Source organism: Emys orbicularis, chromosome 3, assembly GCF_028017835.1.
Source record: "Emys orbicularis isolate rEmyOrb1 chromosome 3, rEmyOrb1.hap1, whole genome shotgun sequence".
Lineage (NCBI taxonomy): Eukaryota > Metazoa > Chordata > Testudines > Emydidae > Emys > Emys orbicularis.
Window position 1 is genome coordinate 204,444,135 of NC_088685.1, and position 61,642 is coordinate 204,505,776.

Sequence of the window (61,642 nt, forward strand, 5' to 3'; positions counted from 1 at the left end):
CAGAAGTGGAGCAATGGCTTGGGGGAGTCAGGTGTAATGGAGGAGCTGAGGGAGTGGGAAGGAGCCTGGAAGGTTGTTGGTTGTGGATGGGAGAAGTATGCTGCTGACTTTTATGGCGCCACAGTGGCCTCTGGTGGGCAAAAGGTGCAACTACAGCATTTCTGGGGCAGAAAGTATTTTCTGCGGGGAAAAAAGTTCTGCACCAGACATGAATTCTGCGTGTACACAGTCATGCAGAATTCCCCCAGGAGTAATAAGTATATGGTAGTGGGGATCTCTGAATCTAAAAACCATGAGCTTCTACTGCCTGAGCTAAAAGACTCTGGTCTGTTATGGGAAATGATAATGACTCCTTTTTTATTAAGGAATCATCAATAAATACATTGACTACGCACCCTGTTGATGATCACGAAATTTGCTGCTATAAATTTTGGCATCCGTAGTTTTACTTAACCTGAAAATCAACATGGTACAGTGTTTGTAATGTAGACTTTAACCCAAACAATTGATATATGCTAGGGTTGTCGATTAATTGCAGTTAACTCATGCAATTAACTCAAAAAAATTAATTGCGATTAATCGCAGTTTTAATTGCATTGCTAAACAATAGAATACAAATTGAAATTTATTAAATATTTTTGGATGTTTTTCTACATTTTTAAATATATTGATTTAAATTACAACACAGAATACGAAGCATACAGTGCTCACTTTATATTATTTTTATTTCAAATATTTGCACCATAAAAATGATAAACAAAAGAAATATTTTTCAATTCACCTCACACAACTACCATAATGCAATCTTTTTATCATGAAAGTACAACTTACAAATGTAGATTCTTTGTTACATAACTGCACTCAAAAACAAAACAATGTAAAACTTTAGAGCCTACAAGTCCACTCAGTCCTACTTCTTATTCAGCCAATCGCTAAGACAAACAAGTTTGTTTACATTTACGGGAGATAATGCTGCCCGCTTCTTATTTACAACGTCACCTGAAAGTGAGAACAGGCATTCGCATGGCACTTTTATAGCCAGCATTGTAAGGTATTTACATGCCAGATATGCTAAACATTCGTATGCCCCTTCATGCTTCGGCCACCATTCCAGAGATCATGCTTCCATGCTGATGACGCTCATATTAATTAAATTTGTGACTGAACTCCTTGGGGCAAAATAGTATGTCTCCTGCTGTGTTTTACCCGCATTCTGCCATATATTTCATGTTATAGTAGTCTTGGATGATGATCCCAGCACATGTTCATTTTAAGAATACTTTCACTGCAGATTTGACAAAACACAAAGAAGATACCAATGTGAGATTTCTAAAGATACTTACCGCACTCGACCCAAGATTTAAGAATCTGAAGTGCCTTCCAAAATCTGAGAGGGACGAGGTGTGGAGCATGCTTTCAGAAGTCTTAAAAGAGCAACACTCCAATGCGGAAACTACAGAATCCAAACCACCAAAAAAGAAAATCAACCTTCTGCTGGTAGCATCTGACTCAGATGATGAAAGTGAACGTGCGTCTGCACTGCTTTGGATCGTTATCGAGCAGAACCCATTATCAGCATGGACACATGTCCTCTGGAATGGTTGAAGATGAAGAGACATATGAATCTTTAGCGCATCTGGCACGTAAATATCTTGCAACACCGGCCACAGCAGTGCCATGCGAACGTCTGTTCTCACTTTCAGGTGACATTGTAAACAAGAAGCGGGCAGCATTATCTCCTGCAAATGTAAACAAACTTGTTTGTCTGAACAAGAAGTAGGACTGAATGGACATTTAGGCTCAAAAATTTTACATAGAATTATGTACAAAAAAAACCTGCATTCGAAAATAAAACTACATTTGTAAGTTCAACTTTCATGATAAAGAGATTGCATTACAGTACTTGTATGAGGTGAATTGAAAAATACTATTTCTTTTGTTTTTTTACAGCACAAATATTTGTAATGAAAATAAATATAAAGTGAGCACTATACACTTTGTGTTCTGTGTTGTAACTGAAATCAATATATTTTAAAATGTAGAAAACATCCAAAAATATTTAAATAAATGGTATTCTATTATTGTTTAACAATGTGATTAATCACAATTAATTTTTTAAATCACTTGACAACCCTAATGTATGCATACCATCTCAGAATTAGCTATGCTGAATTCTGGTAATGTTTTATTTACAGGATTTGGGGTTTAACATGTGTTGCAAGTATGGTTCAGTAGCTCATATGGCAGCATACATAATAAGACTATGTTTAATTTATATACATTATATGTATTGAGAATAAAAGTGGGTAAAGAATTGCAACAAAGCACACATGTAATTTCATTTATTAATCCTAATGTAATTTATATATAATATACTAGAATAAAGACAGCTTAATATCCATGTAAGATTTATCAAAAACAGTAAACCAGTTTTGAAAAAAAAAATGTATGCAACTTATTTTTTCAGGTAGCACTGAATGAAAGTCAACTATTAACAATGCAAGATACATTTTCTTCACAAGGTAATAGATTTGGTTGTAAGTACATATCTTTTATACACTCCCTCAGCTTATGTGGTGTTTGATTAAGACAGCATTTACTAGAACTATACAAGCTTTCTAAAAGGTAGACATTTATTGATAAATATTTTAAGCTAAATAAGCTTGAAAGGTTTCTGATTTCTCATGTATTTGTGATATACCATGTCCATTCCACATACTTAATGCAATATTAACAGTTTGCTGTTGCCTGCAAAATGATGATCTAATATGTCTGTTCTATCTTTAATTTATTTGAAAACACCACAACACATTATGTACAAAAAATGGTATTCACAATGCAAGCAAAGGGAACTATATCTCATTCTGCACAGTAAGGGGGCGATCCTTGTGTGGAGTACCCCTCTCACATGGAGAGCATGAGTCAAAATCTGTCCTATTATGTTCATAATAGCAAAGCACTAAGGGTGAAATCTTGGCCTCATCCAAATCAATGGAAGGTTTGTGATTGATTTCACTGGGGTCAAGATTTCACAATTCAGCAAAAATACTTAAGCACATACTTAATTTTGAGCATGTGCTGAAGTCCATCAGTATGCAGAAATGTGCTTAAACTTTTAAGTAGATGCCTAAAAGTATCCTTAAAATTAGGACTATGTTCAATGTATTTTTAGCAATGAAATACAGAGCTTAGACGCTGATTTTCATCTTCACCCAAAATAACTGCAATCTTTTCATACTCATTTACCAAAGTAAAAAGTATCAATGATAATGAAAGGAATGGTTTGGGTTTTTTAAGATTAAAATATTATTTTCTTTGATAGTATTTGAAAAATTCACTGAAGATTTTTATATCTGTAAAACATATTTATTTGCTAGATGTTTTTTGTGAAAAGTTTGATTTTGAATAATCCATCATATATTCACAAAGAATGAGCCTTGTGGCTAGGTACTGTAGAGATGGTATTTTTTCTTGGCATCATAATTTGCTTTTAACTGAGTAGCTTTACTATGTTGTTCTTACAATGATCTTTTCTCATTTTTAATATATAGGACTATATACTTTAATCAGATTAAATTCCCTTCTGAGCCCAATTTCTGACAGACCCCTCTTGTTAGTAATTAATCCTTAATGTCTCTCTAAGGTGCAATAGAAACTGAGTTTCTGTTTATAAGCCTGATTTTGGCCCAGTCTCTAAAATTAAAATTGATAGTTTACATCTGGGGCCAGCCAATATTGGATTTTTCCTGAAGAATTTGAAGCGGCTCAGACAGGAGGTACATTTTAGGTACCTAAAATTAAAGCTGTTCGGATTAGACCCAAAGGTCTACTAATGCTGCCATAGGAGAGAAATAAAACTTAGTTTACTGGTCTCTCCTAGCAGAGATCTAGGTCCAGATCCTGGCCACTGCTATAACCATTTTGTGGTTGAAAGAGGCTGGAAAGATAGCTTAAATAGCCAGTGGGGGATTTCCCTGGGTTGAGGGTGTGTTTACTGTAAAGCCAACATAGTTGGCTCAATACTTCCTCTGTCCTAGCACCTTGGTGGTGGGGGAATATTTAAGGTTGGAGAGGCAGTGGCCAGCGCACTTTGCACTCTGGCAATCTCTGACTGCTTAACAGCCTTAGAGGGACATTACCAGCTGGTATAACTTAGAGCAGACCGACTGCACTTTAAGTTGCATCGGGGCCAGATCACTATTGGGCAGACTTAAGTTAGTTTGGGTGCCTTATTTGAAAAGTACCACCGTAGCTGCATTTTGCGTTTCTAATGGTTGGGATTTTGCTTAGTATTTTTGAAAGGTTAAGTGCACACAACCCACTGCTACATGTCTGCAATGTTCATTTTAACTATGTTTGTTGGGATTTTTTTTGTATGGGAATCTAAAAATGTTATAGCGATATGTTAAGAGCAAGAGCAAGTAAAGTGCACTGAATCATTCATTGAGAGAAATAGGCGCAGAATCAGATTCTTATTAAATACTCTTCTGGAGGAAAATTAGATATAGATAATGGTAAGAGTTTCTCCATGTTAGGCAGAAATTCTAGAATTACAGTCAACATTTTTTCTGATACTGTAGCATCTGATTTTTAGCCCATTGCAAAAGGATTATGACACTGGCTCAGCTCAGCTGCTCAATGTTACAGGTTCAACCCTTCAGTCTTGAATGATGGAAGATAAATTAGAACAATTGATTAATCTCATGGGATTAGAGCTACCAATGATTCTTGCATTATGAAAGGTGCCCAAAACAACAAATAGAGGACCAGATTCTGCTCTCAGTTACATTGTTATAAATCTTTAGTGACACCACTGAGGTCATTAGATTTATACCAGTGTAATGAAGAATACAGTTTGTCCCACAGTCTTCTGGTGTAACAGTGTAAGATTACAAAATTTAATGAAAGCATGTCCACAGGCTCCCAAGCCCTCATAAGATGTGACTCTATATAGCATCTCTTAGCCAAGTTACTTGTTGACTAAATTTGCAATATTGGATGGGGAAATATAGACTTGTTACTTCATAGAAAGCAGGCCCGCTGATGGGGGGCAAAGAAAGCCCAGGAGCCCGGGCGATTTAAAAGGGCCCAGGTGCCCCCAGCTGCTGCTGCTGCTGCCGCCGCGGTAGCAGCAGCCAGGAGCCCCAGGCCCTTTTAAATCGCCCAGGCAAGCCACAGGGCTCCCAGGTGTGCGGCGGGTGGTGACCGTTCCAGGTGCCCGCGCTTTGAGGGAGCCCGCAGGCCGGTGTGGTTGGTCAGCATGGTTGGCTCCAGAAGTTACAGATTCGTCACTTCCACCCCGGGCCCCGCACCTCCCTAGGGATGGCCCTGGGGCCCAGAATTGCTGTCGGCGGGCCTGATAGAAAGCTAATTTAAACTACTGCAATCAAATAAAATGAGCTTACTACTTTTCATAACAGAAATAGCTCTACTGCATCTTTCTTTAATGCAATAAGCCCTTATATTAACCTACAATTATCCTCTCCCCTTTTTGGGGTGTGTGCGAGGTGCAGACAGAGGGAGCAGATGGAAAGGAATGGTAAGAGAAGAGTATGGTAATTTAGTTGTTGAAGTCATCCATTTTCATTTCTATGTTTATAAATACTTTAAGTATGTATTTATGAATAAATAAGTTTAAAGTTCATTATTTAAGATGAAAATTTTTAAAATTTAGAACTGCTTAAAGTCCAAGCTTACCACATTTTTTATGATTGGACAAATCCTACTAATTAAGCAAAAATGATTCATCCAATTAAGAATGCTATGGGAACAAAGGTAGTTTAAAATTGATTTTACCAAAAATTAAAAATCCATTGAAAAAGCACTTTTATCAAAACAAATGCAAGATTTAATATAATTAGCTGTCTATTCAGAAGAGGCCTTGGACCAGCACAGTAAAAGTATTGCAGGCCATGATTGAAGTGCATTGTCTGGCTATCCTGAAAGAAGGACAGGAGACACTTTGATATGGATTTAATCAGGCCGCAACTTTATTATTAGATGTCTGGGACTACCAAGCAGATAAAAGTGTGCAACTCCATGTTCATTCAAATAATTACCCAGGACTTCCACCAACCCCCCTTCATTTTCCATCCAGGTTCCCCAGCCAACCAGTGGCTCAGACCTTCCATCCACCCGCTCTCATACGAGGGTTAAGGTGGGCTATAAGGAAGGGGGATGGCTCCCCTCCATACCAATCATAGGAGCCCTGAACACCCCGCCCCCCAGTTCCATTCTTTTAACCAGCATCTCCTTTTTAAGTCCTTTACCAGGCCATTTATTTGGTCACTGGATGCCTTCCCTATGGAGTACCTGCACTGGACATCCACCCCACACTTACAAACTAGGGTTGTCAGACATCTGGTTTTCGACTGGAACGTCCGGTCGAAAAGGGACCCTGATGGCTCTGGTCAGCACTGCTGACCGAGCTGCTAAAAGTCCGGTTGGCGGCACAGTGGGGCTAAGATAGGCTCCTTGCTTGCCCTGGCTCCATGCAGCTCCTGCAAGCGACCAGAATATCTGGCTTCTAGGCACAGGGGCAGCCACGGGGGCTCTGCATGCTGCCCCCACCCCAAGCGCTGGCTCCACTGCTCCCATTGGCTGGGAACTGCAGCCAATGGGAGCTGCGGGGGCAGCGCCTGCAGGCGTGGGCAGCACGCAGAGCCCCCTGGCCCCTCCGGACATGCCGGCCGCTTCCAGGAGCCACCTCAGCCTGCACCCCGAATCTCCTCCTGCACCCCAACCTCCTGCCCCATGTTGGAGCCCTCTCCCTCACCCAAACTCCCTCTCGTAGCCTGCACCCTGCACCCCAACCCCCTGGCCCAGCCCTGAGCCCCCTCCTGCATCCCAAACTCCTCATCCCTGGCCCCACCCCAGAGCCCAAAGCCCCTCCCACACCCCAACCCCCTGCCCCACCCCTGAACCCCCTCCTGCACGCTGAACCTGTTGGCCCCAGCCCGGAGCCCCCTCCTACACCCCAAATCCCTCATCCCCGGCCCCACCCCAGAGCCCACACCTGCAGCCAGAGCCCTCATCCCCTCCTGCACTCCAACCCCCTGCCCCAGCCCAGAGCCTCCTCCTCAACCCTAAACCCCTCATCTGTGCCTCACCACAGAGCCCAGCCAGAGTGAGCGACGGAGGGAGGGGAGATGGAATGAGCGGGAAGCGGGGCCTTGGAGAAGGGGCAGGGCAAGGATGTTCAGTTTTATTCGATTAGAAAGTTGGCAACCCTGTTACAAAATGAGTTGCGACATATAGCCCAACCCCCTTTCTTCCTCCCCATAATAGGTCCTCCCTGAAACCCGCTGTGGGGAAGGTGAAAAAAACCCATCCCATCTAAGCCAATATGGTGATGAGGGGAAAATTCCTTCCCAGGACCCCTAAAAGGGAGCGACTAGCGCAATGTCCACAGTAGGTCCTACCCCAACCTGATATTCGCCATCTCAAGGGGAGGGAGGGTGGGTGCTGCCTTGCCTGCTGCATGAAGAAAGGGCTTCTAACACCCGGGCTTGCCCCTTTTTAAACCTTCCGCCCTTACATTCCCAGGTCGCCAAGCTGATCCCTACCCACCTTTTTGCAGCAGCTTCTAACCTCTTTCCCCCCCACACACACCCGTAAAGCAAGCCCAGATAATGTCCCCCCACTTCAGGCAGGACCAGAAACTTGCAAGGTATTCAAAATATCTCTTACCACAACACACTTCCTGTGGAACAGGAACCATAGTTCTGGCATTTCCCAGTTTGGGTGCTTGACTTTGCAACTTTAATGTTTTAACATATTTTGTGTGTATGCTTTCCTGGGCTTTTAAAAAACAAACTGAAAAAAACACAGAAATTCTATCATATTGATAACAAATTGGTCATCAGCAGGGTTGTGACCTATAGATCCATGGCACAGACCTCTGCCACTTGAGCTGACAGATTACATGATAGGAGCACTATCTTGTAATTTTTTGTGGACCAGCACTAACAGGGATGAAACACTTTGCCAGTGGGTTTCACAGATATTTGCTAATAGCAGAGGAATGGTGAGACTCAAGAATCTTGAGTTCCATTTGTTTGCTCTAGACACTTCTGCCTGTTTCCTGCTCCTTCTCCTCCAACCTGTCCTTCTCCCAATCATGTGTTTTACCCACCAGTGGCTCCTTGTCCCAGTCCTATTCTCTTTGCCTAGCTGGTCCTAGTCATCATTCCTCCGGCTTTTTATCCCAGTCCCTGTCTCCTTGCCCAGCCAATCCTAGTTGCCCCTTCCAGACTCCCCGCACCAGTCTTCCCCCTCCCAGTCCTGTCTCATTACCCAACCATTGCCAGTTTCCCCCAGCTCCTTGTGCCCAGTCTCCTTACCCAGCAAGTCCCAGTTCCCCTGTGCTGGCTCCTTGCTTGATCTGTCTCCACTGCCTGGCCTCTAGTCACCCTCATGCCCATATTCTCCATCTCCACTGATTCCCAATGCCAATCCCTTTTCCCAGACTCCATGTTCAGTCTCAGTGTCTCCCTCCCCACTCACCTTAGCTCCTTCTCCCAGACTCTTTTCACAGCCAGTCCCAGTTCTCCTCCAGCACCTTTGTTCCTCACCAGATCCATCTTCCCTCCACCTCCTTACCCCCAACCCTTCCTAGTCTCCTTGCCCAGTCAGTACCAACCCCCGCCCCCCATTCATTACCTCACTTCAATCTCTCCCCAAACCCACTGGTTCCCAGTCCCTCCCATTGCCAGTTCCCTTGCTGGCTCCCAGTCAACCCCACAGCCCATGGATCTCAGTCTCTTTGCCCAGCCAGTCCCAGTGTCTTCACCTAGCTCTCAGTCCCAGTTTCCCTTTCTCCCTCCACCCAGCCAGCCTCCAGTCATTCCCCCTTCTCCCAGACCCCTTGTCCCAATCTCTTCTCTTCACTCCTCTTCAGTTCTGGGTTTGTCCTCCTTGTGTTTGGTTTAGCTGGTTTCCTTCCCCGCACTGCCTGGTCCAGCAGGGGAGCACTGAAAGCACAGAACAGACAGGCTTCCAATCCTCCGTTTCTGTGACTGGTCCTGGACCTGCATAGCCCCAGCAACACTGTTGCAATTACAGGAAAACTCCTGTTCAGATCTCTACAGCCCTGGTCTTGAGGATGCTCAGTGCAGATGGACTCTTCAGGGAATTATGCTCCACAGCTCTAGCAAGTCTCTGAGGATGTGCAAACTGCAATTTTTCAAATGCTTATAACTTTTCCAAATTTGGACAGATTTCCCAGGAGATGGCAAGAGGCACATCCCTGACATAAAGACCATGCCCCTGACAAATGTCAAGTTGCTGCTCCAAAGCACAGCAGCACTAGAACTTCTCAAAGAAGAGGTGGAGGTAGGGTGACCAGATCACAAGAGTGAAATATCAGGACACATTGGGCGAGCGGGGCGGGGGGAGGGGAGAGGACGACAATGACAGACACAGGTGCACAGAGCCATGAGAGGGGGCCCTAGGAACTGTGAGAGGGGGCCCTAGGAAGCTGCGAGAGGGGGCCCTAGGAAGCTGCGAGAGGGGTTGTACGGCCCCCTGCTGCAGCCCGCACCACAAGCCACAGGGCAAGGACACCTATTGAATTCAATGAGAATTTTGCATGTGAATTGATGTACCTAGTTCTGAGATGATAAAGCCAGAAGGGATCCGGTGATCACCTGGTCTCACCACCTGTATAGCACAGACATAGAACTTTCCCAAAATAATTCCTAGAGGATAGCTTTTAGAAAAAGCTTTTAGAAAAATACCATAACCCTTAGTATATTGTTAATCGTTAATTACTCTTACCATTGAAAAGGTATGCCTTATATCCAGTCTGAATTTGTCTAGCTGCAACTTCCAACCGTTGGCTCATGCTCTACCTTTCTCTGCTAGACTGAAGTGCCCATTATTAACTATTTGTTCCCCATGTAGATACTTACAGTCTATAACCAAGTCACTTCTTAACCTTCTTTTTGTTAAGCTAAGTAGATTGAGGTCCTTGAGTCGATCACTATAAGGCATGTTTTATAATCCTTTAATCAGTCTTGTGACTCTTCTCTAAACACTCTCCAATTTATCAATATCCTTCTTAAATTGTGCACACCAGAACTGACACAGTATTCCAGCAGTGGTTGCACCAGTGCCAAATACAGAGATAAAATAACCTCTCTACTCCTGCTTGAGATTCCCATATTTAGGCATCTGGTCACCCTATTTCTGTATGCATTTCCCCAGGTTTTTTTGTAAAAATCAAAACTGAACTGCCCCAGAAATTCTGGCATGTGGAATCATCGTGAAACTCGCATGGCTCCAACCCTGCCGATGAACCTTTAGATCCACTGCACAGACTTCTGCCACTTGAGCTAATGGAGTAAGTGATGGCAGAGGCAGTAGCTTGTCATCCTATATGTGATAGATCAGGTCTATAGGGGGATGAGACACTTTTTTTGCCACTGGGTTTCACAGATATCTGCTGACAGAAGAGGAACTGTGAAACTCAGGAATCCTGCGTCTATTCCAGGCTCCTGAATGGAGTGGTCTCTAGTAGTCAAAGACCCTTCTTCCCCGTCCCCTCCAGTCTATGTCTATCCTATTGCTGTCTAACCTGCCCCAGCTCCACATCTGATTTCAACTGCCCCCCACTACCGCTCTGGATTCCTTGTCCCAGTTTCCTGGTCCTGTCTCACTCTCCTCTCTCCCTGCCCCCATCCCTCAGATGGGATGTTCGTTCCAGACTGGCAAAATTATAAGGCTTCCCAACATTTCAACACTTCCCATTCTAAATTTTCAGTTGCTTAACTATAGGCTAGCTCTGCCTACAACAAAGCATATTCAGAACCTCTGATTAAAGGGATTATAAGTGTAGTAACCTCCATCATAGCTAGTCACCAAAGATTGAACCCGAGCCATCCAGACTTAGAAGCATGAGTTACTACTACTTGAGTTCAAGATATAACTCCCTTAGCTGGTAGCTATACAGTTATCCTCTAAAAATCCACCAGAGGAGGGCACAAAACACATGTTGGACAGTGAATTACAAAAGTGCCAAATATTATTAGACCTGCAATACTTTTCACAATGAACATCAGCAGGGGATAAACTGGGAGTTTAAGAATATTTGGAAAAGAATTTTAGAATAACATTCAGTGCTGTGGTTTAAAAGAAAAAAACCCTGTTAAAACTCATAACTTAGCAGTATTCAGTGTTTGAAAAAAAAACAACTTTTAGGAGCTATGGGATACAAGTTAAGAATGTTGAAACAGGAAGATGTAATACTTAGTTACCACTTGGGCAAGGCGGCGTGCTATGTAATACTTGCAAGATTTCACTGTAATGTTTTACAATATATAGCAGCGCAATGCTGATTCCATTGATATTGTTGAGCAATTCATGCTGATTTTATTTATTTCAGCCCACATCTTAATAGTTTTGAATACTATAAATCACAATTTTCAGCTCAGTTGGTCTGAACATGCAGAGCTTTAAAACTGCTATGCTCTAAACTGTATATTAACTACAATTTTATAAACCTGCATGTCAGAGAACTGTGTGCCACTACTACTAAACAGTGGCACAAGGCAATTCAGTGTGAATCACAGAAATATAGGACTGGAAGGGACATCAACAGGTCATCTAATCAAACCCCTGCACTGAGGCAGGACTGAGTAATAACAAGACTAGACCATCCTTGACAGGTGTTTGTCTAACCTCTTAAAAAACTCCAATGATTGCTATTCCATAACCTCTCTAGGTAATTTGTCCAGTGCTTAACTACCTTTACAGTTAGGAAGTTTTTCCTAATGTCTAACCTAAATCTCCCTTGCTACAATTTAAGCCCATTGCTTCTTTTTCCTGCATGTCCTGAGTGGGATGGGGGTGAGTCCAGGCAGTGGGATTGTGGGGAGGGAGGTTGAGGAAGTCGGTGGGTGTGTGGGGATGGACCGGGGAAGCAGGGTGGAGGAACTGAGGGGGACAGGACTGGGACTGGGGGAGTCAGGGGGGCTGAGGGGGATGGGACAGGACTGGGATGGGGGGAGCAGGGTAGGGGCTGAGGGGAGCATGAATGGGACAGGGTAGAGAGCTATGTAGAGTGGGGCGGGGGAGACAATGGGGCTGGGCTGGGGAGGGTCAGGGGGTTGGGGAGAGGGACAGGGTCTGGAGGGGATGAGACAGAGGGGAGCAAGACTGGAATGGGGGGAAGTTGAGGTGGTGGGACAGCAGGGGGAGCGATGGGGGTGGGATGACGGGAGAGGCTGAAGAAGAGATTTGGGGTGGGGCAGGGACTGAGGGCAGTGGGTTCGGGGTGGGAGATACCGGGGGGACTGCGGGGCAGGCTGAGGGAACAGGGTCAGGGTGGGGGCTGAGGGCATTGGGTTGGGTCTACACTGGCACCTCTCAGCATTGCTGTGCCGGGTGGCAGACCTGCGCCAGCGCTACCCTGGCAATGGAAGAGTCCTCAGTGGAAATGCAGACTTCATGACACAGACCCTCCTCGTCACTTCAAACCTGATGCTGCTCTGGTCAGTCGCTAGGCTCTTGTCACTTTCAAACCCATGCAGGGTATCTGGCTCTTTTCAGTTCTCAGGTTAAGAAAAGCCTCTGCATTTTGTGAGGGCTTCCACATTCACATTCCTACTTCACAAACTGTCTGCCTGACACATTGCTCCCAGGGCATTCATCTTTATTCATTATCAGCAGGTCCATCAGATTAACGAGCAACACAGGGGGAAGCAACACAATGGTGTCAAGGATTTTTAATTTTTCAAACCACTTTGGCCTCAACAGGGATAACAGCAAATCTGGACAGAGCAGATGGGTGTCAGGATGGGTTTGGGTATTTATTTATTTATTTCCACATCCATGCAGGGTGAGATGATGGGGGGGGGGGGAGGGAAGGGGAGGGGAGGGACTGTGGGGGAGGCTGTTGGAACAGGGTCAGGGACTGAGGGCAGTGGATTGAGGGTGGGGGGCACAAGGGGGACACTGCGGGAGAGGCTGAGGGAACAGGGTCAGGGTGGGGGCTGAGGGCAGTGGGTCTGAGGGGAGCCCCCCAGAGGGACCTGCCAGGGGGCCAGGTGAGCCCAGCAGTGCTTACCTGGAGCGGCTCCCAGGAAGCAGCCAGCAGACAGGTCCCTCCCAGTCCCTCTGGCCCCTTCCTAGGGTCGGGTCGAGGGGAGGGGGGCGGGGGGGCTCTCTGCCCGGCGACCGCTGCCTGCTGCCGGAGTCTACAGGCCCCGCCCCGCTGCAGCATGCCGGAGAGCGAGACCTCCTCATTGCCTCTCTGTGTGCCGGGGCAAGGGCAGGGCTGTGCTCTGGAGGCTCCTGCCGGCCAGGCGGCGGGCCCCGTGGGCTGGCGCTGCCGTGCCGGGAGCTCAGCTGCGCGCTGGCCCAGGGAGGAAAGGTGAGTGGCGCCGGCGGCGTCTGCTTGCCGCGGTCTCCCTTATATAAGGTTACCAGACGTCCCGACCAATGTAAGGTCGGGACGCGGGACAAGTCCCCTAAAATTGGGACTGTCCCGATAATATCGGGACGTCTGGTCACCCTAGGCGGAGGTGATTTTTTTAAAACATAGCGAGACAATGTATTTTTTTCCTAGCCTTGTTCTCAGAAATGACTAACCCTTTTTGGATGAAAATTTCCAAAACAATTCAGCACAAGGCAGATACCTGGCATGGAATATTTCAGCCGAAATGGTTAAAGCTTTGCAAAGTTATAAGCAACTGAAAACAGGGTTTATAAAGCAACATGTCAGACTTAACTAATAGGCAGGGCTACCATGCACACCTAGAATATAGCCCAAAGTGAATGATAACCAGACTGTAAGAAACAGCCCTAATATAAAGTTCTGAATTTGCCCAAATTTTAACAGTATATAACCTTGTCCACTGGAGATAGTGTAGCTTATGTCTTACATTAAAACAGATTCTGAAATTTTCTGAGACTTGTTAAACTTTAGCCAGAGCTTGATTACATGGTTCATAAGCTCATGTCCCTGAATCCATATTTACCAGTCAGGGACCATTATCTGACACAGCTTATGAAGAATGCCATCCCATAGGCATGATGGCCCTTTATGCACTTTATGGGCATGTCTAAACTTACCTCCCGAGTGATCGATCCAGTGGGGGTCGATTTATCACGTCTAGTGACGACGCAATAAATGGAGCACCGAGCGCTCTCCCGTCAACTCTGGTACTCCACCGGAGTGAGACACATAGGCGGAGTTGAAGGGGGAGCGTCAGCGTCAGTGAAGACACCACGGTGAGTAGATCTAAGTACTTCGACTTCAGCTACGTTATTCACGTAGCTGAAGTTGCGTAACTTAGATCGATTCCCCTCTCCCCCAGTGTAGACCAGGTCTATGTGCTTAACTTTAAACACATGCTTAAGTTCCATTGAAGGTAGTGGAACTCAAGCTTCAGTGCTTTAGTAAATAGTGGTGGAATTAAGCCCATATTTAGGTTCCAATTCAGTAAAGCACTTATTAAGTTATGCATACTATTGCCACTTCTTCCAACACCAGTGTCACCCCTCTGATGAACAGTAGCAGATGTCCAGGGCTTTTCAAGTCTGTTTTCCCTTGCATAAGAAATCAGTGATGTGGAGTCTGAATATATTCTAAGAGTAACAAACAGAATGCAGGCAATCTCTTTTTTCATAAATTTCAGGCCAAAACCAATACCCAGCTCTCAGTAAGCAACACTGCCTTAAGGTTCAACTCTAATCAGAGACTAAGGCTTGGTCTACACTTACCCCCCAAGTCGAAGTAAGGTACGCAAATTCAGCTACGTGAATAACGTAGCTGAATTCGACATACCGTACTTCGAACTTACTGCGGTTCAGACGCGGTCCACACGCGGCAGGCAGGCTCCCCGTCGACTCCGCGGTACTCCTCTCGTTGAGCTGGAGTACCGCAGTCGACGGCCAGCACTTCCTGGTTCGATTTATCGCGTCCACACCAGACACGATAAATCGAACCCGGAACTTCGATCCCCAGCCGCCGAACTAGCGCGGCAGTGTAGACCAGCCCTAAGGCTCTCTGAGTGCTTCTACAGATCTGTCTCCAAGTATCACTGCACAGAGAACCTGGCATAATCTAAACTAACAACACAGAAGATCTTCCAAGATTTTATCAGCATTCTGGATGCTGATATGACAGGGACATTTGACTACCTGTATTTCTTTTCTTTAGTAACAGTGATTACAACTACCTGCGCTCATGTACAAATGGATATTGAATCTCTAATCTAAACTGATCTAAAGGAGAAAATTTTCAAACAAAAACCTCTCATATGTAGTTGGGAATCACAGCAGCTGTGTCAGAAGAGTATTTGCTCTAGTTCAAAAAAAGTGGTTTATTTTTAAATTTTTGATCATTTTAATTTACATTTGTGTTCACCTATAGCAGAAGATCTGGCTAGGAGAAAGAAGAATGAGGAGCGAGGACATCAGCTTTATAAAATGAGCAACAAAATCCTGAAACATTCCAAAAGCAAAAAAGAGAAAGAGGAGTAAGTCTAAACTCTTTAGACTTACTTGTGGGGCTAAATCAATAATAAAGATAACATTGTGCTATAAAGACAAACAAGAACATGCACTGAGGAGTTTACAGTCTAGGTCTCCATCCCATAAAGAGTTTGATCTTACTGTACTGTTCCTGGTACAGACTCTCATTGACATCGATAGACCCCTGCGAGAGGAAAAATATTCCTGGGCATCACTTTTGGCAGGATTGGGACCGACGGTGACTTTGTCAAGTTCAGCATTACTGAATATTTCTATTCTAGCTTAGTTACCTAGATTGGTTTGCATTTAATTGGAATTTTGCATTCTACATTGATAAAGCATAGTGCAAAGACATACAAATCAGCAAAAAAAAAAATCAGTTTAATTAATTAAAACGTGTCCAAAAGTTGTGGAAAAATTCTAGTGAATTGAAAAAAAAAGTCTGTATCCAGCTGAACAAATCCATCCAAAAAAAAATTTTTTTTCTGGGTGGTGGCAGCAGTTAGGACATTCACGTGGGATGGGGGAGACCCGGGTTAAATTTCCCTCTATGTCTGATATGGAGAAGTGAGTTGAACTTTGGTCTCTCGTATTGCTGGAAAGTACTCTAGCCACTGAGTTTCCTACATCACAAGTGAGTTATAAGGAAAGAGTTATCCTCACCATAATAGTTTCAGGTTGGCTAGCACTACATTTTTTGGCAAACTATTAATCTGAAAAATTTGACCCAGCTCTACTAATCACATGAATTTGAAGTTACTGTTCAAGGAAGGGTGGCTGCAAAGAAAGAAATTAAAACTTCTCTGCTGCCAGAGAAGCATGTTTTAGTTAGCTTTCAGGAGGTGCATAATAGAAATTAGTTCTTGAATTAGTACACTTTAGTTGCTAAATCTCCTCTTAGAGATACAGGTACTGTACTTGAGGGGAGAAATTAATATCAGATGATTAAACCTGAATTTCATATTCTTGAATCAGAGCTTACCAACTCCTTACCAAAGCAGCAGATATGGGACATTTGAAAGCTATGGAGGAATTGGCTGCTGCTTTGCTGTTTGGTTATCATGGTCCTCAAAATATAACTGCAGCTGTGACATTATATGAGACTTTGGCTGAAAAAGGATCTCATAAAGGCCAAACTGTAAGTAGTTTTGGGGTTTTTTTTAAGTGTATAAAGCTTTGAATAGGACATTACTCAACTGGAAAGCTTATTAATATTTGAAAAGCAGTAAGGTGTGGTGTACTTTGTTTACATATATGTTGGTATAATGTGGGACCACACAACAGGTAAGTATTAATTAAAATTGTTTTTAATCATTCTCCAGTTAAATCCATTTTTAAATAGTAGCACCAGATAGTTACAACTGAATTTTAAAAATCTACTTTACTTTTCACTATATAAGTTGATTGATTGTTTTTAGAACTTTGTTCATGTTGCACAATTGAAATAGACTAATCAGTGTCACTTACTGGTATGTTTGTAGTCAGTTTAACTTTCTCAAGCACTAGGAATAAAGTGCAATTTTGGGGGTCTAAACACTCCAGGAAATGTTTAACTAGAAACAACATACTGCTTTCCATTATTATTTCTGTAACTTTAAAATCTAATTTTTGAGTCTAGCACCACCTGACAGTAACTTGATTATTTTTAACTTTGGATATTTGTACACAGATGCTGAAAACTATGTTTAGTTGTTGCAATTGTAGCTAGTGATATTGTCCAGAATTTTAACTTTCTGCTGGACAACAGTAGTTTTAATTAAAAATACAAAATATTTTAACATTGCATGATGGGGAACTTTGAGTTGCTCAATCTTCACTGTTACACACCAGATGTCACTTGAAGGAATTTTGGAGGGGAGTAAAACCCCTTTACGACCACGTCTTCTAGCTGCAAGGACTAATGGGACTCCTTTCAAACCTAATGGACCTTGCTCAGGTTCTCTGCAGAATCATGCAAGATTCACATCACCTTAGGACTTACTCTACCACCTCCATAGCACACCCAATCCATGTTCACATAATGGCAGTAAATAACCAGGACCACTCGAATGGACCCAATTCTGCAAGAGAAAGCCCATGATTTTATTCATAATATAACAGTGAATAAGTCATCCAACCTTGCTGGATGATTCACTTGGCCTTGAATTGACTGTTTTGTTAAAGCAGATATGTAAGACAAAATAAGCAAAGGCAGTGTGGCACACTTTGTATCAAATTTCAGGTGTAAAAGGTGCCCAGATCCCAAAGATAGATTTGTGTGGGTGTGTCCAACTACGGAGAGATATCTGGAATAAAATGAATTCGAAAATAAAAATTCTCAGACTACCCCATCACTCACTGTGATATTTACATACGTTTACTGTGATCTTGTTATGCTTGGGTATCATTGTTGCCAGATTTCTGTCTTGGACACTTTAATAGCTTTGTCAAGGATAACTTGTGTTTGCTTCAAATCTCATGGCAACAATGGGACTAACCAAGGTGGCTTCTTACTCAAACTAAACAGAGGACACACTCATATTTGGAGTAGGTCTAGAAACAGTGTGTTAGCATAGGTTCTGGAACTAAGGGTGCTGCCACACACCTGGCTTGAAGTGGTTTCCATTATATACAGGGTTTACAGTTTGGCTAAATGGCTCTCAGCACTCCCACTATAAAAATTGGTCCAGCACCCCTGTGAGTTAATGTGACCGGGTGCTGGGGATGGACCACACTGAGAATGCCACACTCAGGGCAGACTGCAAGAAATAGGACAGACAATCCTCAAAACTGGTGGTTTATTCTATAATTAGATTCACCCAGCCAGTAACAAAAGAGCTTCTGCAGTACCACAATGATTAACAAGAAGCCAAACACAGTCCCCTTTAGGCATTCCAGCCCTTGGTTCTCATCTAGACACGTTGGTTTGATATAGTGAGAGATTATTGAAAACCCTATTCACCATATGTGAGATTCTACCAATCCCAAAGGGTCAGACACTTACCCTCAGATCAATATATGTCTCAGATCTTACCCAAATATCACGTCAGCCAATTCTTAGTAAACTAACTAAAGATTTATTAAGAAAAGAGAGTTATTGAATAGCTAAAAGATTATATACATTACAAATGCTTACAAGGTCCTTATATCAGGTTTGTAGCAGTGATAGATGCGTCTGCTGGTTTCAAAAAGTCTCTCTGGAATCATCCGAAAAGGTTAGAATCCAAATGTAGCTTAGATGTAAAGTCTGTTAGAGTCTTTCCCTGCATTTTCCAGGGTATTCCAAATAACTATTGGAAGATCTCTTTCCCACAACTTAAACTTTTCCCTGTTCAAAGTTCAGCAGACTAGAGATGCCGGATCAGGCCGGAGGTTTCTCTTTTATAGCTGAAGTGGGCTGTTAAGTATTTTGAGCACAGCATGTGACTCTGAAGGTTCTTCTTTGTTGAGGACACACTGACCCGTCACTTTAAAGTTAACATTCAATTTCTTACGCATACACAGGTAATTTAGTAATACTCATTTGCATAAAGCAATTAGCTGGTCTTTCATTATAACAGGGACAGATAAGCTGAAGATAATATAAGTAATATTATTAATTTCCTGCAGTGTCTCACATCTTTGATCTTAAGGTTAACTGAACACAGTCACCTGGATAATGTAAGGCAATTAAGTCATGAAAAGGATTTAGCATCTAAAACAGGGGTGGGCAATAATTTTTGCAGGGGGGCCACTCCACGAATTTTGGTAAGTCATCACACGCTGCACATTTCTACTATATTAACGGAGGGGGTGCGGGGTCTGGAAGGGAGTTTGGGTGCAGGAAGGAGCTCCAGGCTGGTGCAGAGTGTTGGGGTGCAGGAGAGGGTGAGGGGTGTGGGCTCTGGGAGGGAGTTTGGTGCAGGAGGCGGTTCTGACCTGGGGCAGGGAGTTGGGGTGTGGGAGGGGGTGCGAGGTGCAGCCTCTGGCCGGGAGGCACTTACCACTGGTGGCTTCCAGCCAGCAGTGCAGCAGGGCTCAGTCAGGCTACCTGCCGTGGCCCCACACCACTCCCAGAAGCGGCTGCGGCTGGCTGCTGCTGGCACGTCTCTATGCGCTCCTTGGTGGGAGGGGGGCAACGGGTTTCCGTGCGCTGCCTGTGCCCGCAAGCACTGCCCTCACAGCTTCCATTGGCCAGTTTCTGGCCAATGGGAGCTGTGGGGACAATGCTGGGGGCGAGGGCAGCATGCGGAGCCGCCTCCTCCCACCAGGGGCGCGCAGAGATGTGCCAGCAGCAGCCAGCCGCTTCCGTGAGTGGCATGCGGCCATGGCAGGCAGGCAGCCTGCCTGAGTGCCCCGCTGCGCTGTGGGACTTTTAGCGGCCTGGAGATTGTGAGAGGGCAGCCAAAGAGCCTGGCGGGACGGACAGAAATGTTAGACGGACCCGCGGGTCGTATTTTGCCCACCCCGATCTAAAAGCTAATTTGGTTACATTGATAAACTTGTAACTGGATATAGGTAAACACAGACAAATACACTTAGCAACTATTCTTTGATTCTTATCAATACAAAGTGAATGAGTTGGGGATTGCTAGCCTAATTAACATTTCTTTGATACCTATACATAAATGGATTGCCTTGATTACAATTGCAATGCCACTTGTTAAATCGTTATGGGTCATATACCAGTTAGCTGGTTTGCCTGCCCCACAGTTAGAAATACACATCTGACATAGTGAGATTAAGCCATCTTCTCACTTCTGCTGAGGTGGTGGACCTATTTCTGCATACATCTTTCCACAAAGGAGTTTTAAAATTGCAAAATTATCCAAGAGAAATGTCTTGCTCAAATCCTGAGCAATAAAGCCCCTAGTTTAAAGGAACCATCATAACAATCGGCTGTCTGTGGCCATTGACATAGTCACACTTTGACACCTCACTCCTCATTCATCCTGGACTGTCCTCACAGATCAGCTGACACAAGGAAGTGACAAAGCTGGAGCTCCAATGATAAAAAAAACTTGCTCAGAGTGATCAGGTTTTTTCAATTTCTGTGCTATGGCAATTGTTGAATGAAAGTGTTAACCGTTATGAAGTGTAAGTAGTCTGATTAATTACAACTGCTTCAGCATGGTAATAAAGTCAAATGTTTTGTTTGCTGTGAATAACTCTTCACTTAATTCTCAGGTAAGATGAATGGTGGTAGAGCAAGAGGACAAGCTGCCCAGTCATGCTTATTCCAGAGGTGGTTAGTCCCTGGCCCAAGTAGTGACTGTTGGAAATTAATTGTTTTTCCAATCATGTCTTGAACCTCCCATTTTAGGGAAGATTATATAGAAGATCATAATAAATCAACTCCCAATACACTTAATCTATCACTATTCTTGCTCCATACCAGTCAGGGCATGCAAGTGAAACTATTGATATCAAAGGTTGTGCTTGTGAAAACAATTTTAATAATCAATGAGCAACTTTTGACCATTGTCAATGAAATATTGTTGATACACCTGTAGGCTCTTGCAAAAGTGGGCAGAGTAGCTCTTTTGTGGATTCACTCCTTCGATTCAGAGAAATCCTATAGAGTATTATTGTGGAGCTGCTCATCCTCTGTGAAGGACCCTACCTGTAATGTCCTTCAGGGTTCCATCTTGTAACTATGTTTATATTCCATACAAAAAACTATGACAAATTTCATCCTAGAAGTTGAAAGTTTCAGAAAGATACACTATCAGCAGTTGAAAACAAGGGTTAGAATGGAAATTGTACCTTCATATTTGTTGTTGTTCCCTCTGCACTGATGCCACATTCTTACTCTTTCATTTTCTGACACAAAGATGAATGGAAATAAACTGGCTGCTATGCAAGCCAAGAATGACACTGGCTGGCAAGAGGAATCAATAAGTATAAGAGTGTTCACATTGTATATTGATGGGGTATTCCCAACTTTCATCAGACTAATAGGCAGCCTCAAGGTCCTATTAAATCCAATAATACTCCTGAATTCCAAGATAGCAGCAATGATCTGTTATGCCTTTCACCATCTGTGGCACCCCACAAGACATCTCAGCTTCCTCTCACCGTACACAGCATCACAGCAGTTAAGGTCATCTGAAAGTGCTTGCCGTCAGCTCCTGTGCTGTTCCTCCCTGCAGGTGCAATATTGAAGGCAAAACCCAAGATGAGCATGACTTTAAGCCATGTTTGCACCCTCTGATTTCAGGGCTCCTATGGGGGCCAAAATGCCCCTCCTTGCATAACCCAGGAAGCCTTGGGAGCAACTCAAAATTACAGCAGACTCCCTACTGCTGTAATGGCTTGTGGTGCAAGCCAAAATGGCTGTAGCAGCATGTGCTGTTCCCCCACCCTTTCCCATCTTGCTCAGTTCCCACCAGAGCTTCCTCTATCCTGGAATTTACAGAGGAACTAGTGATTATAGGGGCTAGAGTGAGGAATATAATCCCCCCCTCAAAGGGCCAGCAGTAGTAGTGCTAGTTGAAGGCCTCCACCTTTGAATTTGGCTCTTCTTGGGAAAGCCAGAGTCTAGAGATCATCAGGATGAAATTCAAGATCCATTCATGTTAACATTTTATTGTCTTTTGTTTGTTGAATTTCCTTCATTAGTGCCTAATTTCCATGGTGACAGGCTCTACAAAAGAGAACCGAATCTTCTGAAACACATTAAATCATTTATCATTTCACCACAATATTCAATCTAAGTGCTGTTCTGCAGGCACTGGCTCACAATAGGATTAGTGCTTAAATCCAGTGGAATCCTGTAAATCCTATTAAAATAATTGATCAATCCATAAATGGTATCAGAGAAAAATATAGCTACAATTTAAAGTATGATGTTTTACTGTCTTGGACCAGTGCCATAGTCTAGCACTGTAAATGGCTAAGGTCCCACAGCTCTTCCATTTATTTATTTAAGGAGAGAATTAAGTCATAGAACTAATGTTATAGATTAAGAGATTCCAAGGCCGGAGTACCTAATGGAAAACACCTGGGACAACCTTATAGTAATCAGATGACATTAATGGCTATAAACCAGTCCAAAAGAATCATCATCAGCATGGACCCTGAAGTCACCAAGCACATTCACCAGCACCGCTGCACTGTGGAAGCACTAGGTGAAGGGACATTTGTAAACTATCATTAAGCCCTTCCCTATGTCATCCTGTGACTCATACATTAGATGGACACACTCTATTAGATCCTGTTTTAATCCACAATTGAACTCACACAACACTTACACAAATGCATAACTATAAACAAATACTTAAGTACTTTACTGAATCAAGGCCTTAGAGCAGGTAACCTGCTATGTCTCACATTGGATATAAAAAAATCACAGCCACCCCTTCACAGTCCCTTCTCAGAGTTCATACTGAACTAAATACCTAGTGGAAATCAGCTGGGCCAGTTATTCATGGCGAAGCTTCAACCAGCCATATCTCAGTTATCGATGCTATGCCAGAGTTCTAATTAAATCATGGCTGATGGTAAAATTTATTAGCCACTGACCATACATTAAACAGTATAATTCAACACCAAACATACTTGGAGGATATGGGGGAGTATCATGCTGAATTGTGAATTTCTTGGGTCCTCTGTTTCTGTCAAAGACGTATTTTATAATCGTGAATTAGTTTGTAGACTTCCTTGATAGTTTTAGTGCCTGTTTATATGGAGATTATTCTAACGGCATCTTTGAAAATCAGATTTTAAAAGAGAGGAGATCTGTGCGCGCAGGGAGAGCAGAATATCAGTCATGATCCGCCATGTGGATCTGAGAAGAACGTTTTGTCTAAATTTAGTAGGTAACCATTGAATGTTTACAGTAAGCCTGCTAAAATATTTTAACTATATAGTGAAAAAAGTATCATTTACAGTAATTGATTTTATTATAAAATTATTTTACTCTCTCTCCCCCTCAACTCGCTCTTTCTCTCACACCTACTCACCCATCCACCCACCCACCCACTCACTCACCCACCAATCTCACTGGACATAGTTCTCAGCCGCCCTCCAGTTTTTACTTTTTTCGATATCCCCTCTCTCCCAAAGTCATTGTGTCTTAGAAGTACCGTTCTGGCTGATGAAAGCTGAATCTGAAACATCCTGGAGACTGTCAAAGCCATTCTGGAAATGAGCATTCACTGTAGAGCAGTGGTAGTCAATAGGTGGACCGCATGCCAAATCCGGACCGCCAGATGCTTTTGAACAGACCCCCCAAAAATTTTATTTACTTATTATTAGTATCATTATTGTGTTTTTTATTATTTTCTCTGGAATCTGGACCTTGATTATACCTTGACCAAGAACTTTGGACTTTGACAAAAAATAATTTACTGCCTCTGCTTATAGAGTGAAGCAAGGTACTCCCTTTCTCTGGGCACTAATCATACTGCCTCTCATTGTCCCAGCCTGAGATGACTTGGTCACAGTAACAATTTGAAATTTCCCGAATTAGCCATATGACTTGTCATTAATCACTAGTGTAAACATGTAACACTTTTAAACAATTCTTCTTTTTTTTGAGTTAGAATGTCAGGAAGCAAAAATAATTTAAACAATCCAATTACATATTTTCCTAGTTCAAATGCACAAGATAATTTTATTCTCAAAATGTACAGAAATTAAATTGATCTTGGGCTGAAAGCATGTATGCAATGTTTTAGTCCCCATCACAAAATTTTTACAGCCAAGGGACTGAAATACAATTGGAGGTTAAAGTGGAAATCGTGACATTGCATTAAGTATAATAATCACAATCACGTTTTAAAAATAAGAGGGTGTTAGAATTGAAATATTTAATGACTAAACATGAATTACTGCAGATAGAGTTAAGTCATTTTAAAATAGAACTAGCATTTCTCCAAAGGTACATGTCTGCTGCAGAGCTACACTATGCAGTCCCAGGTTGTCTTGTATGCTCATGACCTTGGGAGTTGATTAACTAGGATAAATCGTAAAACTCAAGATCCCTTGTAAAAAAGAAGTCCATGCATATGCCTCAAGGTGTGTATACACACAGCTTATCTGCCAGTTCCTTTTCTCCTATAGAGTGAATATACATTCTGACTCTACACTGTTTGCATCATCTCTCACATTTAGAGCTTTATAAGGGGATTGTTTTTTTGTCTCTATGTCTGAAACTGTTTATTCATAATGTTTCATTTTTATTTTAATGTAAACTTTGCAGTTTTGGTGCGGGGACAAATTTGAGTGTGCCAGGTTACAACACCCCTCACTCAAATTTGGCCCAGCCTCCTCTCCATCTGTTGTGACACTGTGAATGAGTGAGGTTGTGACCTGGTGCACAGGATCACAATGCCACTCAAGTCTGCAGCAACTATTAAAAGTTGTGGTGTATGTTAAAAGTTGTAGTTTCCACAACAAAATCACAGCCCATGATTTTCTTACAGCCTTACCCATGAAGCATCTGCTTCATTGGCTACTCACTGCTGGATTTATGACTCTTTAAAGAACTGATCCAAAGCCCAGTTAAGTCAATGGCATCATTTGGACTCGTCTAGAATTAGTGGCAGCCATTTTCAGGGAGTATTTAAATGCACCTCTTCTTGGGAACTGAAGTTATTCAGAGTGGAAGAACAGAGGTGTCAGTCTGTCACTTGGCCAATAGTGTGGCTCACTTGTGAGATCATATTAAATGAAAACATTTGGTCTTTCACTATCTGAACTTTTTTTACTGGGTCAGACATTACACATTTCAGTATCCAGCTATGTCTGGGCCATTTGTTCAAAAATATCCAAAAATATTCCTAGTGCACGATCTTATTTTCAGAGAAGCATCTTTCTCAGCAGAATGAAATATGAAGATTTACTTAGCTCATTCAATTTCAGCTTTGTTGAGCATTGAATTTTGGAGCTTAGCTATCAAGGTGATAGGAGCCTTGCATGGATGGATAGATTTAATAAATCTGACTTAAGCTAATACTGCTATTTAACAAAAAGATATTCCCACTTCTTCCATCCTGGGGAATGTGTGATCACTGAAGGGTCATTTTTTGGGTCCATGATGCATCAACATCCCAAAGGCTCTTATTATCCCTAGACATTTTTCATCTAAAGGACTTCTGAACATGGAGGACTGTGTGAAGGTAAAAGACTTCAAGTTTTCGTCACATAAGATCCCAATCCAATGACCATTACTGTCAGTCAAAAGACTCCCATTGACTTCGGTCCTTAGGCTAGGTCTACACTACCCGCCTGAATCGGCGGGTAGAAATCGACCTCTCGGGGATCGATTTATCGCTTCCCGTTGGGACGCGACAATCGATCCCCGAATCGACGCTCTTACTCCACCAGCGAAGGTGGGAGTAAGCGCCGTCGACGGGAAGCCGCAGAGGTCGATTTTGCCGCCGTCCCTACAGCAGGGTAAGTCGGCTGCGATACGTCGAATTCAGCTACGCTATTCGCGTAGCTGAATTTGCGTATCTTAAATCGACCCCCCCCTTGAGTGAAGACGTAGTCATATTAGGGCCTTAAGACTTTCCCTTCATAAACAGACATAGACTTGCATCATCCTGACTTCCCAGTCCTACTGTAGTTTGGCCCTTTTCAGAGGGACAGTGTTCACATAACTCCAGGAAACCAAGTTACAGACATGACCGATTACCAATACCCCAAATCCATATGTATGGTAATCATTTGTGCTATCCATGTTCCAGGTAAATGGGCATAGATTTTCCCTCAGGGACTTTTTCTCCTTTTATTGCATGGCTTTAAAAACATTTGTCACAGCCAAACCCATTGTTCCACCCTGTTTAAAAGTTATTTAACATAATGGCTTTCCTGTTTAGCCTTCTATAGCAGGGATTCTCAACCTTTTTCTTTCTGAGGCCCCCCCAACATGCTATAAAAACTCTATGGCCCACCTGTGTTACAATAGCAGGTTTTCTGCATATAAAAGCCAGAGTCAGTGTTGTGGGTAGCAAGCAGGGCAATTGCCCGGGGCCTCATGCCACAGGAGCCCCCGCAAAGCTACATTACTCAGGCTTTGGCTTCAGCCTCAGGTGGTGGGGCACAGGGCCTGGGCTTCAAACCCATGTGGCAGGACTTCAGCTTTCTGCCCTGGGCCCTGCTGGCCCTGCTTGGCGGCCCCCCTGAAACCTGCTCACGGCCTCCCAGGGGGCCTCGGACCCCTGGTTGAGAACCATTGCTCTATAGGCTCAGGGCCTGGATATTTTGAAGCCTCGGGAGAGACCCATCTCCTTAGTGAAGCTACTGAAATGAAAAGTTATTGTAGCCACTCGACCACTTGGGTAAATTACCCTATAACGCTGTGTTTTCTGAATCCTCTGCCCAGACAGACCACTCCAGTCTCTCACAGAAACCTGTTTTTTAACTAATCTATAAAAGTTTCAAAGGAATAAGAGGCATTTCCTATCATGATACAGTAGCCAATATTAAAAAGGACTAAAATGCCATGACCATCAAATATTATCAAATAACTAAAGTTACCTTAGTAAAATCACAGAATGTTAGAATTCCAAAGAGAGTGGAAGGTTGGTGTAGTATTTTAAGAAGCACTGTGGGACACATTCTGATTACAGTTAGACCCATGTAAACCCAGACTAGTTCTGTTGATTTTAATGAGTTACCACAGATTTACGCCGACATAAGTGACATCAGAATCTGGTCGTGTGTGTGTCAGAGGAGAGAGGGTCTCATTTATCCAGGATCTTGGAGAAAAGGCTCTCAGGCAGCAGTGTGCCTCACCATATACACTTCTACCCCGATATAACGCTGTCCTCGGGAGCCAAAAAATCTTACTGCGTTATAGGTGAAACCGCGTTATATCAAACTTGCTTTGATCCACCCGAGTGCACAGCCCCACCCCCCCGGAGCACTGCTTTACTGCGTTATATCTGAATTTGTGTTATATCGGATCGCATTATATCGGGGTAGAGGTGTATTTCCTTTATGTTTTGGGGATTCTTCAGAGCAGAACTCAAAAGGTCGGGGAGGATAGGAATTACATTTCTTTCCCCATTTAACACCCTGGAATGTTCCTTTTAATTTTGTATCCTCTTTCATGTTCTGTGAGCCTTCTCTCATGGGTGGGATATGTAGTACAAATAGTGCATGAATGATACAGTATTGAAATACAGCTTTCCCTTGTATTCTTTTAAAAGGCTCAGAAGCATTGTTTCTTCACTCTTCCTGAAAGGAGGACAGAAATACTGCTATGTTTCCTCTCCCCTTACAGAAAGGAAAGCAGGGACTGTTCATTAGGTGGAGCCACATTAAACCCTTTTTCCATGGGTTTTAGTTTAGGCCCTCCCATAACTTCCTAGTTCTGAATTTAAGATGGCTGGGAGAGGGTTACCAATCCATTGCGTAGTGATAGAGCTAAAAAATCAAGGGAAACCAGTTTGTCTCAATCCTTAGATTTATTTTGTTTTCCCATGTATTTCTATGTTTACTTTACCAAGTAAAAATAAGGTTTCTTCTCAATGATGTGATCCAAGGAGAGAAAAAGTTTGGATTTTTCTTCAAACATCAGCCACTGCACAGAAATGAGTTGTTAATCAGTAAGGGGCAGTACACTACAGCTTGGCCCAGCTGTGGCACTTCTAACAAGACAGAGGTGCTGTGTAGAGGGCACATAAGGTGACTGAGGAAAACTACCATTTTTTTTTTTTTTGGCAGACGTGTAGCTACCAGGAACAAGCCGTCTAGTATAAACATGCTGAATTGGTGTGCAAAGTAGAGCTAGTCATGACATGATTTCTTTCCCCCACTGCAAAAAAATAAGTTTCCCCCCCATTTTTGTCCCTAGTTTTTTATGGAAATTTTTGGATTTTACAAAATCCAAATATTGAAAATTTCAGAAATGAAATTTTTCCCATAGAATTTGTTTTAGTCAAAACCAATTTTGTGTCAAAAAAATCTAAACCACTGCTAGTCAGAATTGATTTGAGCTGGTGCTGCTTACTCCAGCATAAACCGTGAAACAAGGTTTCGGTGCTTCAGTTCAGGTCATGGCTCTTAACAAACAAAATGATACCACCTTATTGGAGGAAACTTTCTCTGGTAGTTCAACTAGACAAGTTTCAAAATAATAACCAATATAGTTTTCTTTAGTTTTTAACAGTTGTCTAAGATTAATCTTATCTTGAATCATGCTTCACACAAGCCTAACCTGCTCACCTGACTGGTAACAAAAAAGCAAAGCACCATAGCAAGTTACTAAATGAAGACTTCATAACCCCAGTTAGAAGAGTTTTAACTCTTAAAAGCCCCTCACAAATCAGAAAAGAAATTACATACAATAAAATAAAACAGGCAGCATCTGTTTCAACTTGTATAAACAAAATGAATGACCACACATAAATAAATGTACTGACATGTGCTTTTATTTTGGATCTGCAGGCTTTAGGATTTATGTTTTCATATGGCATAGGAATGGAGTATAATCAAGCCAAGGTAAGAAAAATAAAAAGTGATATGCTTTTAAAAATTAAAGAAAGGACTTACCAAAAATACAACTGGTTTTGTTTTTTTCATTCCTTGTATAATTTTTTGTTTCTATGTTTTAGGCACTTGTTTATTATACATTTGGAAGTCTTGGAGGAAATTTGATATCCCAGATGATTTTGGTTTGTAAATTATATATTTGGCAGCTCTATTTCTTGTTCTCTATATAATAATCCAAAGGTTAAAGAATAAGAAAAATATCTGTTATTTATTGTATTAGGGATACCGTTACTGGGTCGGAATCAACGTTCCAAGAAATTGTGAAGCAGCACTAACTAATTACAGGAAAGTGGCATATTTCAGTAAGCAATCCACATGTTATTACTATTGTCATACCTCATTTTAGAACAAATGAAAAATAATATGTGAAGTGAAGAAAAAACAATTTCTCATTTATAACTGGTTATATATTGTGACAAAGTTCCTCCTCTATCTTGGTGGGTCCTGCGCTTATTGGTGGATTTTCTTGCCTCAGAGATTCACCATGTGGGTTGGGGAACAGCCCAGAGACCTTCCCCTCTGGAAGAACCCACAGTCCAGGTCAGTTGGGAGGTTTGGGGGGAACCCGGGCCCACTCTCTACTCCGGGTTCCAGCCCAGGGCCCTGTGGACTGCAGCTGTCTATAGTGCCTCCTGTAACAGCTGCATGACAGCTACAATTCCCTGGGCTACTTCCCCATGGCCTCCTCCAAACACCTTCCTTATTCTCACCACAGGACCTTCCTCCTGGTGTCTGATAACACTTGTGCTCCTCAGTCCTCCAGCAGCACACCCTCTCACTCTCAGCTCTTTGCGCCTCTTGCTCCCAGCTCCTCACACTCTCACACTACAAACTGAAGTGAGCTCCTTTTAAAACCCAGGTGCCCTGATTAGCCTGCCTTAATTGATTCTAGCAGCTTTTTAATTGGCTCCAGGTGTCCTAATTAGCCTGCCTGCCTTAACTGGTTCTAGCAGGTTCCTGATTACTCTAGTGCAGCCCCTTCTCTGGTCACTCAGGGAACAGAAAACTACTCATCCAGTGACCAGTATATTTGCCCTCTACCAGACTCCTGTACCCCACTGGTCTGGGTCTGTCACAATATATATATATATATATATATTGCACCTGATTCTGCTCTCAGATGCAGCTTTCATTAAGATCTTCTACAGGAGCTATGCACATATATCTAATGGTAGAGTTTAAGCTATGTAGTATTGCCGTCTCATGAGTTCCATTAATACTGTGTATTTTCAGATAGTAGTTACAATAAGATTTTGGAAACATGCTAGGGACATCATAGTTAAAGTTCTAAGACAGTTTCCATTAGAAGCCTGATTTTGGCATCCCCATCTTCATAAGAGGAAGTGAATCTAGACACACCCTGGACATCATTGGCTATGCCACTTTCCAGCCAGTGCCACCAGTTTAAGGGGCTGAGCACAATCTCTGATGGCATGAGGGAGGCTGCATCTACCTTGTGTCACTGCAAACTTATACCTCAGACAAATTTCTACTGGGTACCCCTGCCCTAATCATGGAAACTAATCTGACACTGGAACTTTAGAAGCTCCACAACTATGGTAGCCTCAAACATGGTTCTCCCAAACCACATTCAAGCTTATAAACCCAAAGAGAACCACATTTAAGGCTCCATAGAAGTTTTAAACCAAGCCAACATAGCCATAGCTCATGACACCTATATTTCTTCACTGAAGTTAGAGGCAAAACCTGTTCAACCATTTGAGTTATGAGCTTGCCCAAACACTTTCCTCTTTATAACTGAACATGCCCCACATCAACTGGAAGCATGGGTGGTAGGTTTTATCATACACTTGAAAGCCACATATTGTTATTTATTTAAAAGAGATGACTAAATTTCTTGTGGGAACTGATGAGGCTCTTCAGTGTACTGGTAGAGGGAGGGCAGAGATAGGGGGCAAAGTTAACACTGATGTTAAAATGTTCACTGCATGTTTTTTGAACTCCCAACGTTTCACTGATGTTTGTTAAATTATAACACTGTTCATTTTTTAAAAGTCACATTCTCAACTTTAACTTTAATTTGCCTGGATAAAGATATTCTTTCTCTCTGAATTATAAAGTAACCTTCATATAATATTTTATAAGAAAAATGGAAAACCAACTTTTCATATCTGAAAGTAATATATACCAAATTGAAGTATCTTGTATTATTAATTTCCATGCTATCTTTCCCATTTATCAATTTTACTCTTAATGCAACACCAATAAAATGTCATTTATTGCTATGCTCATACCAAGAATTATTGACCTTAATATTCAAGTTATGAAAGTAATTCCGATATCTTACTTCTAGTTCCTCAAATACATACACATCATCTTTATGGAAGTTGCATAAATGCAGCAATAACCAGTACATTTCTGGCAGGAATACTGTGATTTTGATAAACATGGTTGTCATTTCTCAGGTCAGCCCATATTGGCCTTCCATCTACATGACATAATGAGCAGATAAACCAATGAAACTGCGGAGTTTCTAATGCAAATCTAGGCACTGTCCCTTCTTCCAAGTTCCTCGCTTTTGTTCTGCTTCACATAAAACAAGTTTCTTCGTCTGCTCTCACTTTCTACAGTTGTCCATTTTTAGTTCTCAACTTGTTAGTTGAAATCCAGTCCTACATTAAGTGTTGTAGTTGTTATGAGAATTTGTCATCAGCCCTTTTAAGTGTCTTTTCAATTTGCTAATCCAATGGCCTGCTTTTCATGTTTCCTCCATATTGCCCCTGCTACAAAAGATCTAGATGGCAGGGGCAGATACCATCATTTTTCCTGAATTCAGCACTGTATAAACAATGCTAGAACATGCTTGGTACATCTTTCGACTTTATTTGGCTAACCAGTTTTTTGCATAATTTCATGAAACTCTATGTAATGTACCACCCACATTAACAATCTCTAAATTGCTAAATATAATACCACTGTTCTATGTCAACTCTTGTCTTGTCATTTTTATTAACAGTTGCTGATAAATTAGAAAAAAATGAAGAAATGCCAGTAGAAAAAGTGAGACTGATGGAAAAATCAGAAAATCTGAGTTCGAACAATGACTTCTTAGATTGGGATGTACACCAATACTATAAGTTTTTGGCTGAAAGAGGAGACACACAGATACAGGTAATGTATAAAGCTAAGATACTTTTTTCTGGAAAAAATGTTGACTTCTGGGGACAGGACAGTATTCATGAACTACAAATGTTTTGTCATGTTGTAGTCAACGGGAACAGGATTTGGGCACACAGGGGAAATGGGTACAGGAGACTCCTTGGTATGGCTGAATCCCATACACATAACCATTCATTTCCATTGGACTCCATGCAGACACAAAGGTCTGCTCATATGGATCTGATTGCAGGATTAGGGCTTTAGAAGTCAGCTCTTTAGGCATGAACCATATGTTTGTGCAGTGCCTAGTATAGTGGGGTCCCAACCTCGATTAGAGTTTCTGGGTGCTACGATAAAATGAATTGAAGTAATAATTTTATTAGGTTATGCCAAAACCATTACAATATTTATTCCATTGTATGAAAGCTTTCCAGATATACTACTTGCTCAGAAGTCAGTAATAAAGTACTTTCAAAACTTTTATTTTCTGCCCAGTGGGAATTAACGGTATTTTTTCTGGGATTTCAGAAAGACAGAGAATATTGCTGAAATAAAATGTTTGAATACTTATTTCCAGGTATTTCTTGGACAATTACATCTTGCAGGAAGGAAGGGACTAGAGAAAGATCATTCTGTAGGTATATTTAAATAAGAGCTGAGGATTAAATCTTGCAACACTAGTTTTCACTACAACCAGTTTATTTGCATCATGAATATTCTGCAGTAAACGAAAGTCATTTATCTTCATTGATTCTGTACAATTAAGAACCCCATTATACACTAAAAAAGACTTTATTCTACCGAGTTTCAGCTAGCATGGTTATGAAGGTGGGTGGGCTCAGATAGAATATCTGGGCCCCATAATTATCTCAGTACCCCAAAGCAGCCAAAAAAGTTTCAGTGCAAGATAACTTTTAAACATTTGCAGCAAACATATATGAGAGAGGATGGAATTAGAGGCAAGTTTCTTCCCTCTCTAGTCCTGTGGGGAGCAGAGCAAGTAAGGCAGTTAGTCTCTTCCCTTTCTATTCTTGCTGTTGGAGTAGATCTGACAACTTTTGACTTACTGGGTCAGTGCAGCTTTCAGGGGCCTCAAAAATCCAAATATCTAAGTAGTTCCTTGCGTCTAAGACTGGCCCTGTAAGAGGACATATACTGTAATTCATGTACGTATAAAAAACGTGTGATACTGATGACAATTTGTGCTTATCTGAGTGTTTTCAGACACAAAACTGACTTTGACAATTGTGGGAGGGGATGTATTTTAAAGGTAAATTATATTTCTAAAAGCTAATTCACATTATGGGGAACACTAAAGTTTTTTTCTTATGGTCACATACATGGTAACAAGAATTTGTAAAAATTAGTTCATATGGCCTCAACACTGTCAATCTGTTCCTGTCTAAGGTCAGAGTCTCCTTAGGTAATGGATCTAGATGCTCTGTTCTTACCTTTGATTCAGCCACCACCCACCTATCATACCAGACTAAGGCCCTGATTCTGCAAAGGCTAACATGCATGAATAGTCCCATTGAGTGGGGCTCCACATGGGCATAAAATCATACTTGTGTGTAAGCGTTTGTAGGTTCAGAGCCTAAATGTGTAAAGCTATTTTCAGTTTTGCGTTGTGACATTTTCTGGTCTGTCTAAATCAAGAAGAGGTGTAAAGCTGTGCAAAACATTTGTCTTGGTTGAAATTTACAAAAAAAAACAACCTTTTTTAGGTGAAAAAATGTAACTTTGTTATTGCTTTTTATTCAGAAAGCTTTCTACTATTTCCTAAAGGCAGCAAAAGCAGGGAATACACATGGTATGGCATTCCTGGGAAAGGTACATATTACTTTTCATGAGATTAATTTGGTAAATTGCAACAGTCAAGGACTAGATAATGGCTAAACCTAAAGTAGCCACGCAGGAGTGTAAGAGTAGTCACCAGTCACTTTTGAAAATCTTGGCCTCAGAAGTTATTACAAATAACCTAAAGGCTTTTTTAAGAAAACAAGTTACAAACAAGTAATTATCATGATTCTATTAGTGTATACTCAGTATAAATCAGTAAAAATTTAGTACATTAAACCAGTCAGAAAAACTCATGAGTGGGAGAGAACTGGCAAAGTTCTGTTCTCAATTACATCTGTACAATATCATTGGCTTTATTGGGGATGTACAAGTGGAAGTAGGAGCAGACTTTGTCCTACTGTTTATATTTTTTATGAGAAACTGATAGGCAGGGATTCATAACACATATCTAAGGAGCAAATATCTCCTTTTCTTTATGTTGATCAGATGTTTTTAGAAGGAAGTGTTGCAGTGACACAGAGTAATGCTTCTGCCTTTAAGTACTTCACAATGGCAGCTGAAAAGGTAATATAAGAAAAAGTATCTGTTTGTATACAATATTTTAAGAGAGTATTTGATTTACACCTCAATTAGTGTGTAAATTACAGGAGGAAAGCATGCAGTCCATTTCTTCCATTTAATGGGAATGTTGTTCAGTGTAGATTTTTAAGAAGTAGGTAACTATAGCACACTTCTGAAGCCTATGAAATATAATGTTATGCAGTTGGTGATGTTGAGGGTAATGGAAAAGCTAGCCGAAAAGTTGAAGAAGTAGAAACAGGAGATAGAACTGTCATTGTTTGTGTGCAAACTAAAGGCCCGATTCTGGAAGGTCCTCATCATCCTCAACTCTCACTAAAGTCCAAGGCATCACAAGAACTCACTAAGTGGTCTCATGATGTGTAGATGTAGTGGTCTCATGATGTGGTCTCATGATGTAGAATGGATGACAAGTAGCAGGTGCCCATGAAAACACTATGATCTGTCTGATAGAAACAAGTGGATCCTGCAGCCTAGGAGAAATTTTTATGCCATGTCCTGTTCTGAAAGAGATGCTGGATATTGGCAGAGGACAAGTACTTCTATAACTGAGATAGTACCACCTTCTTAAATGATCTTGCTAAGAAAAGGAAAGTTGGAAATTATTTGGGTAGTTAGCAGAGTTGTTGGCTTTGTCAGGTTTGGCCAGGTTACTGAATTCTTTAGTGACTAAACATTTGCCTTCTTTAGCATGGAATGGCAAAATCCCCTTCATACAATACCACAGCAGCAAAGTAGCGTGTGATCTCCTTATGGTGTGTTGCAGGGCTGCCTCTTCACAAGTGCCCCCACATGGCCTGGAGTGGCTCTGTGGCATCTTGCCTCTGTTTCCTCTTCTCTCAGGACTCCTTAATAAAACTCTAGACAGTCTAAAGTAGGGTTGCCAACCCTCCCAGATTGGCCGGGAGTCTACCGGAATTGGTATCAATCTACCGGTGACCATTGAAAGCTCAGGAGAGTTTAATAGGTTGCTAAAAGTCCGGTCGGCGGTGCAGCAGGGCTAAGGCAGTCTCCCTACCTGCCCTAGCTCCACGTGGCTCCCGGAAGCAACCAGCATGTCCAGCTCCTAGGCACAGAGACAGCCAGGGGGTCTTTGCGCATTGCCCCCGCCCCGAGCACCGACTCCGCAGCTCCCATTGGCCAGGAACCGCGGACAATGGGAGCTGCGGGGGCGGTGCCTGCAGGCAGGAGCATTGTGTGGAGCCACCTAACTACCCCGAGCTTAGGCGCCAGACATGCCAGTCACTTCTGGGAGCCGCCCGAGGTAAGCGCCTCCCGGCCCGAGCCCACACACCTTACCCCCTCCCACACCCCAACCCCCTGCCCCAGGCCTGAGCCCCCTCCTGCACACTAAACTCTTGGCCCCAGCCCAGAGCCCTCTCCTGCACCCCAAACCCCTCATCCCCAGCCTCACCCCCAGCCAGAGCCCACACCCAAATCCCCTGCCCCAGCCCGGAGCCACCTCCCACACTCTGAACCCCTCAGCCCCAGCCCAGAGCCCCCTCCTGCACCCCAAACCCCTCATCCCTTACCCCACCCCAGAGCCTGCACCCCCAGCCAGAGCCCTCACTCCCTCCCGCATCCCAACCTCCTGCCCCAGCCTGGAGCCCCCTCCCACATCCTGAACCCGTCATTTCTGGCCCTACCCCGGAGCCCGCATCCCCAACTGGAGCCCTCACCCCCTCCCGCACTCCAACCCTCTGCCCCAGCCCGGTTAAAGTGAGTGAGGGTGGAAGACAGCGAGCAACAGAGGGAGATGGGATGGAGTGAGTGAGGGGCGGGGCCTCCGAGAAGGGGTGGGGCAGGAGCTTTGCCTCGGGGAAGGGGCGGGGCAGTAGCAGGGCAAGGGTGTTTGTGCGATTAGAAAGTTGGCAACCCTAGTCTAAAGCTATAGCACAAAATTCCCCTTCAGGGGGTCTACTTTATTAAAACCAAAATCAACTGAAAATAAAGTCGCTTCAACCCAGTCCTTAGCTGGGCCCAATTCCTCCTATCTGAGAAATTGTTCTCTCTGGTTCTGTGCCATCTTCTCTTTTTCACAGAGGAGTCCCATGGTTTTCCTCGGGGCTTTTTTAATACCAATCGGCTGTAACCTTCCATAGCTTCCCTCAGCTGACCGCCATTATCTTTGTTTTATTCTTCTCCCATTTGGGAGAGAACAGCAGGCAGCCATTCTTCCCGTGCTAGTGTCTCCCTCACCTGCTAACTCAGGGTTCCCTGCAGGAGCCTTCTCAGTATCTGCAGGCATTTGCCAACGCCAACCATCAGCCCCCTTCTCTCTCCAGGCCTCTTCCTTATCTACCCCAGGCCGGACTGAATCACCTGACACCCTCATTCTCCCCACCTAGGGAGGCAAGCTAATTGTTTTACAGGAGGGGGCTGGTCCTGTGTCCCATTAAGGGGCTAGCCACCCTGTGACATGGTCCTATCTCTGGAAGTTTTGGATTTGATCCAAGTGCAGTACAGGAAAAGCATGCTTTAATGACCATGTCTTTTGTCTGTATGGATATTGTAATTTATTTTTCCCATTTTACCTTGTGACGACTCAGTGTATACAGATTATGCTGAAGCACTTCTTCTTCCCTTTCCTATGAAACCTATGTGCTGCTTCTTTCCAAAAGTGGCTTCCTTGTTGATTAAGGTAATGTTTGTTAATATGTATGTGATTGCTTTATTTAGTCAAGAGACTGGGATTCCCTAAGCTCATATTTGAAATTTTGAGTCATTCGCTTGGCCCCAGTCCATCAATAGGGCATGTATTTTTTGGATTTCTTGTTGTTTAATGTCAGAAAGGAAGCCAAAATCTCCATCTGGCTACATAGACTCTGAAAATACAAAATTGCAGATCTACCTTTATAAAAAATAGGATCTTATTGAGCTTTTTGATGTTAAATTACATAATAAATTTTAAAATCACAGGGTCAGAAATTGGAGATGAAAAAGACCTATGCGGTCATCTTATGCATCTTCCTGCCAATGCAGAAAAAAAGTGAAGGTTCTGACAAAGCCAACAAATTATGAGTCACTTCATCCTTAACTCACCCCATTGTGCTTAAATGCACATGGGTATATCACATACAGTATTACCAAGATACAAACAAGGCAAATTAAATAGCTGTTGTATCTAATACTCAGTGAATAGAGAAGAGTGTGTGTACAATTCATATTGCACTAGAGAACATCAAAGAGAGCTAAGGAAAGAGTCAAGATGAGAAAGCCAAGATGGTGAAGGACTGTTAGCTTAAATAATCCATTACTGGGTACTTGCTTACTTTGGCCAAAACACAATTGTTTCTGCTAAATATTCAAAGAACAAAAGACGATCTTCCAAAGTGAGTAACTAAGAAGCAAATACTTGTTGAAATAGAGCATTAAAAATGGACTTTCAAAGTATCTAGTATTGGGCTGGCACCATCTGTGGCGTGAAACTGAAGAAATTTCTGCAATGAAACTGAAGTGGATAATCTCCCTTTTATTTGTGGAGATTTCTCCCTAATCATTATGTTGGGGGGGGGGGTTGTGCCCCACTGTAGAACAGAACATGGATTTGACCCCCCAATGTCTCTTGGGGCTATCCACTCAGAGCCTCTCTGTGTGCTAGTGCTCCCCCAACATCTACTGACAGAACAGCATGAATGGAGATCACAACCATGCTTTTTCAGCAGACAGCTGTTTTCAGATGCCCCACATTACAATAGGGTTCTAATATGGGGGGCATGGCATGGAAATAATACAGCCTGAACTCTCTAGAGCCAGTGGAGGAAAAATGTGCACCCACCCCAGTCTGCCTACATCTCTTCCAGCCTGACCACCTTCCAGCCCCTTCTTTTTCATGTGAATCCAGACTACAGCTGGGCAGAAAAAGATAATTCTATTTCTCAGAGGATTTTTATATTTTGAAATTTGGTTTTGTTCCAATTCAGGGGGGAAGGGGAACACCCTGCTCTAGTTTTACCATCCAGTGAAGCCACTTTTATTAATGGCAATGAAATTACATGTGGATAACAAAAATTAAAGCCACTTTTTAAACATATGGTATGGTGTCTCTCTACAAGCAGTCATGAGAGTCATCAGAATAAGAATACTAATTTAGCATTGATTCATAATCATTATCAGAATTCATAGTTCTAAGTTCACTATATCATAGTAAAATAAAAGCAAGAATAACTAATTGGTTAGTAACTTATCTGATAGATGTTTTCTTTATTGCAAGTGCTTTTCAATGTCTTAATGAAAAATTACATTCAAACTTAATACATTATTTTAGGGTAATGCAGTTGGACTATGGGGTGTAGGCCTTCTTTATTATCAAGGAAAAGGTGTTCCTATGGTAAGAATTATTTTAGTCACTTCAAATATGTTTTTCACAATACAGCTAGTAAAAATCTGAGAAAATAAAATGTTTAATCAATATCAACTATGGATTAAAACACCCTTTAGTAGGGGATTATAGCTCAAATAACTATAATAAAGCTCATTCAAGTGGTGCAACTAATAGGTTTATAGCACTGCAAATATGAGTAATTTTTCTTGTACTCTGAATACTATCATGAACACACCATTGTATGTCTTGAATGGAGCTCCTCCTGATTTATACTAGTGTAACTTTCAGCAGAATGAGGCCCAGAGTCCAATTAAATAAATAAAAAACATTGGTAGGTGTTAGTCCATTCAACGCTATGGAGTATAACTGGTGTGAGATCAGAATCAGGACCCTGATCTCAAATACTATACAAGCTGCACATTGGAGAAAATGTTAGTTTGATTTTGTTTTTCATTTGTTTGGGATACAGCGTAACATTCTGTCATTAAATTGTGCCACTCAAAAGTGAGACAAAACTTGTCTTTTTCATGAGCACACAATTCTTACCACGCTGGCAGGTACCTGGAACTTTCAGTAATGGAGGGTAATTACCTTTCAGAACTATACTGAAGCTTTTAAATACTTTCATATAGCAGCTGAGAAAGGTTTGGCAGATGCACAGTTCCAGCTAGGAGTCATGTATCACTGTAAGTACTATGCATTTTTTAATTAAAAATTTGCATTAATCAGTAGTCTGTAATTTTACAAAAACTAAACTCTCCAATCTCAACTTGATTTGCAGCTGGCTCTGGAGTAAGGAAAGACTATAAACTTGCCTTCAAATATTTTTACTTGGCCTCTCAAAATGGACAACCCATTGCTGTTTATTATTTGGCTCAGATGTATGCTGCAGGGACTGGAGTGTTTAGATCATGTCAAAATGCAGTTGAGGTAAATAGTATATTTTTTTAAAGATTTGTGATTAGTTATAGAAGTAATAGCCAGGATTTGTATTACTATTTTAACTTCTCTTTTTATGAAAGTTGCCTATATGCTATGATTTAGAGTCAGAAATCTGTATTTTCTTAAGTAGGAGAAAAGTGATCATATCTGGGCCAAATTCTGTTTTCAGGTACACTAGTCTAAATCCAGAATAACTCCACTGATGTCAATGGAGTTGCTCCAGATAAGACCAGTGTAAGTTAGAGTAGAGGGTGACCCATAGCATGCAGGTATGATGGCCTTTACACCTCAGAGTCATAGAGTGGGTATACACAGCATTTTGGAGTAAGCCTTTCAGCCCGGGTTGACAGACTTGGGCTAGTGGGGCTCACACTAATGCTCTAAAAATAGATGGCTAGACAGTGTTTGAAGTTGTGGCTTGGGCTGGAGCTTGAGCTCCGAAGCCTAAGGAGGGAGGCTGGGAGGCTTGCTCCAAAATGCTATGTAGACATACCCATGGAGTTTAAGGCCAGAAGGGACCACAAAATCATCCAGTCTCACCGCCTGTACCTCACAGGCCACTGACACCACCCAGCACCAGCACAATAAACCCAACAATAAACTGAAATTAAACCAAAGTATTACAGCCCTCAGCCCTGGACTCAATCTTTAAATCTATTTCATAACTCTTCACCAAATTAATTTAACAATGTAAGTACAGTACTTATCAATTTGGCATTCACTCTTTTTTTTTAAGTAGATTGAGTCTGCCTAAAATGTCACAGATGGATTTAACTTAGAACCATTCATCTCAAGAAATCCTAAGTACTTGTATATCTGACTATTGAGAAAACATTTTAGGGAAGATTTGCTGTGGCTTTTTTTGTTCTTTGCCCACAACTATTCATGCCTATTTTAGAATGTTATTGGCAGTTCTAGTTTTATCAAGTTTCCCATGTACTATAAATATATCCAGTTCAACTGGCCCCTTTTCAGCTCAGGCAGTTAGCTGGCAACTTTTGCACTATAGCTAGATTTTTTACATTGCTGGCTTTCTTATGAAATACATATGCATGACATGACTTTTTATAGTTACATAAGAATTATTTCTCTAAGACGTACTCTTCCATAGGAATCTTTACATCTTGCAAAACTTTATCCAGCAGCCACAGTGCAGATCAGGGTGGAGTTCCCCTCTCCCCCAATACTGTGGCACACTATCCTGTGATACACAGCTTAATTGTGATGTACTTTAAGATCACTAGGGGGAAATGCCAAAATATTATTACATAGTGGCAGTACTATTGTGTCATAATCAGTCTTAGAGTTGAATTTCACCAGCATATGCTAGTCACAAATGACCAGGGCACTGGGGGGCTGTCTTGTGCATAAGCTGTAGACAAAGATGAAAATAGGGTATTCTGGGTTGAGTTCCTCTCAATTTCTCCTGTTGAAGCTGTACCACTTTGCATTAAATAGCTGAATAGCCATTGGGCCAAAAAAAGTGACACTTATAGGGGAGGTGAGAAATCCAGGTTCAGATTCCTGCTCCCATAATTATTTATACAAAGTGGAACAGCTTCAACAGGAGAGATTGCTAGAGTCCCAGCCTGCAGCCTGGTGTTTAGGGTATTCAGCTGAGATGGGGAGACCTGGCTTCAAGTCCCTGCTCCAGAGTAGAGGTTTAAACCTTGATCTCTCACATCTCAGGGGAGTGTCCTAGTTATTGGATGCGTGGGGCAGGTGGGAGCACCATCAATGGGTTTTTTGCGAATGGTGCCTAAGTCCCCTAGAGAATCTAGCCCAACACATTTTATTTTGTCCAATAGTATTTGGAAAATGTATGTCAAATTCGCAAATAGTTTTGTCGACACAAAATTGCATTTTGGGGGGAATAAACTATTCATCTGACAAATTTCTCTCATCTCTAGTTGAAATCTTATTTGTGGCTTAATATTCAGCAGAGCATCTTAAAATAAATAACTGTTGTATAACGGAAAACATTTTTGTTTTTTATCAGTGTATTTTTCTTTATATGCAGCTAAGAAAACAACTTTAGAGTCAGATTAGATATGGATTCATCTGACTTTTAATGATTAAGTACTCTGTATCAGTTAAGGATGCAATTGGCATAACTTTTTTGTAAACAATACACACAAATGTTGTAACTTTAACCCTTGTGTCCCCCAGCAGGAGCTACAAGCTCCTAAGATTTATTGCCTGTGGTGAAGTGTAAAACCTCACGGGTTTGTTCTATCACTGTTCCTCTGTTCAGCTTTACCGAAGTGTTTGTGAACTAGGAAGTTGGTCTGAGAAATTCCTGACTGCATACTTCGCTTACCAGGATGGTAATATAGATTCATCTCTTATTCAATATGCATTATTAGCAGAAATGGGGTATGAAGTAGCTCAAAGTAATTCAGCTTACATTTTGGAATCTGGTAAGAGAAGTTAAATTATTTTCTCTATAAATTATATATGTATGTGCAAGTGCTGTTGTAAACTATGCAAATTCAATTTTTCTTTTACAGAACAGGTTAAAATTCTCAGCAATGATCAGATGTATCCATTAGCACTTCTCCTGTGGAACAGAGCTGCAGCTCAAGGTATGGAACACCACATAGTTAAAAATAACTTGCAGTTAGCTGTCCACTCTTATAAGTATGATTTTCTTCAACTCTGTTCCTCAGATTGTACAGCCAGAAGAAAAATGAACACTCAGTGGCCCAAGAACATGGCATTACAAACGTCAGATAATTAAGCTAACATCATTAAGGGATTGATTCTCACATATTTAACTCACGATTAAAAGGATATCTGTACTACCGCCTTAGGCATGTTAAAAACAATCTAACATTCAAGAAATTCTCACATTTCTAGGTTAAAACACTGAACTATTCATTTATCCTCCACTGATTCAATCCTCATTCATGGGTACTTTATCACAAAACTTCAACTGAATAGGAAAAATGGTTTCTTTAGCTAAATGAACACCAAGAAAAACTTACACCTACTCACTAAGAAAAACTACAGGAAATTTAGAAGCATAAAGATGTGTAAAATATGCTTACTTGTTAAATGTGCACTATTTGTATGCTTTACTGCAATACAGCTTCAAGAATAATTTGGGGTCTAGAAAACCTCCTTTATAGTTTATAAGTATCTACTTGGGGAGAAGATTTCTGATGCTACATCTACACTACAGCCTATTCTCCATTCCTGTCAAAATTTCCACTCTTTTCCCTATCACCAAGATGCTCAACAGGGATCATATTTATTGTTTTTTCCCCTCCACTCCCAGGCTGTTGTTATATTCTCTGTTTTCCCTTCACATACAAATCTACCCTTTCATCTCCATCCCCTACCTTTGACATCGCACTGCTCCTAACTTGTCTTGCCCCCTTAGTTTATCCAAAATATGGCCGTCACAGTCCTTTCTTGCCACCATGTTGCTTCCTTTTTTTTTTTCCTAATCCCTCTCTTGTCTTTCACATCAAATTCAAGCTTTCACCTTCAAGTCTGTATACCAACTCTGCCCCACACACATTTCAATGTTCATTTCCTCCTACTTTTCTTTCTGCTCTCTGCATTCCAAGAGGCCCTCCGGTCGGTCCCTTTCTTATTCTTCTCTCGCATTACCTTCACCCCTTCTTCCATGCCATTCCTTACATGTGGGACTTCCTTCCTACTTCTGTACTCTCAACACCTTGGTTTCTTCCCAAATCCTTCCCATTTAGAATACTCTATAAATTATAATAATTCTATGATGACTGAAACCATAGTGCTTCAAATTTACATTTTATTCATTTTTAATTATATTTAAGAGAAAAATACAATTGTATTAGAGGAGGAAATTTAGCAAGAAGCACAGTTTAATCTAGATGTTTGTTGTGACTTTTCTTTTTAATGTTTCCACCAGGCAATGCATTTGCTAGAGTAAAAACTGGAGATTACCACTTTTACGGTTATGGAACCAAGAGGGATTATGTCACAGCAGCAATTCATTACAGCCTCGCAGTTGATCACCACATCGCTCAAGCCATGTTTAATCTGGCATATATGTATGAACATGGTTTAGGTATTCCAAAGGTAATGTGGACTGCATATGGTGCAATCTGTGTGTAAAATTAACCGTAATAGATATCGTTGAAATTAAAAGCTATTATAGCTATAATATCCTAATGTAGCATTCTGGGTGAGGCAGAATCTCCCATATGAGGGAAAATTAGGTAAACAGAGCTTATTAAAATTGTAAAGGAGGGTCAGGCAGGCTATGACTGAGAGATACATGTGAAATGATAAATGGTATGGTGAAGGCCAAATGAGTGCCCTTTCATCTTGCCACATAAAAACAAGGATGAGAAATGAAAACAAAGTTAGTGCAGTAAACATGAAAATTCAGTTTTAAACAGTGCATGGTCAACCTGTAAGATCTATGACCACATGATATCAATGAGACTAGTTCAGTAAAATTCAAAAATATAATTGGTTACTTATAAATAAGAAAAACATCTACAGTTGCATCAGAAAGGCTGGAAAAATACAAAAGACATAATTCTTCATGATTCAACTGACAGTCAGTTGATGCCTTAGAATCATAAAGGAATCCCACCCTAATCTCATGCTTGCAGGGCATGAGGGAAGGGAGAGGTGCTGGTTTGCCCTAATGGCTCCCTACCACTGGCCCAATATTCTCTCCTGCTCAGTACAATGTAGAAACAAATGATACAACTTACTAAATCTGAAGTTGTGTGTATTTTTGCCATTTTTGTTGTTTGCTTGTTTTTCCATTGCTTCCTTCCACTTCCTTTTGTCCTTGCCTTTTTCTCATTTCTCTCCTTCCTGTTTGTGGCTTCAACTTTTTGTTTCTATCATCTTACCTAGTCTCTCTTCATTCTCTCCTTGCCCAGGCCCATTACCTGTATGCCTCTCCTCTCGATCTCGCCACAGCTCTATCTGGTTTCTCCAGTCTCCCTCCTCCAGCACTCTCAGATCTTCTGCATCCTTTCCCAACTCTCTTCCTCCCCTAATCTCTTTGCACCTCCCCAACCTAGTTTCGTCCCTCATAAATGTCCCAGTTCTTGACCTGACATGTCTCCAAACGCCATGGGCTTGGTTCTCTGATTGGTTTCTCAGCTGATTGCCCCTTCTTCTGATGATTCTCATTCTTCCACTTTTTAGGGGGAAGTAAGCAAGGCTCCAGTGATCTGGGGGTGGATTAGTGGAACCAGAAGAGAGGTGGTTATGCTATACTCCACTGTAACTCTGAGTGATGCCAGGGGAAAAGAGAGAAGCTAGTATGGCTGCCTGCTTGTGTGTAAGCTCCAGCAGCTGCACAAAGGGATAGAAGAACATATGGAGAAGGCAGGCAGGGGTTTCTTTCAGAGAGCCACCATCCATCCTTTCCCACACTCTTGTGCATCTGCCTACACAGAGGCACTGCCTCTATAATGGAAGCAGACCACTTCTAGTCTTAAAAATTATAGAAAAATGACACCCTTTTAATAATCAGAACTGTTGCCTGTGTAGCTAAAGTAAAATGAGCAGGATTCTATTCACTCTTATACAGGAATTATTTACCAAGTTCCAAGCCGTTACAGTGGTTTAGACCCACTGAAGACAATGGGGCTTCTCTATTTGGACTACAGAACTTTTATTACTGGTAATAGTGATAAGAAGCAAAGATGATAGCTTAAGTCGTATCCCAGGTGAGTTTGAAGGACTGTCAGTTAGAAGATGCATCTCTTTACTTGTAAACTGGGCACATAACTAAGACAAACATGCAACCACACTATGCCATCATCAGTCACTCCTCAGCAAAGAATCACACTCAGAAGCTTTTCCTTCTGTTCCTGCTTTTCTTTTCCTTCCAAGTTACTTCCCAACTTTGCTCCTTCTCCATCTATGAGCAGCAGTAAGCTGTTTCAGTATGGTATGGCTATGAGCAAAGCTCAATCAAATTCACATTAAATGTCTCTATACGCCTTCTGCCCTTAGTTTGCAGAAGCCATGCAGTCAACAGGCATATGTTGCCTTGATAAACTGGACCTCCAGGCCCTGAGGATGTCTGGGATCCACTGGAATATAGCTTGATATCTCTGTGGATTCTCAGACTCCACTGTATGGTCCACACCTTCTGTCCCCTTGTTGAGGATACAAACCCCACTCCCAAGAGCAACATGTATAGTTACCACTAAACATTTTGGAGGTTGTTTTTAGCAGTTTTTCCCTCCTGGGGATTCCGCTATGGGAGGGAAGTCTGAAGCCCTAGGAGGAAGAATGTAATCAAAATGAGGCCCAGAAGGCAGGTGATGTGTCCCTGACTCAGCCACATATTTTTGTGACCTTGGGCAAGGCTTCAGAGCCAGATTTTTCGAGGTGTATGCATGCAATGATGTAACTAATTTATGCACAAAATTGCCACAATGGCATGAACAATTACAGAAATTGCATATACAGAAGATGAGCTACATATCTAATGAATATGACTGCATGTGCAAATTTAAAGGTAAGTCTATTAGCTATCCTGTTATATGCAAATACTTCTGACGATTTGGCCCTTATTCTATTTGGTTAATGTTAATATTTAATTATTAATATTAGCAATATTAATATTAAATAAATGATAATGTATTGTTATTAAAATCTCTTGTGAAGCAGAGTCATTGTTCGCACTTATAGTAATGCCTTTCAGCTAAGGAATTCAGAGTACTTTCTAAAGTATTATTAGGAGAGGGCAAATAGTGAAAAGCATCATGAATATTTGGTTACATTTTTCAATAAAACTGCGGCGGCCATGTTCATGCCCCTTTGCATGAACTTACTGCAAATACTTGAAAAATTGAGTTTGACCAGCATGGATGCTTGTGGAAAGTGAATGAATGCCAAAGTCTCGAGATCAGCATATTTGTCCCAAAATCAGCCAATTTGAGGAGATTAAAGTTGTCTTGCAGATATTCTATAAGCAGAAAATAATAAACTAATTGGGTAGAAATAAGAGCAAAGCTGGTCATTCTTATACAGACAGAACAAGCTGAATTATTGTAGCCCATAAGGGGACAGTGTCATCTTTAAGCCCTTACACTTCTTTACTTTTATGGACTGCTTTTCAATAACAGTTTGAATTTTAAGAAATAAAATTTATAAAAACAGACCATTACTAAATTAAACTTTGAACGGGGCTTAAAGGTTGATACAAGAAATCATAGGACTGGGAAGGGACCTCGAGAGGTTATCTAGTCCAGTCCCCTGCACTCAAAGCAGGACTAAGTATGATCTAGACCATCCCTGACAGGTGTTTGTCTAACCTGCTCTTAAAAATCTCCAATGATAGAGATTCTACAACCTCCCTAGGCAATTTATTCCAGTGCTTAACCACCATGACAGTTAGGAAGTTTTTCCTAATGTCCAACCTAAATCTCCCTTGCTGCAATTTAAGCCCATTGCTTCTTGTCCCATCCTCAGAGGTTAAGAAGAACAATTTTTCTCCCTCCTCCTCATAGTAACAGCCTTTTATGTACTTGAAGACTCTTATCATGTCCCCTCTCTGTCTTCTCTTTTCCAGACTAAACAAACCCACATTTTTCAATCGTCCCTCATAGGTCATGTTTTCTAGACCTTTAATCATTTTTGTTTCTCTTCTCTGGACTTTCTCCAATTTGTCCACATCTTCCCTGAAATGTGGCGCCCAGAACTGGACACAATACACCAGTTGAGGCCTAATCAGCGCGGAGTAGAGCGGAAGAATTACTTCTTGTGTCTTGCTTACAACACACCTGCTACTACATCCCACAATGATGTTCGCTTTCTTTGTAACAGTGTTACACTGTTGACTCATATTTAGCTTGTGGTCCACTATGACCCCCCCAGATTCCTTTCCACAGTACTCCTTCCTAGGCAGTCATTTCCCATTTTGTATGTGTGCAACTGATTGTTCCTTCCTAAATGGAGTAGTTGGCATTTGTCCTTATTGAATTTCATCCTATTTACTTCAGACCATTTCTCCAGTTTGTCCAGATCATTTTGAATTTTAATCCTATCCTCCAAAGCACTTGCACCCCCTCTCAGCTTGGTATGGTCTGCAAACTTTATAAGTGTACTCTCTATGACATTATCTAAAACATTGATGAAGATATTGAACAGAACCGGACCCAGAACTGATCCTTGCAGGACACCACTCATTATGCCCTTCCAGCATGATACTGAACCACTGATAACTACTCTCTGGGAACAGTTTTCCAACCAGTTTTTCACTCACCTTATAGTAGCTCCATCTACGTTGCATTTCCCTAGTTTGTTTATGAGAAGGTCATCTGAGACAGTATCAAAAGCTTTACTAAAGTCAACATATACTATGTTTACCGCTTCCCCCTATCCACAAGGCTTGTTACCCTTTCAAAGAAAGCTATCAGTTTGGTTTGACATGATTTGTTCTTGACAAATCCATGCTGACTGTTACTTATCACCTTATTATCTTCTAGATGTTTGCAAATTGATTTCTTAATTATTTGCTCCATTATCTTTCCGGGTACAGAAGTTAAGCTGACTAGTCTGTAATTCTCCAGGTTGTCCTTATTTCCCTTTTTATAGATTGGCACTATATTTGCCCTTTTCCAGTCTTCTGGAATCTCTCCCACTTTCCATGACTTTTCAAAGATAAGCGCTAATTGCTCAGATATCTCCTCAGTCAGCTCCTTGACTATTCTACGATGCATTTCATTAGGCCCTGGTGACTTGAAGACATCTAATTTGTCTAAGTAATTTTTAACTTGTTAGTTTTCTTATTTTAGCCTCTGATCCTATCTCATTTTTACTGGCATTCACTATGCTAGATGTCCAATCACCACCAACCTTCTTGGTGAAAACCGGAACAAAGAAGTAATTAAGCACCTCTGCCATTTCCACATTTAATGTTATTGTTTCCCCCCCTCATTGAGTAATGGACCTACCCTGTCCTTGGTCTTCCTCTTGCTTCTAATGTATTTGTAGAATGTTTTCTTGTTACCCTTTATCTCTCTAGCTAGTTTGATCACATTTTGTGCTTTGGCCTTTCTAATTTTGTCCCTACATACTTGTGTTATTTGTTTATATTCATCCTTTGTAATTTGACTTAGTTTCCACTTTTTGTAGGACTCTTCTTTGATTTTTAAATCACTGAAGATCTCCTCGTTAAGCCAGGGTGGTCTCTTGCCATACTTCCTATCTTTCCTACTCAGTGGGATAGTTTGCTTTTGTGCCCTTAATATCTTTTTGAAAAACTGCCAACTGTTTTCAATTGATTTTCCCCTTAGACTTGCTTCCTATGGGATCTTACCTATCAACTCCCTGAGTTTGCTAAAGTTTGCCTTCTTGCCTTCATTGTCTTTATTTTGCTGTTCTCCCTCCTACCATTCTTTAGAATCATGAACGCTACCATTTCATGATCACTTTCACCCAAATCTGCTGTTCATCTTTCCTTCTTGGTTTAGTTCCCTCTCTCATCATCTGTTTTTTCAGTTTCTTTGAAAAAATGTATTAAGAAATTAAGTGGCATCACTTCTGCTTCTTTTCCCCCCCAACCATGGGGGATCTCTCTCCCCAATCCACTCTGCACCCCAACTAACCATGGTACATCTATCTTTATTCCATGTAGCTCTCCTTTTCATCCTGAACCTCATTCTTCTTTGAATAGTGTCCGTACGGGTACTCTGCTTCAGGTGCGTGTGTGCCCCATGTGCCTTTGACTGGAGATTTTCAGTAGCAGTGCCCATTTGGCCCACGCATGCTCTCCAGAAATCCTCTTGCCCTGTACTAGGGTAAGATAAAGGTGAATCAGGCCTCTTCAGCATCTCCCCCATCTCAGATGTATTTCAGGTTTGTTTTGTTAAAAAGATTCATTTCTCTTCCCCCCTCCCCCCCAATTTTTATCACTCTTAATGAAAGGAAGTGGGGAAAATGAAGATAGGTTTTTAAAATGTAAAATAAATAGGATGGAAAGATAACCAGATTATGCTTAAGAAGTGATCAGTGCTGACCTTCCTAATATAGCTCCTTTATGACTCTGCTACATGTATTGCACACACCCAACAGGAGTTCTCAAATTTACATGAGAAATATTGCATGATATGGAAAAGGAGCCTCTTGTGGTCACCTCCCTTCCCAACCTCAATTCCACACCTTGCTTGTGAAAACTAAAGTTCTTGGTTACATGAAAAAGTAATGTAAAAGACAGACCCAAAGATGGACCAAAATTTTTCTTTCATAAACTGTGTGGAGCTTCTTGGTTCTCTCTTCCCATGCTGTATCTGTACTGTCTATGCTCTACCTGGCAGGAGGACTTGGTTTGATACAAGTTCTTTTCTTATTACCTATAACCTCTACTACTTGAATCATTGCAGATCACTTTCAGCTTAGAAAACAACCAGAAAAAAAGAACCACTTTGTCATATGTATATATGGTTAACTGGATTTTCACCAAAGAAAATGCTGACAAAGACATGAAGCAGCTCTTGAGGGTGGAAAGAGTAGCTTGTTCTTTGGGTTTCTTCATTGGTCTGGACATTCCGAAGAGTCTTTGACTAGGCTTCAACAAACGTGAAGCAACAATTGTTTGACAACTTGCAGATGCCATTGTGATATAACAGCTCCATGAATCACACTTTGAGAACCATTATATTAGAGATAAAACCCGTTTCCTTTTCCAGCCTCTCCTAAGTGGAATCCAAACACAAATTTTGAAACCTTAAAGTGGTATTTAAGTTAGACAAGATGAATTCAACTATCTTTAACTGAAATACTGCTCATTCAGCTAAGAATGGATAGTATTTTTGACCTGATGGGAAAAAAGGAGTGCTGGAAATTGTAGAAGAAATCCTGTACTAGCAATATTTACAGCCTGATGTCTAAGATCAGAGTAAGTTTGAGATAAGCATCCAAATTGAATCTCTACTCATTACTAATAATTATTAAGTAGAAATTTGCAGACAACTATGCATTAAAAATAAATTAACAGGAGAAACTAACCAAGAAGACATGATGAGCAGCACGAGCAGCCACACTTGACAAGCCTAGCTAGATCAATGCCTTTCGAAAGATTCTAGTACTTTACTAACTAGATAAATATTTTACCAAAATGTGCTCTGCTGAGAAAGTAGCTGATGGGGCAAAGTCACTAATTGGTTCCATCATGACATGAATATGCTAGCTAAAATTGAGGATATTAGACTAAAAAATTGTCCATTAAATTTATGGACTAATTTTTGTACACATAGTTACTAAATTTAGTCAGTAAACTAGATAATTGGGTTGTTGTATTTCTAGCTTTAGATATAAAGAATAACTGCTTAATTAGATAATTTAAAATGTCTGACTGCCTATTTTAAGTATCCATGAGCAAATGCTGACTTCAACTTGACTTCCTATTGAATTCAGAAGACCATTTATATACACAAGATAAATGAACTGAGAGGTTGTGGGGATTGAAAATGAGTTTGTAGAAAGTAGGCACACAAATTAAATGTTAACAAAATCCATTTTTATCTCATGCCAACAATTATACATGAATCTAAGGTTTATGCTTTTCAGGTATTGTTATAGCTTTATGATATACTAAGCTACAAAAATACTTGAAAAGCAGAATCCTAAAAGACAAAGGATAGAAATGCTTTGAAGATTAGCTAAAGCATCACAACATTCATCTAAGCAAATTCCACATGTTCTAAGTAAAAGAGACACCCTTCCCCCCCCTTTTTTTAAGGATATACATTTGGCTAAAAGGTGGTATGACCTCGCAGCACAAACAAGCCCAGATGCTTCCATTCCAGTGTTCTTGGCACGTATGAAGCTAGAAGTTAAGCTTCTATTTAGCGAGATGCAACTTTTCAAGGTAAGTATGATTTGGACATACTGACAAGCTTTCACCAGGGCCAATTCTAATATTTTTTACATTTTATTCTATACTTTTAGATTTGCTTATTGCACCTATTCCAGACCCTGGGTATATTACATAATAAGTCCTGTTTCGGTAAAAATAGGCCCACCATCCAAGACTTGTCATACAAATTGCACTATTATTTCCCTATCCTCACACTGCAATTTCCATTTGTACAAATGCAGAACACCCTTCAAAAGTGAAACCTATAATTTTAGTTGTAAATTAAAGTGCATGTGACTTGAAGCCCTTCAAACCTTTAGTTTGACTGCCAGTCTGCCAAGTTTAGTGGCAATACAGTGCCCTTATGGTGCAAGGCATCAGAGTTTGTGTTGTCAGCTCATCAGGACCTGGGAGCACATCATGGTCATCTGAAGGGAGGGGAGTCCTTGCTTATTCTTAAGCAATCTTCTCCCAAAAACCCAGGAGTGGTGTAGTGCTGATGAGATCCAGGGGACTAGTCCAGTCATCTTTTGCCAGGACACAGATTTGAGCTATAATAAACCTTTCCATAATGGATTCCTTCACTTCCCTCCATGCCTTGATTAGTTATTAACTAGAAAACCCAGCTGCTTGTCCCTCCACTTCACACAGTGAAAGGAAGTACTTCTGATCATCTATTCTGAAACAACTCCACCAAACCCTATCAGAATCTGAGGTTTGGGAATACAACCTATAATCCAAATTTCCCTAGGAATAGCATTTGGTTCCTTCATGCAATACTGGTAGTCTGAAGCTGTTCCTATACTGCCTCCCAATCTGTTGGGGATTTCCACATAGTAAGCAAGCTGGGTGCTGCCTCGGAGCCATGCAGTACTTGTGCACCCCATTACAGATGCCCTATACGCAGAACAAAAAAACCAGGTGAACTCAATGTCTGTTTTATAGAATTGTGGGTTCAAAAAATAATTAGATAAGTTCATGGAGGATAGGTCCATTACTGGCTATTAGCCAAGATGATTTGGGATGCAACCCCATGCTCTAGGTGTTCTAAGCCTCTAAGGGTATGTCTACACTTCAATTCAATACCCACAACTGGCCTGTGCCAGTCGACTCAGGCTCACAGGCCTTGGGCTAAGGGGCTATTTAACTGTGGTATAGATGTTCTGGCTCAGGCTGCAGCCCGAGCTCTGGGATCCTTCCACCTCACAGGGTTTTAGACCCTGGGCTCCAGCCCAAGCCTGGGCATCTACATTGCAATTAAACAGCCCTACAGCCCGAGTCAGATGGCATGGACCAGCTGCAGCTTTTTAATTGCAGTGTAGATATACCCTGTCAGAAGCTGGGAGCAGATGACAGGGGATGGATCATGCGTAAATTGCCCTGTTCTGTTCATTCCCTCTGAAGCATCTGGCATTGGCCACTCACGAAAGACAGGATAGTGGGCTAGATGGACCATTGGTCTGACCCAGTATGGCCATTGTGTTCTTATTATAGGCTTTATTCTTCTGTGCTTACTATATTATACATCTTGTCCTGATTTAAGTTTACCAATCCTAGCATTGTCTAAAACCTCATTAAAAAGAGCATAATGCTTTCATTTTACACATTTTAAAAATAGCTTCTATTTTGCATGTAAAAAAGTATTCTCTGTATTGCTGAGATCTCCCTTTCTGTCCTAGCAGTTTACTTCAAGTTGGAAAATGTCAAAACTGGACACCATGCTGCGACCACATTGGGATCTGTTTGTATTGGTAGTCATAGTTATTTTGCTTGTACTACTGATAAGAAATAGGTAGAACTGGGAAAATGTTAATGTGAAAATCTTTTGGTAGTTTCCTTTATATTCTAAATAAAAATTCTATTACTCATTTTTCTAACATCTCTTTCTAATACTTATGTAACAAAGTGAATATACGTGTAGCCTTAGGGAGAGTTAGTAACATTACAAAAAATTAGGTTCTTAATTTAAAACGGATAATTTGCTTACAGAAACTAAAACCTGTCAGTACAGCAAAATCTTTCGTTTGCTCGCTGATGGAAACATACACAGCAGATAACCAGCTATCCTAATGCTCAGGAGTATGTTGTGCAGAAAAAATCCCTTATTTCATAAGTTCCTTAAATATTGTTTACACTGCTTATTTTAAAGAATTATATTAAAAGATCAACTCAGTGAGCCAGCATACAAAAGGAAAGCAGAAAGAATTAACAAAAAGCTGCCAGTAGGAAGCTAGACAACCAACAGTTTTTAATGACTGCGAATGGGTTCACAACAGGTTCCATTTCAACAGACCAAATATGCCATTAATCCATTGTTCAGTCACTGAAATAGATTCTCTGCAGTTTGTTACCCGATTATTGCTCTAATTAAGTAGGCATGACATTCACTAGAGTTTCTACTAACTAACAGAAAGCCTGATCCTGCATTCATTTAGTGGCAAAACGTTCCTGGACACCAATGGTGGAAGATCAGGCCTCTAGCATGACACTGAAGAAAATCATTTTTCTAGGGGAGAAGATTCTGTATGTATGATCATTTTATATCTGTCCTGCACATACATCACTTGTTTTGTCAAGCCACTAGTTCCTTCTCTCTTGAGGCTTCAACAAATGATCACCATATCTATCTCTCCTATTCAATGCTACTAGTAGCTCCTGATTTGTGATCTAACTTAGAATCATAGAATATCAGGGTTGGAAGGGACCTCAGGAGGTCATCTAGTCCAACCCCCTGCTCAAAGCAGGACCAATCCCCAGACAGATTTTTGCCCCAGATCCCTAAATGGCCCCCTCAAGGATTGAACTTGCAACCCTGGGTTTAGCAGGCCAATGCTCAAACCACTGAGCTATCCCCTCCCCTCTGTCAGTATCCCCTCCACTTCTGTCAGTTCCTTTTTGTAACTTCCCCCCCTCTTAGGAGTCGTAGTTAATATGTGCAGGAAATAAAAAAAGGCCAGATTGTTGAGCTCAGACTCATCCAATTAGTAACACTGATTTCAATTAAACCACGCCAGTGATTAAGTGCTCCTGAGGTTGAATAAGGGATCCCCAATCTGGCTCCAGAGGACTTGCATCTTGGAAAAATAGAAGATAAAATGTTTGTTAAATGAATGAGACCAATTTAAAAACTTCTACTTTTTTTAAATAACTGTGCATATATACACAAACATAAGAGGAAGATATTCCCAATATTAGCAAACACTCTAACATATTGGCAAGAACAGTAATATCAAAAATGAACTAAACAGAAAAGTGGAAGGGTTTTTTTAATTAGACATGAACTTGCACTGAACCAAGCAGTACAGGCAATACAACCAATAGGATTTTTGACTGTGTACTCAGGTCTCACTTACGTAACTGACCAGGGGAAGAAGAATCTCTTGACAACACAGTGGTGAGAGCACATCTACAAAGAAAAATAAATTGGATGGCATTCAGAGAAACATCAAGTGATTAATGGCCTACAGACACTGATCTACTGTGTGAGTTACAATTAGAAAAAAATGCTTAAACATCAATAACCCCCAGAAGTTCTAAAATGACTAGTAATTTTGCATGCTTAGCTCAACATGCCTTAAGGGGCCTGATTTTTCAGAAACTACTGAGCACCTGTCCCATGGAAAAAAACAGTTATTTTTAAAAATATCAAATTGGGCAGTCAAATTGAGGCCTCCTAGCAGTACTAGTCACTTGTGGAAAGTCGTCCTGACAAAGATTTTCAAACACCTGAAATTTTTAAGCACTAAGGAAATTGTAAGGGGGTTAGAATTTAGGGTAATGGAACAAAGTTAAGAGAGGGAAAAGTCTAGACTATATATCAGAATTTTTATTTAGTCAGAACCTTCTTGATTGCTGGACTGGTCAAAATATTCAATAGCATAAGAAAATGAACTGAATACCAAATAGATCTTTTCCTTCTCACATGGAAAGGAAAGGAAAAGGGCAGAGAGCAAGGGGCATCCTGATAGATGGCAATGGATTGCAACTGGATTAACCAGTTCAAATTCAAGTGTACCCTAATTCTCTAATGTCATTAAATGTATCTGATAAGTGTCATGCCAAGTGTCAAAGAAAAACTCACGGTTCACTTATCACATAATGTAGGTGCAAGCAATTGATGGAAAGTTATGGACATAAACTCAAATTATCACTGTTAAGATGCATGTGTCAACCAGACAGGAATTACCCCACTGTGAGAATGGAATGTGGCTTCCCCCACCCAGGTGTTACTTCCAGAGTACTTTGAAAGACAATGAGAATGTATTTGCATACTGCATGAACAGACCCATCAAGCTAACCAGGGAGAGAGAGACAAACCTCACACTATCACAGCGGGGGAGGAGATGACAATCACATGTATAATTTTCATTCAATTGTAGTGGAGGAGTCAGGAACTAAAAAATTTGCATTTTAGCAGACAACTACTCCAGCGGGGAAGAAGTCGCATGCCACTTCCTTGAAGACAGTTTGCATTATTGCCTACCTCACAAGCTACAAACACACTTTTATCTGGAGGTATCCTTCAGAAGACTCCATTTCAAAGGTTCATTGGCCTATAAAATAGAGGGGCCAAGAAACCCCAAGTTATCTTTCACCTAAGAAGATGAAGGTACCAGTCTTTTGACTGTGGAAGATAGACCCTGAGTCAGGAATTTGGTCAGCCATCGTGATGGAAACGTGGTGAGGATTTTACCTTGAACCAAGTCTAGCTTGTTAAGTTTAGTTACCAGAATACACTTTCTCTTTATTTCTCTTGCAACCATTTCTGAGTTTAATCTGTACACTTGTACTCACTTAATCGCTCTCTTTGTAATTAAACTTGTTTTATTTTTAACCTAAACCAATCCAGTACTATGCTTGAATTGGTTGGTAACTCTAGTTAAAGCAACAAACTGTTGAATGTTGACTTTTTGAAGGAAAAAAAGAACCTTGACATTCCTCTGATAGTACCAGGACAGGGCTGAACATTTCAGAACACATGTTTTTGAGAAAATTGGGGGTTGCGGGGAGTGTGCAATCCCTTACCAGTTGTTAACCAAGTCAGGTGGAGACCAGTGGAAGTCTGTGGTATTGCAGGCAGGTTCCAGGATCCAAAGTGTTGGCCCAGGGCTGCCCAATACATAGACATAGTGCATGCTTGTTGTTGACTGTGGGCATTCCAGGAAGAGAGCTACAGTAGCAACGCATTGAGAGGCACTCCGGCTTACAGGGTAAGAGGTGACAGTCTTCACTAGTCTGGACTGCACCCCAGACTCTGACAGTTTCCCAAGGACTTGACCTTGTATTTCCTATACACTGTGAACTCCTCCTGACTTTAAAGGTGAATTCCGGATGCACAAGGAATGTGAGATCATATGCTTAAGTTAATCATTTAAAATGCAATGCCTCATATGCCATGATCGTCCCCCATTCCAGTAAGCTTAGATAAAACTATATGTACATGTTTTCAGTGCAAAACATTGCACAATCATGCCTGTTGATCATAGTTGTCAGATCTTGATCTTCTTTGTATGTATTTCCTCTTTAAGAGGTTCTTATTACATTTGTATTTTGATTTTGGACTCCTTTAGTCTTTGACAAAAAGTCAGAAGTAATCATCTCCCAGCATGCATTTTGCTTTATCTCGTGCCCTAACTTAAAAAAACAGCTTCCATGCATTAAGTAAAGTATCTAGTCTTATAACAAAAGACACTATATCACCCTAACAACTGCTTGGAATTTAAGGAATTTATTTCGCAACGGCTGAATTTTTTGTTAAGTATTTAAACAGCTCTAAATTATACCTAGCCTGGGAAATTGCATACCACATTTTGGCTAAATGTGCTTTGAGAGAACCAAGATAAAAGACATAAACCCTAAAAATGGAGATGATTAATACTGAAAGTTCTAACTACAGAAGTGTCTGTCTATACCAGGAGTGGGCAAACTACAGCCCGTGGGCCGGATCCAGCCCCTCAGGGCTTTGGCTCCGACCCGCAAGATTGCCACCCTGTAGCGCCGCAGGCCCCACTCTGGGAAGTGGCCGGCACCATGTCCCTGAGGCCCCTGGAGGAGGGAGGGGCAGAGGGCCAATGGGAGCTTTGGGGGAGGCACCCACAGGCTAGGGCAGCCCTCTGCCCCCCCGCCTCAGGGGCCAAAGGGACGTGGTGCCAGCTGCTTCCCGGAGCAGAGCGGTGCAGGGCCAGGGCCAGGGCAGGCAGGCAGGGAGCCTGCCCTGGCCCCGGTATGCGCCGCTGCCACCCCGGAGCCACTCCAGGTAAGTGGCACCGGGCCGGAGCCTGCACCCTGAACCACTCCTGCACCCCAACTCCCTGCCCTGAGCCCCCTGCCGCACCCCATACCCCTCCTGCACCCCAACCCCCTGCCCTGAGCCCCCTCCCGCACTCCACACCCCTCCCTGCACCACTGCCCTGAGCCCCTTCCCACACCCCTCCTGCCCCCCAACCCCCTGCCGTACCCTGCCCCACTCCTGCACTGCAACCCCCTGACCCAGCCCTACATTCATGGCCCTGCTTGTAGTTTCCCCACCCAGATGTGGCCCTCGGGCTAAAAAGTTTGCCCACCCCTGGTCTATACAGTACTTAAAAATTCAAAAATGAAAGTATTAGTTTGCAGGGGTATGCTGAAATATAGGTCACAGACTAGTAGACCAATATTATAGTGATGGAGTATGTTTATTTTTCTTTTTTAAAGCAAAAGGGATAAATTGAACCTATTAAAGCTTTCAGTTCTATTCATTAACAGAACCTAGGACACCCTGAAGCTGAAACATCAGAGGAAATATTAGGTAGGCAGAATATAATCACCCAAACTAGAATTTGGGCAGAAGAGCAGGGTTTACACCCCTACCCTTTCAAGAAGTGTCATGCTCTGAGCTTTATATTGCATTACTGGTTTTTTGCACTTAATTTGTACTTCATAATCACTACTGGTAACACTGTACGTACTTAAGCCCTGAACCTACAACCACTTATGTGCATGCTTCATTATCCCTTCACTTTAATTAACTTGAAGCACATGAGTAGTCACATTCAACAGATGCATAGATCTTTGCAGGGCAAAGGCCAGACACTGAATGTTCGTTAATGAATGAGTTTATCACTAATCACCTTTTTGGTGTAATATTTCAGAAGTTGGAGCAAATGCTGCTGAGATAAACTCCTTTAGGGGTGCTAGCAACCGAAATCCTAACCCAGAGGAGCAAGTGGGAAAGTTTTGCCATTGACTTCCATGAAAGCATGATCTGGTCCATTAACATATCCTTGCTCCCATAGCACTTGAAAACCCAAGATACGAGGCTTTTTTACCTGAAGATTTTATAAAGCAGACCCCGCTCTTAAGTTTGTAAGGTGAATGTTAGCAACATGAATTGCTACATCATGTAATGTGAATAGTATGAGGAAGTTAAAATTAAGTAAGTATTGTTTATTAAGTTTTTAAATATACAAGCAAACAGCAGGACCAATCTCCTGCCTACCAACTAGCAAGGATCCTGTGCAGTACCTACTAATTCTTCCCTACACCTGTAACTCCCAGCCTTCTCCCAAGTTAGGTGCTCTATCTGTATTCTCTCTTTCGTGCATTGGGGAGGGAAACAAATCTGCAGTTTCTCTGTCCAGCAATGCACATTTTTCCTATTACCAGTGGCACATTCTTCATTTCTGCAAAGGAAACAGAGGAAGTTTCTAACATTTCAGTTCTCTCCTACCCAAGTGCTGATTGAGTGGTAGAAGAACCAGGCACAGCAGCAGCTCTCCTAATTAACATTTCCACACAATGTTCCTCTTCATTTGCTGTAGTCTCTTCACACCTAACCAGTCATAACCAGGAGCCACAGTGCTTGAGAAGAAACTCAAAGCAAAAATTTAGAAAAAAAAAAATATACAGTACATGCAATTAACTAAAAATCTACATTTGGGAAAACATGCGTGTTCCTTTCAGTCTGAGTGCATTGTTAATTATAATATAAAGAGAAACCCAACACTGTAGACAATAGGATGGTTTTTCAATTCTATTTGAAGGTTTCTTTATATGCAGGGTTGACAAACAGTTATGACTTTATTGCTTGGAGTATGCTGTACCATTCTGTCAAACTCCACCTACTGGATTATTTTATTACAACAGGCCCAATGAAAGAGGGTATGTTCACACTAAAAACTTAAATCAACCTATATTAGGAGTAATTACTGCAGTGGTGGATGTCCACACTATCCTCCTGGGGGGGGTGGTGCAAGTCCTCACTAAGGGTACATCCACACTACCCGCCGGATAGCGATCGATCGATTTATCGCGTCTCGTCTAGACGTGATAAATCGATTCCCGCCGCGCTCCCCATCGACTCCGGAACTCCACCAGGGCGAGAGGCGGAAGCGGAGTCGACGGGGGAGCCGCGGCCGTCGATCCTGCGCTGTGAGGACGGGAGTTAAGTCGAAATGAGATATGTCCACTTCAGCTACGCTATTCTCATAGCTGAAGTTGCGTACCTTACATCGACCCGCCCCCCTAGTGTAGACCAGCCCTAAGAGTGCTTCCACTGACCTAAAAGGAACAGTATGGGGGAGCTGAGAGCCCAATCTCTCAGCTCGGTCAGGAGCTCAGCTGCCAACAGGCTCCCAAAGCTTCTCGCCTTCCTGTTCCCTGCCAGGCGAGTGGGCAGGAAGATGGCACCTGGGGCTTCTTGCCCCTGGGGAGTGGGGTCCAGCTGTCCCAGCTTCTTAGCCCCCCCCTTCCCCACTCCACCGGAGCAGTGAAATTAACGAGAGTGGTAACAGCCACTGTAAGTAACACAATGTTTACACAGACACTGCATCACCCTAACTACACCAACATAATCCCTATGCCTCTTGTGGAGGTGGGCATTATGGCAGTGTAGTAGAGGACTTAGATTGGCAGTACAAGGCTGTAGTGTTGACACTGACATAATTAGGTCCATGTAAGCTGCCTTATGTTGACCTGTGTAGTGTAGACCAGGACTGAGTTAAGACAGTGCTGACAGCACAATGTTCAACTGTTGCAATGCAATTTAGGGCTGAAAATCTAGATATAAAAAGCCTGAAATTAGGTCAGCCACATTGTGTATAAATATTATTTGGGATTACTACTAATGCTGTTCATGTGTACTATCCTGTACCTGTAATACAGCAAAGTTGTTGCTGTAAAAAATGCAATTCCTTTGCTGTCAAATACGATAGGATATAGCATTAAAGGGCTTAGCACCTTGAGGGGAATAGGAGGAATAGTTATTTAACAAATACCAGCTCTAAAATGACTATATGCTGGTTGCTCGGGGTTCTGGATTCCAAAGTAAAGGTGGATGTCTGATAGGCAACTGTTTCCTTTTTAAAATAAGCTGTCATAAATTAGTTACATTAAATAGTAGAGGCCAGACACTGCAAGCTGCCCAGAAAAATGTCTATTAACTCAAAAACGAGATGTTCCCCCTTCCTGTCAGTGATATTACTCAGCCAAGGAGAGGGAAGTTTCTGTCTGTGAGAGAGAAACACAAGAGACTTGTCTCCCATTTAGAACTCTCACTTTAGGATTCATACCATGAAACTAGACCCTCCACAAAACTAATTTAGTGTTGGTGAATACTTATTCCACTGTTACTAACTAAAGAGCTAGTGTACTTCACGTACAGACTAGTATGTTTTCTACATGGGTTCCACCATGTTGACTAACAGACTATTGCATAAGCTCCCTAGGCTGAACAGCATTGTTGTCAGGGCACCAGCTTGGTATTGTCCTTGCCCTTGATGTGATGTTTGGGGTATCTTCAACATTACTGTAGGTGATGTAGCTTTTCTTTAAAGCACTAGAATGCAAGTCAGTGTAGAGACAAATAGCATTGCCATGCCTCATTGATGTAGTCTTGCTCAAATAATGAAGTAAAGAATTAGGCTCCAATGACTGCATTTCCTGGGTCCTTTCACTCAATGCACACCGTGGATCACTGTTGCTAGAAAATAATGATCTCACGGAAACTGTGTTTAGTTGTACCTACTTTGAAGTAATATACTTACTTTGCTCAGGAGCTCAGCTATTTTCTCTCACAAGTATGGTTTCCTTCACTTCTTTACATACAGGTCAAACATGAGAATTTCAAC

The 61,642-nt window shown here is 41.6% G+C and overlaps 1 protein-coding gene across 1 annotated transcript; it reads left to right on the forward strand.

The window, feature by feature from the left end:
* The first annotated feature begins 15,384 nt into the window (after positions 1 to 15,384).
* Positions 15,385 to 53,332, forward strand: SEL1L2 (SEL1L2 adaptor subunit of SYVN1 ubiquitin ligase). Its single transcript, XM_065401852.1, has 17 exons — positions 15,385 to 15,482; positions 16,453 to 16,615; positions 28,837 to 28,890; positions 29,004 to 29,063; positions 29,162 to 29,243; positions 31,919 to 32,073; positions 32,639 to 32,695; positions 33,823 to 33,891; positions 34,348 to 34,425; positions 38,708 to 38,770; positions 39,363 to 39,450; positions 39,546 to 39,694; positions 41,961 to 42,126; positions 42,217 to 42,291; positions 43,605 to 43,774; positions 51,420 to 51,548; positions 53,216 to 53,332. Exons 1-17 carry the CDS (start codon positions 15,433 to 15,435, stop codon positions 53,330 to 53,332), a joined length of 1,725 nt encoding a protein of 574 aa, XP_065257924.1. The 5' UTR covers positions 15,385 to 15,432.
* Positions 53,333 to 61,642: the final 8,310 nt, after the last annotated feature.

Bases quoted from the DNA above. Each gene is read 5' to 3' on its own strand.
- SEL1L2 (XM_065401852.1), top strand. From the start codon at position 15,433: ATGAGCAACAAAATCCTGAAACATTCCAAAAGCAAAAAAGAGAAAGAG. The intron at 29,244-31,918 runs GTAAGCAATCCA...TTTTATTAACAG, and splicing joins CAGGAAAGTGGCATATTTCA to TTGCTGATAAATTAGAAAAA. The intron at 51,549-53,215 runs GTAAGTATGATT...TTTCTGTCCTAG, and splicing joins GCGAGATGCAACTTTTCAAG to CAGTTTACTTCAAGTTGGAA.